The 64,909-nt window shown below is 50.3% G+C and overlaps 3 protein-coding genes and 1 non-coding gene across 4 annotated transcripts; all 4 read right to left on the reverse strand.

Annotated features, from left to right (window-relative positions):
- Positions 1 to 5,780: 5,780 nt before the first annotated feature.
- On the reverse strand, positions 5,781 to 12,485 carry LOC104259705 (NACHT, LRR and PYD domains-containing protein 12-like). Its single transcript, XM_059832458.1, is given in 7 exon segments — positions 5,781 to 5,987; positions 6,244 to 6,310; positions 6,754 to 6,924; positions 8,117 to 8,189; positions 9,057 to 9,151; positions 10,981 to 11,060; positions 11,496 to 12,485. Coding segments are annotated over 7 exon segments (1,683 nt in total).
- Positions 12,486 to 32,914: 20,429 nt separating this feature from the next.
- On the reverse strand, positions 32,915 to 33,853 carry LOC132320188 (olfactory receptor 10AG1-like). The gene has a single exon (XM_059832459.1). It carries the CDS (start codon positions 33,851 to 33,853, stop codon positions 32,915 to 32,917), a length of 939 nt encoding a protein of 312 aa, XP_059688442.1.
- A 10,090-nt stretch (positions 33,854 to 43,943) lies between these two features.
- TRNAF-GAA (transfer RNA phenylalanine (anticodon GAA)) lies at positions 43,944 to 44,016 on the reverse strand. Its single transcript has one exon. It is a non-coding gene; the product is annotated as a tRNA-Phe (tRNA).
- Positions 44,017 to 56,180: 12,164 nt separating this feature from the next.
- LOC132320189 (olfactory receptor 14A16-like) lies at positions 56,181 to 57,158 on the reverse strand. Its single transcript, XM_059832460.1, has one exon. It carries the CDS (start codon positions 57,156 to 57,158, stop codon positions 56,181 to 56,183), a length of 978 nt encoding a protein of 325 aa, XP_059688443.1.
- Positions 57,159 to 64,909: the final 7,751 nt, after the last annotated feature.

Here is a 64,909-nt window from a genome sequence, read left to right on the forward strand (position 1 = left end):
TTGCAGCCAAACCGGAATACAAGGGAGCTCAGGGGCCATCCCTGAGTGGGCTGGGGATGGACCCCAGGCCGGGCTGAGGCCCCGTGCCAATGCTCACAGGGTGGGCGCTGGTCCCAGCACCTGTAAGGAGTCGGCTCCTGCCCTGTCCGTGCAGACTCCTTGCAGAACCGCTTATGGGGGTAGGACTCTGCCTCATGCAGTGCTCATGGTTTTATTTTTTTATATATATATTCAAGCACAAACATGTGTTTAATTCACCTCAAGGGGTATGATAAAAAATCCTGAGCACTGCTAAGGTTTCGGGAAGAGAGTGATATGAACAATAGCAAGGTTATCTGTCAACGCCTGAACCACTTGAACCTTGAGTTCCAAAGTTGTTTGCCTAAGAAATGACAACAGAAGTTTCTGTTAGGCGCATCTAGCATTTTTAGCCTTTCTTACAGAAGAAGGAAATACAGCATTGCTCTTTCCTTTTTATCTTCTCAAACTCTTTTGTAATATCTCTAATATTCCTTACTTATTCCTCTGTTTACTTTTACTGCAGTATAAATTATAAACTGGGCAGTCCCTTGCATTGTTGGACTAGAATCCTCTCTTTTACACTAACCACCAGAATACCTGATGCTTGTTGCTGAAATGTATAAATCAGCAAGCAAACACAATAAGAATACTACATCAGAAAATATATTTCATACCTTAAAGTGAGCAATTCTGATCTAAGCAGAAGCTATTTTTTTAGTAGTGCTATGTTTTTAGTAGTAGTTATAAAGTAGTTACAAAGTAGAACTATTTTTTTAGTAGTAATTATAAATGTTTTACTGTTTGGGTTTTTTTAATTATTAGGAACAACCTGTAGTCTAGCATTTGCTAATGAACCATTATTTTAGAAATGGAAAGCAACTTGTATGTTACGCAGGGATTGATGTAGTGCAAGTTACGGAAGTTACTGCCTTGAAAGAACATTTTAAAATTCAATGAAAATATTTCCAGGTATATTTTTAGCTTGTTTGATTCCTGGGTATCACAAACATTACTTCATTTCAAATTTTCAATCTTTTTTTAATTATAAAGCCATATGTGCTCAAAGTCTTGGAGGCTTTTAATTTGTCACATCAAGTACTATTTTTTAATGCCATAAAAAGGCACAGAGTTACATTTCTATGACTGTCTAACATGAATTATAAAGAACAAGAAGGGACAGATATGCAGAGCTTGAGAACAACTAAAAAACATTCGGTTGCATCTGGTAATAATTTTGGCTTGTATGGCTTTCTGAAGACAAAGAAGGTCAGTGCATGGCTTGGAAGATAGCTTCTGCATCATGCCTTAGAAGAAACATCACCTGTCCTGACTTTTTTCAAAGTATAATGAAATCTGGCTTAGGGTTTTTCAGGACCAGCTACTTTAAGGAACAAGTGCTTACTTAGACAACTGTGGCTTTAACTTGTGTGAAACATAACCAAGTTAATTATTCAAAGAAATACAGCATGGTAAGGGCTATCTCTGTGTGAAGGAAACATCCAGGATGTTTTAGCACAGGATCAGTTCCAGGCATTGTATTGAAATACGCTGATCAGGATGTAAACTGAAGGCTCGGGGAGGACCGTGGGACTGTGCAAACTGGTGAAGGAGTTGGGGGGAAAGGTTGCGGGGGAAGGGGGGGAGGCAAAGGAAGGAGAGACAGAGAGGGCTGCAAAAGGGACCAGACGTGGGTGAAACAGGGCAGTCAGTCCCCTCCTGGGATGAGCCCTACCCCTGATCACCGCAGTCTGTCCTGTCTTCTTCTATCTTCCTATGACATCTCTTTTTACCTGTCTTTTAGAACCTTGTCTTAACTATCTCTCTGTGTAATCTCACTCTCTATCGCATGTGCATGTGTGCTGCAAGGACTGAGTGTCAGCTGCTGATGAGATCTGTGTCAGAGAGTGAAAATCACTGCCAGGTACCGGGGTCAGACCAGGGGTGTGGGTGCCCCTGGGCTGTGCTGTCAGCTACTGGAGTGTTTGGGGTCCCAGTGCAGCTACCGGAGCAAGTGGGAGTCTTTAATATGCAGCCACTATGGCAGGAACAGTCTGTGACCCCAAAACCAGCTACTGGGGGGGACCAGCATGAGCGAAGCGAGTGAGGGGCTCTGCACTGGCAGCTGAAGCAGGACCATGGGTCACAGCCCGTGTGCCTGGTGCTGGCTGCTGGGAGGGGCGAGGGTCTGATTCCCCCCAAATCAGGGGGTGTGCATGGGGTGTGCGTGGGTTTTCTCCAGCAAACTTCAGGCTGGACCAGCTGGGAGCAGGGGGACCTTGGGTCTGGGCTGGGGTATCAGGTGGGCAGGGGTCTGTGCTGGTACGTGGGGGGACCCGCGAGTATGGGGTGCCCATGGGATGGGTGTGTGAGTGCTGCGTGTTTGCAGCGAGCACTGAGCTGGACCAGCTGGCGAGTCAGGGACCCGTGGAGTGGGTCAGAGGGCTAGGGTCCAGGCAGGGGTCCTGGGCAGCAGAGGGGCCATACTGATGCTCGGGGGACCCACGAGTGTGTGTGTGCTCGTGAACCCTGAGTGTGTGTTTGTGCCTGCATGAGTGACCATCTGTCTTTGCCAGCTCCAGAAGAGGAGGGGACGTGTCTGTGGGTGCAGGTGTGTGATGGGGGTCCTGTGCATGGGTGCTGCTGGCTGCAGAGTCTTGGCTGTGGCAGGCTGTGTGACCACCTGTGTCTGTACATGTGTGTCTCTGGGACACCGTGCTCACCTTCACTGCTGGTTGAACCTCCCAAGGGGAAAGCAGCAGCTCTGTCCCTCATTCTGGGCAGAGACCCTGGGTCCCCCAGGGGGTCCTGGGCTGGAGTTGCTGGAGGCAGTAGCAGCTTCTGACATCCCTTGACATCCCACTCTGCTGTCCCACTTGCACAACTCCCTCACCTCTACCTGAGGGCCCAGACCCAGCTCCCACAGGGGAGGATCATCTCCTCCACAGCACCAGCCTTGCTTAGCCACTTGCTTTCCTGAGCAGAGTTTCTTGACCCCTTTGCACCGTGCTGCAATGTTGAATGAAATACATACATGCTCTTCTTTGGGCATCAGCAGAGAGTGAAGCAGCATGGACAGACCTGCAGTGAACAGCCCTCTGCATCAGCTCCTTCCCCAAGATGGGGAAGGGCCAAGGTGGCATAGAGGTGACAGCAGTGATTCCAAGCCCAGGAGCCCCTCTTTCCTGTCCCGTGTCCCCACCACTACCCCCCCTGCCTTCGGAAACCGGGGCACCAAGGCACCTCAGGGGAGAGCACTTGCCCGGCCCCTTCCCTGCTCCTACTGCTGCAGTCGGGGACAGATGTGACACACACAGAAGCCTTGCGCTCGGTGGCAGAGGCAGTGCAGGAGGAGGGATTTGCTCCGCTCTGTTGACCCACCTGTGGTGGCAGAGACACCAAAGGGGCAGCGCTCTGTGGTGCAGCCCTGTGCCAGGACCAGTCCCCAGCTGAGAAGCAATCCCAACTTCCCCCATCCCAGCCTGCAGCCTCGCAGGAGGCTTCAAATGCTGCTTTCCAAATGGCCTGCCCCCCAGCATGTACTGGTGCACAGGGTTATACCACCCCAGGTGCTGGACTTTGCACTTTGGGACTTTGCAAACATAAGAAAAAACATTTTTTTACCGTGAGTGTGATCAAGCGTCAGACCTGGCTGCCCAGAGAAGTTGTGGATTCTCAATCCTTGGAGATATTCAAAACCTGGTGAGACATAACCTAGATGACTTGCTCTAGCTGACCCTGTTTGAGCAGGGGATTTGGTCCCATCCCAGCCCAGCTATTCTGTGATTTTGTGTTTCTGTGAATCCTGCCCGGGGATTAAAAGGAATCCCACGTTAAAAGGAATGTAGTTTTGAAATTTGTCTGTCAGAGTCCCAGGACTTTCACTGGTTCGTTTATCAGAGCCCCAGCGAAAGGACTTGCACTGAGCAGATGCACAAAAATCGAAATTAGTTATTTTATTGAAAGCGACAGAACAGATTCGAGATTGCCGTTGATAAATTCACTAACTACAATAGTGCTACTAATTAAGGTTAATATTGCTAGCAAACTTGATAGCAATACAAGAACCCCGGGATAACTTTCACCCAGAGAGTGAGAGGCACAGCGCTTACCCAGAGAGGTGTCCCTGCCTGGGGTGGAGGAAGAGAACGCAGCCCGTCGACTGGTCCGTCAGGCGTCGAGGTTCTTCTCTCCCACTTTAACAATCATTTTCTCCGTCTTTTATCCCCAAAACTACGAGGTTCCCCCCCCCCCCCCCATATATGACATGTAGCTTGATTTGGGTGGAGAGACCAGTGCTATAGTTATATATGTTTAGCATGATCTCTATAATCTTCATTAGCATATGCAGGGGTGTGAGTTGTAATATGCATTTCACCGGTAATGAGGCAAAGGTCAGTTATTGGACACGAAGCCTTTCGAAGAAACAAAGAACCCCTCACATTCCTGTTATTTTACTGTCTTTGCTGACCACAGGCAGGGCTGTCCTGCTTCCACAGGGCCCCCTCCTTATCTGCATCCTGTGTTAGCCAGGCAAGTCTCCGCTCCCCGGGGTCGAACAAGAGATAGCAAGGTCAGTCTTAATGGTTCTTTGTGCACAGGAATCCCACCTCATTATCCAAATTCCACAGCTGCCAACATGATGCGCTCCTGCCTGCATGAGTGTGTCACAGAGAATTGCTGTGTCTTTCTGCACGTGTGCCCGCAGCCTTGGCTCCCAGGTACAGCTGCACTGATGGGGTCTGTGCTGCCCACAGCAGAGCCTATGGGAAACAGAGATGGGAAGATGGGAAGATGGACCTCTTAACTGAGAGAACACTTTCTTCTCGGTTGGGTTTTGAAGCTTCCTTGGGCAAAGGGATCCCAAGAGAGTGTCCCCACAGTGGGGACTGTGACAAAGAAGCATGGCTCAGAGTGCACAGTCCAGCAAGAGGCACTGCCTGGAAACACCTAGGTGTGTGTTTGGAGATGGCTAACTGTAGCCATGCCCAGGTAGCCAGGGGTCACACAGATCAGCCGACAGAGGACTGTGGCAGTAGTGGAAGAAAATGGCAGGGGCACTTTCTCTTTGAGCATTTCCATGGGTCTTTTCACTCCTGTCAGTGGCATGTTTCTGAGATACACCTCTGGACTGTCCCAGTCGTTGTGCTCCATTTCACCCTGTGGAGCAGCCTCAGAGGGTGGGAACTGGGTTCCTCTTCAATGAGCTGGCCCCAGAAGTTGTGCTCTGGGAGCACAACTAACGTGCTCCAGCTGTCTGTAGGCTTCCAGTCCATCGCACAAGGCCAAAAGTAAGCCAAAAGGAAAGCAACCCAAAATGTCCCAAAAGTGAACATCATCCCCTCTACCTCAGCAATTTTGTTCCATGTATCCAACATCCTGGCTCTTCACTGCTGGCAAATTTGGACATGGCCTTTCAGCAGACCCATGTCGTCAATAATTCCTGCTGGTTCTTATCCCCAACCATCCTTCCTGCTGCTTTGGGCCCATCATGGTGGAGCCAAGGAATGGGAATTTCTGGCCATTTTGTTTTGTCCAGTCATTTCAGTGTGTATGCTAGTGGTCACACTGCTGTAAGGGGAGAAATAGCGCTGGATGCTGCTGACTAGACAACTCAAGTGCTGTGGGTATGCCCCACACAGCCCTGATATCCACATGCAGATTTCAGAGATGACACATGGCCTATATTGAGCCCTGAAATTTGGGATGGCAGCTGGAGGCCAAGAAGGCTTGGGATAAGAGGACTGATGGGAGAGGGAGTGTTAACAGCACATGAAAATCCCTAGGGAGCCCCAGGTCCCTCACTGCAGTCTCTCCAGCCGGCAGGAGGGATGCTTCAGCCCCTCGAACAGCAGCCACACCCCAGCATCTCCAATGTTGTTATCACCCATGTCCAGCTCCTGCAGACTCAGGCTGGTGCTGAGCATGGCAGCCAGGTCCCCAGAGCCAGCACTGGTGATCTGGCAGCACTACAGTCTGCTGGGGGGGCACACAAAGAGGAGCTGGGAGATTGTCACAGCCACCAAGAGACAGATTCACCCCGCCCACCAGCCTTCCCAGTTCAGTCCCACTAGTCCCTGACCCGGAGCTTCCCCAGTCACTGGGCACCTCCCAAGGCTACAGACAAGAAATGGGAATTTCTGAGCACTTTACTTTGTTCACAAAGTCACCTCAGTGTGCACACTAGTCATCCCACCACCGTAGCGGAATTGTGCAGCTGCATGCCCATGACTCGGCAAAGCACTCTAGAGCCACAGGCGGTGCCCTACATGGCTCAAACATCCAGGCAGAGCTGGCAGAGACAACACAGAGCCTGCACAAGAGCTCCGACATTCGGCACAGCAGCCAGGGTGGCAATAGCAAGGACTGAGAGGGAGCCAAGTGGCCCAGCCCAGGATGACTTGGCCCTGGCAGAAGAGGGTCTTCTAAAAGAATGTGTCCTGCCCTCTTCTGTTGCCCACTCATGTGGGACTGAACACCCCAGATTCAGCAGACACCAGGGCTGGGAAAGAGGTGCCTGGAGGGGCACCACTTTCACACACTTCTCTTGCTTTCCGGGCAGGCAGGCAGGGAGCACGGGGTGAGCAGGGACCCAGCGCTGCAGGCTCACCTCGAAGGCAGCCTCTCTCCACCCCTGCAGGCAGCAGCTGCCAAGCCCCAGTCCCAGCCCAGATCCCATCAAGGGCTGCCCACGAGGCAGCCAGGGAAATGCCCCAAGGGGCCCCTGTCTCTCACCCCATGATCTCCAGCCGGCAGGTGGGTTGCTTCAGCCCCTCACACAGCAGCTGCAGTCCAGGGTCTCCAAAATCATTATCACCGAGGTCCAGGTCCTGCAGACTCAGTCTGGTGCTGAATGCAGTGGCCAGGTCCCCACAGCCAGTCCTGGTCAGCTGGCAATATTGCAACCTGTAGGGGAGACACACGAAAAGGAGCCACAAGACCATCACAGGCACCAGCACAGATGTAACCACCCAGCAGCCTCTCAACAGGCCTATGCCCACATGCCACGGCCAGAAACCCTGCCCACACTCATGGGATCCAGTGATTGTCCAAGGTCTTGGTGCTGGAGCCACTGCTTGCTCCAAGCCAAGCCCTCAGCCTCCTCTGAGCCCATTTCTTCTGAGAAGAGAACTAATGGCTCTTTTCAGCAATGCACAATGGAAGGATAAGAGGCAACAGCCATGAGTTCCAACAGAGGAAACTAATTAGACTTTAGATCTCTCCGTTCCCTGCTCCCCCACCATGAGTGTGGTCAACAATGGAACAGGACTCCAGGGAGGCTGTGGGATCCTCATCCTTGGAAACATTCCTAACCCAGTTGGACAAAACTGTGAACAACTGAATCTACAGCAGCCCAGCTTTGAACATGAAGAAGTGCTAGATGACCTCTAGAAGTCCCCTCCTACCTAAAGTACTTTATGATTCTGGAACTGGGCAAGACCCTGCTCATTAACTGCCCTTCTGCAAATGACTGGAGCCATGGAGAGTCTGGAAAACAGGCCTATGGAGACATTCCTACAATCCTTCAGACCCTGCCTGCATTCAGGACATACACGTAAGGATGCACACCTTCAGCTGAAAATGCAGCAACACTAACTCCCCCTTTGCCAACACAATCCCTACTGCTGGACTTGCTCATTCATGGCAGGATTGTGAAATCTCGAGGAAAAGGCTGATGTAAAGATCTCCACTAGTCTCTTCAGGACTTCCTTCTGCTGCCCAGCTGCTCTCCTCCTGCTTGGAAGGTAGAGCAGGCAAGATCACTTTAATTGCCCAGCCCACCTGGCTATGTTTCAGGGTCCATTTCTTCCCACATTAGCTCCGTGCAACCACCCCAGCTTCAGCCATGTCGCTCGCATGTCCCAGTACAATGGTGAGGACCTCAAGCTTAGCAGCACTTTCACCCACCTCATGATCTTGAAAAAGATGCCTTCCCTTTCAGGAGTTCATCCCCTCTCTCAGCTCGCCTCTCTCGTGAGTGCCGTTTGGGAGACACCACTTCCATCTCCACATCCCAGTTGGCAGCAGCAGCTGCCCAGCCCCAGCCCCATTGAGTGCTGCTCAGGAAAATACCCCAAGGAGCTCCCGGATCTCTCACTGCAGTCTCTCCATCCAGCAGGCTGGATGCTTCAGCCCCTTGCACAGCAGCTGCACTCCCCAGCATTTCCCACCTGCCTGTCTTGCAGGTCACAGAATCATAGAATCACAGAATCACTAATGTTGGAAGAGACCTGTAAGATCATCAAGTCCAACCATCAACCAAAAAACACCACCATGCCCATTAAACCATGTCCCACAATGCCACATCCACGCGTTCCTTGAATACCTGCAGGGAGGGTGACTCCACCACTTCCCTGGGCAGTTTATTCCAGTGTCTCACCACTCTCTCAGTAAAGAAATTTTTCCCAATATCCAGTCTGAACCACCCCTGGCGCAACTTGAGGCCATTTCCTCTAGTCCTGTCACTCGTCACTTGGGAGAAGAGGCCAACACCCACCTCTCTGCAACCTCCTTTCAGGTAGTTGTAGAGAGCGTTGAGGTCTCCCCTCAGCCTCCTCTTCTCCAGACTGAACAACCCCAGCTCCCTCAGCCGCTCCTCATAAGACTTGTGCTCCAGACCCCTCACCAGCTTCGTCGCCCTTCTCTGGACGCGCTCCAGCACCTCAATGTCCTTCTTGTCATGAGGGGCCCAAAACTGAACACAGCATTTGAGGTGCGGCCTCACCAGCACCGAGTACAGGGGCACGATCCCCTCCCTACTCCTGCTGGCCACACTATTTCTGATACAGGCCAGGATGCTATTGGCCTTCTTGGCTAATGGGGCACACTGCTGGCTCATATTCAGCCTGCTGTCAATCAACACCCCCAGGTCCTTTTCTGCGGGGGAGCTTTCCAGCACTCGTCCCCAAGCCTGTAGCATTGCATGGCCTTGTTTTGGCCAAAGTGCAGGACCTGGCACTTGGCCTTGTTGAACCTCATACAATTGGCCTCGGCCCATCGATCCAGCCTGTCCAGATCCCTCTGCAGAGCCTTCCGACCCTCCAGCAGGTCGAGCTCCCTCAGGCTCCGGCTTGTGCTGAGCGCGGCGGCCAGGTCTCTGCAGCTGGGGCTGGTGAGCCACCACCCCCACAGGCTGTGGGGAGATGCACCAAAGAGGGGATGGGGGTAATCAGCCACCAGGACAGACACAGCCCCCCACCACACTCCCAGCAGCCTCAGTCTGGGGAGGATGGGAGCCCCAAGGAGCCATGGGGACCAGCAGAGCCTAATCCTGGCCTGTGCATGCTGCAGTGCACACAGCTGGGGTTCAGCTACCCCTTGTTTGGGGTAAGAAAATCCATGTCTGCCTTCCCCACCCCAAGCTGATGTTCCCAGGGGATCAGGGCTGGGTTCCAGTGGACCACTGGACAACCCGTCTCCCTCAATGCCCCATGGCAGGGCCTTTAGATACCTCCTTGGGGCTTGAGGGCTGTGAACACAAGCTCTATCAGGTGCTCATCTGGACTTGACTCAACTTCTCTCCACTCTCTGGTCACAGGCAGGAAACACAAGGGCATTATGCACAGGGATTTGGGATTCCCTCTCCAGCAGGATTCAGGTGGGCAGAATGAGCAGCCTGTTTTAGAGAAAGGCTGGCATTTTGGTTGGTTTGTCTCTAAGAAACAGAACAGTTTTCTCACCTGAGTGTCTTCAATTTGCTCCTTGGATTCCCTACAGCTTGATGGGGCAGGGACAGAGGTGATGACTGTGACTACTCTGCCTAGGGTGGCTGCCTGGAGAAGTGAGAGAGGAGATGCTCTGCATGAGAGGTGGCAAGCTGGAATTGTTCCTGGTTCATAAACATCAAGACAGTATGTCAGGGAGCATGACCTCCCACTCAAAATAGGATGGTGTGTATTCCCAGTTCACTGCAAATCATCTGAAAAACAGATCTGGCTCACACTGTGCAATGCTGGGTCAGACATTCAAGACATTGAGAGTAATCACTAATGCTGTGTGTTGTACACAGCTACCTTAGTGTGACTGTTCACTCGACTCCTGCTCAGCTTTTGGCGTAACACATGGCTCACGCCAAGGCCCGATGTGTGCTGGGAGCAGCACCATTAGGTCAAAGCAAGAGCAGCATGTTCACTGGACACACTGGACTATGATGGAGAAGCACTCTCACCATTGCCCAGGTAACTATTTCGGTCACAGACATACGAGTTAGAGAATTTGCAAGATATTGGAGAACATGCAAGGTATTTGAGAAGGTGTAGTGAATCCACAAATTAATGAATCAGAGAATTCATGTGATAGACTAATCTGTACAACGGGGATTGAGCCTTTGCTTGATTTTTTTTTTAACCAGATGAGCTCATGAAATAAATTTTAATTTACAAAATGTAAATTGTCCTGTAAATTTGAGAGATCCAAATGAACTGTGATACTTACCCATGCAAAGACTTTTGCTATCCACATACAAAGACTATGCTTGCTCTGGTCAGGTTTGTAGGAGGGATTCCCAGGGAAGGCAAACTGGTGCCTTTCACTGTCATCAGCAAGGCCTTGAGGAGAGTGGCAGTGGGCTGCCTGGACACTGGACAGAGCTCTCTGGAAATGTCTCGGTCTCTAAACAGATCCAAAATTTCCTCTGGAATTCCATGAACAGAGACGCTCATGAGAATTGAAACTGCCCCACAGCAAGAGCGAGCGACTCCCTGAGGAATAGGAGCATATCCACAGACTTCACTTGCACTGCTAATCCTTTCCTTCATAAGATGCTAATCCTTTCCTTTCTGAGCATTAATTATCACTGTTGGGAAAAGAGCGACTGTGGTCCCCACTGAGCACACAGCTCGCACAGGATAAAACCACAGGGACCGAGTCAGGCCGGGTAATGACAGCTGGTGCTATGAACAGTAGACCTGTGCCGTGGTATGAGGGCAAGCAGCTACGTCAGGGAGGTGGGCTATGGGATACAGATGGCCCTTGAGGGCCTGTGTCTGAATGGGTCTGAGAACACTCAGAGCCACAGCCGGCTCAGAGTCCAGGTGGACATGCTGTTTGGGGATACCCACTCACCAGCCACACACCTGATCACTGCGATTTGGACTAGGACAATAAACCTGTTTTCTTCTACTGTGCTTGCATCTGACTTGCTTGTACTGTCAAGGCATTTTTCACCACTCATCCTTTGTGTTGTGGAAGGAACTCTGGGAGCTCTCTTCCCGACACTGATGGGGAAACAGGTGCAGGGTAATGCCCAATACTACCATCCCTTCCCAAACTCCTTGCCAGTCCCACTGCTGACCGTGGAAGTGCAGCTATGGTGCCATGGAAGCGGCAGCTGCTGCCACTTTTCCAGTTTGACAGATGCCTTCCACGGGAAGAAGACTGTGCTTTGACAGTGCCCAATGCCACAAGAAAGCCTTGTCACAATGAGAAGGTTGCACCCCATAGGGGAGAGGGGATACAAACAAAACCTGTGCTTTTACAGGTGATCCTGGCTCTGTGATCATTGTAGAAGTCTGTGGAAGATCATTCCCTTCATCAAGTTCTCATTCAAGGACAGTGCAGATGGCTCAACACATGATGGGTGCAAGGCACATGGTAAAAAGAGCGTAATTTCTTTTGACAAAACTGATGGCTTTTCTTGCTTTGTCTTAATCCATTAAGAACTTGTTGAAATATTCCTTCCTCTCAGCTTCTGAAAAACTCAGTATCTCTGCAAGACACTCCCTCTTTAAACACTGCCCCAGACTTTGAAGAGCTGTTGGTCTTGTTGTGATGAGTAAGGGGGACTCTGAAAGGAGAGTCTTCTCCAATAAACTGCTCAGAGTAATTTCCATGGGCTTCTTTTCCTCAGCACTCGAGCATAATTTACATTTTGGTTGATCCAAGGAAAACCTCAGTTCATCAAAGCCATCAATGATGAACTTGATGAACTCATCAATGATGAGCTTCTGGGGACTAGCCAGGATCTCTCCAAGTGGTGCCCATTGATCAGGACAGCAGTCTGACATCAAATCACCCCGACTCAGAATATCCTCTTGCAAAGAAAGGTTGATCTCTCTACAGCTTATGTAGAAAGCATAGTCAAATTGTGCATAAAGGGCTCCTTTTGCCCTGTCTAACATGATCTTTCTTGATGTCATTGTCTTTCTAGTCCCTGCAGCTCCCACCAGCACAATGATCTGTGGTATTTGCCCTCTTTTATCAGGCTGAAAAAGAGTTTCCACAGTGATGGCAGGGTTAGCACCTTCCCTTCTGACCTCTGCATGTCTCTGCCTGAGACCCAGGACCTCATGTTCTTGTTCAGTTCTGTTCTGAGTCTTTGTAACCATCATCAGCTTTGCATATCTGCTGCTTAGAGTCACGTTCTCACCCAGACAAGCGCTCACCTCTTTAAAATTGCAGAACTCTCTTGCTACATGGTCTCTGTACTTCTGTCTGTAATCTAAACAAATGAGAAACGTAAGTACCATCTCCTAATAAAGGCAAACTTCTCATTAGCCCCTCATAACTAAAATTATTTCCACAGCGCATTCCCGATGCACTGCACTTGTTTTACACATCTGTTTTCAAGACTTCCAAAGACCTTTACAATGGCTTTTGCTGAGCAACCATCTGAGCAGGCCTGTCTACCTTTTATTTAGGGAAGGTGGGGGGAACCAGCTCCTCCTCACACAGCTCCATTAAGTACAACCAAGTAGGGTGGAAGGAACCCAGTGGGGGAAGACCACCTTCATGGGAAAGACTGGTGTGTATTTACTTGGAAAACAGTTGCTAAGCATACTCCTCTTTCTGTAAAGCACCCTGGCTTCTGTACCAAAGCAGAAGAGGACTTCCAACTTCATTTCTCAAATGGAAGACACATAGTTAATGGTGCATTCCCTGGCCCAAATCAGACTCGGAGGCCAGAGCTCCAGCCAACCTCTACTGCAATAAGCAGGTGATACTGTCAGTTGCTTAGAGATCACCCATTGAATCACCTCTATTCTTTCAAACGCTGCCAGAAAAGGAGAATCTGAAGTGTCCCTTGTATTCCCTAGGTGCGTAGATGACTCCACCTTTATCTCTTGGCTGAGATAGCTGCATGTAGCATAGTAGCTTCTGCTGAAATGGCACATACCATCAGTTGATGTTTCAGGACTGGGAGCTGAAAATGCAAAATGAACATGAGTATTAGCATAGTGGTGTGGCAGAGTCCCACAGACAACACTCAGCAGCAGTGGATCCCTCTGGAGCCTGCCCAAAATCCTGGAGGATAAAGCAGAGTTCTGTTACTGATATTGCCACACAAGCACTGAATGCTCCCCGTCCTCTGCAAATCAGCCTGCCTTGACATTGGGAAGGAAACCCTCTCCTCCCAGGGAACCCCAGGTCCCACATGGGGACATTCTTCCTTCCCAGAGCAGAACAAATTGCCTGAGCTGTGGGCCACAACCCACCCCACCTGATTAAGAGGGCAGGACATGTAGAACCCCAGAGAAATCATGGCAGCAGTCCCTGAAATGGGCAAGTAGGACATTGGCAGGAGGGGGTCGGTACAGTCCTCCCCACTCCCCGGCAAGGAGACCACTAGGCTCCTCTCTTTCTCCCCTTTCCCTGGGACTTGAAATCTGCTCTTGCCCCTTTGAGAGGAGCTTTCTTTGCACTTTTTCCAGGGAGCAAGAAGAGAGAAGGAACGGAAAGTATTAGTAGTCTCCTGCTTCCTCACGTTCCTCTTTCTTCTGCCTCAGTTGAGCTGCCATGTCTCTGGTTGATCCCTTCCAGCACACGGATAGCCACCTCCACCCACAGCAACATCTGATCCCCAGCGCTCGCACCTGCGCTCAGCAGGCGCGACTGTGTCATCAGTTTCCTCAAACCAACCTCTGGGCAGACTGCACGCCTTCGTAACCCATACACGACAACTGAAGTTTAAACTCCTTACCCATGGTGAGAACCTCATGGGGCTGATAGGCGAGCTCCAGCCGAGCAGGGAGATGACCCCTGAAGGCAGAGCTCAGTCCTGCCCTGCTGCCCCTGCAGGCGGGTGCTCACCCTATCCCTCCCATCCCCCACTGCCTGTGCCCTGCCTGATGTGACTCCACCCGTGGTGGCTGCAGCAGCTGGGAGCAGCCCCACTGGAGGGACTGGACATGCAGGGAGGGGAGGGAGCTCCAGTATGCAATGGGCACACACTTCTCTGAAGGGTGGGGAGGGCAACTCCAGTCTGCAGGTGCCTGTATTGGGCATAATCAGCCGGGTTTTGGCAGTGGGGACCTGCAGGGATGACACTTTGGAGGTGGCCGCGGGCTGCCCGGTGCTGGGCACGGCCGGCTCCTGCTGCTGTGGCCATGGAGGGCACAGTGCGGTGCTGCGACTATGATGGATGGTTCCCCACTCCACTCTGGACATTGGAGCTATTTTAGAGTTTTCCTACAAGAAGATAAGACCATCTGAGAGACACCTGCCCGTCCCCTTTGCTTGCTGCTGGCCCACCATGTACCAGTGCAGGAGTGACCTCAGAAGCACTTACCACAATCCATGGACTTAAGAGCCATAGAATCATGGAATGATTTTGATTAGAAGGCATCTTCCAAGATCATTCATTTAAAACACCCTGCCATAGGCAGGGACATCTTCCACTAGATGAGGTTGCTCAAAGCCCCTGTCCAACCTGACCTTCAATACTTCCAGGGATGGGACATCCACAGCTTCCTGGGCAACCTGTTCCAGTGTCCTACCAACCTCATGGTAAAAAATTTCTTCCTTATAACTAATCTAAACCCACCCTCTTTCAGTTTAAAACTTACAACTCTTGTCCTGCCCCTACAGGCCTTGGTAAAATGTCTCTCTCCATCTTTCCTGTAAGACTCCTTTAAGTATTGAAAGGCTGCAATAAGGTCTCCCCAGAGCCTTCTCTTCCCCAGGCTGAACAACCCCAACTCTTTCAGCCTTTCCTCATAGCAGAGGTGTTCCAGCCCTCTGACCATTTCTGCAGCCTCCTCTGGACCTGCTCCAACAGGTCCATGTCTTTCCTGTGCTGGGAACCCCAGAACTGGATGCAGTGCTCCAGTTGGGGTCTCAGGAGAGCAGAGTAGAAGGGCAGAATCACCTCCCTCGATCTGCTGGCCATGCTTCTTTTGATGTAGCCCAGGATACAATTGGTTTTCTAGGCTGTGAGTGCACATTGCTGGCTCATGTCCAGTTTGTCACCTACCAGTATTCCCACGTCCTTCTCTTCAGGTCTGCTCTCAATCCCTTCATCCCCCAGCCTGTGCTGGTACTGGGGATTGCCCCAACCCAGGTGCAGGACCTCACACTTGGCTTTGTTGAACTTCTTTCTGGCCTGCCATATACTGGGGCAGGAGTGACCTCAGAAGCACAAGCAAAGCTACAAACTCCTTTCTGGTGGATCAGGTCCTCCGGAAGAACTAACCTTACACACACGGACTGTTGTGCACCTTGAGCTGCTCGTCTGTTGCAATCCCAGTAAGAAAGGGACTCAGACTCCTTAAGATATCACTCACTGCTGTTCATTAGAGCTAGCACTGCAAGAAGAGAAAAGCATAGAGGGCGTTATGTCCCTTCAGATGCTGGGAAGACCAGGCAGTACAGCACTGAACATATCTCTGACCCATGTGCAGCACGTGGTGCAGACCCTGTCCATACCAGTGGTTCTCTTTCAGTCATTTGAGCTATTATATGGTTTTATTAGAAGGAGACAGATCTATCACTTCTATAGTCAGACAGAAAGGATGTTTCTATCAGAGCTTTTTGCTGCACTGTTAGGTGAAGGCAGGAGCTGCCTGCAGGCTCCTCTGCTATGCTGACCTGATGAGGGTGTCCTGCGGCCAAGGGGTTTGTGCAGCACAGCCCAGCAGTGGCCTGCACCTGCCCGGGTTGACTGTGATGTGGATGGCCAAGTCCTGGATGTCCGATGGTCTGCTGGTCAGGACCACTGCACCAGCCCAAGCCATATGTCTCCTGCTGACGTAGCTGTTCCTTGGGCAGAAGTGACCTCAGTACATCTGGCAGTATATCTTTGGGAAAGCGTTCCCAAGTTTCAGAACAGACTCTTATGCAAGAATGTTCAGGGTTTAGGAAAACATCAGGAATTTCTTCCGCCTTCACAGCAGCTGTTAACCCTTCGTGCAAGTGAAGTTTTTCTCCTCTATCTGCAATGATTGCGTTCCCTTGATCCTGACTTATCTTAGTGGCTTTATGTTGCTCTGCTAGAAGCTGAGCTGCTGTGCTAGCTGTCTCTAGCTCCTTCTAAAATCGTCTATTTCTAAATCTTGCACTTTTCCAGCTTCAGCCTCTAGTTGTGTAATTTGTACATTTGTAAGCTGAGGCTCTGTCTGTGGGCCGGAAGATCTTCCGCTCTTATGATTAAGATGGTGTTTTGTGCTGCTAATTTGGGAATTTCCTCCTCCTCTAGTCTCTGGATTTCTTTTGGCCACTTCTTCACCTCCCCATCTTTTTTTGTTAGCAGACCCCGTGACTCCCGTAAGGCATAGCACAGGGTGCAAATGGCACAAGCTGCCTTTTTACTGCCTTTCAATTTTGCCCATTTGCAGCGACTGACATAAGCCTCACAGCCTGCAGAAGTGGGATCTGCTCCTTTAGAGCAGCCAGCCCTCCAGGGTTTTTTCCCCTGTTTAATCACCCATTTGTGGCATTTAGCAGCATCCTGCTAGTGGAAGCTGCTGGTCTGTTTTGCTTTGTGCACTTCCCACACCGCCTTTATGCAAACGCACACTACCAAGAATTTGGTTGCTCCAACAGGCCGACTTAGAAGGAGTTTTAAATGTGTTTTTTGTAAGAACTAATTCCACATTTCCTTTCTTTCCGAGCTCAGTTGCTTCTGAGCCCCCAGAGAGCCAGACTGTCAGATGCATTTCTGGTCCTTGCAGTGACCGCCCTCCCTCAAAAGCCTTCCACTTTTGCTGCAGGGCTTGTCTCTCAGGTGTGGGGCAGCACAATAAAATTGGTTGATTTGTCAAACAGGGTCTGCGTGGAGGAGCAAGGGCTGCCTTCAGTCCAACACACAGCACCTAGTGCAGTTCCTGTACAGCATGGGGGCAGGGGAGTCCACTCTACAGACTTTCTGCCATCAGTCCAGGCGCTATAAAGCAACCAGTGACCCAGACCCGGGACAGCCAGATGCCACCCAGGGCAGTGTGTAGTTGGTTTCAAAGACACCAGCGGCTGAAGGGTTAAGGCAAATACTCAAACCCCACAGACCTAGCCAGGTAATTGACAGTTTTCCTGTCACAGAAATATTTCTTGAGACACATATCCAGCAATCTGGCCAACCCTGGATAAGCTCAGACCAACACAAAAGGGAAAAAAAAAAGAAGAAAAAAATCTACTCCACCAAGCAAGCAGTAAAAAGTGCAAAAAGGAAAGCAGTTTGTGGGAATCAGTTCAAATGGTGCCCACACACTTGGGCTCGCTACGGCCAAAGGCAGTGAACGCACAGGCTAAGGTCCAAGTTCCAAACAAGATGCACACACGGGTCACGATATTCATAAAATCAGAGCCTTATGTGACAGAAAATAACATGCAGGAGCGTGTATGTACAAGCACACGTATTTTGTTATAGGGCCCCTCAAAAACACTGGCTGGTGAAACGGGATTCCTACTCCAGACAAGGAATCTTGCCTTCAGCCAGTCCTTTATAAATCTGGCAGCTGTCGATTTCACCCAACAGGTCCACCTCCCCAGGAGCCCCCCCAGAAAGGTCTCCCCTGGCATCTGGAAGATTTCCCAGTTACAGCCTGGGGGGAATTCCAGTGCTGATGACTGAGGACAGAGAGCAGCTTTCTGGTGGAGCAAAGGGACAATTATGCCTAGGGGTGAGGGGGGTCTGGGCCCCTGATGCCCGTTCACTGGCTTACTTTGACTTTCTTGCCTGCCTGCCTGCCTTCCCCATCTCTCTACTCCACGGTGATCAAGCCCCTTTACTCTTCTTTACTGCCAATTGCTCCTGCATGACTCCCCCTTAGGCACAGCTGGGCAAACCTCGCTGTTTAACCCTTGCAGCTTCTGATATGACCTTCTGCTCCATCCAGCGTGACTGTGAGCTGGCGGGCTGGGCGCAAGCTGGAGGCTCAGAGCTGCTTGCCCCGATGTCCCAACTCCTCCTGCTGTGTCACCCCGATGTCCCAGCTCCTGCCCCTGCTCCCAGCACCGCTGGGGCTCTAGGGATGCTGAACGCAGTGGTAACCATTAAGAAAGTAATTGAGGCAAAAGCTCTGCCATCCAACACTCCGGCCCAGAAAGCAGAGCTCATAGCCTTGCTGAGAGCACTAGAACTTTCAAAAGGCAAAACTCTTAATATATGGACAGATTCAAAATTTGCCTTTGGAGTGGTCCATGCTCATGGAGCTATTTGGAAAGAAAGGGGACTCCTAACATTTTCTTGGTTACGATTTTTGGGTAACAAGGGGATGCTGAATCCTGCTGCCAGGCAGCCCCTGAGCCAGAGGCAGCTCCAGCAGCCTCCCAGGAGCAGGCTGCGGTGGGGTGGTGAGGTGGCCTCAGCATGGCAGGGGAGTGCAGGGAGAGGCCACCTCCCCTCTGCCTGGGCTGGGGACAGCTTTTCCCGAAAGGAACCTCCCTGAGGAGCGCACCTCGTGTGTGCCAGCCTGTGACCTGCTGTGACTGCCCCTGGAGGACAACTGCAGCTCCCCTGTCCTTTCACTGATTCCCCGCTGTCCTCACTCTGGAGACCATCACCAGGAACAGTATCCAGATGTGGTCTCAGAAAGGCTGAAGAGTCCCCTCCCTGGCCCTGCAGCCCAGGATGCTCTTGCCCTTCTTGGCTGCAAGGGCATACTGATGAACCCAGTTCGATGTCTGGTTCACAGGACCCGACAAGGTCCTTTTCTGCAAAGCTGCTTCTGCAGCACAGTCACCCCCAGCCTGTCCTGTGCCTAGGGCTGTTCAGGCTCAGCTGGCTCTGATGTCTCCCTGGTGGGCCTGGCTCACCCTCACCTCTCTCCAGGGGCTGCACTTTTCTATGTGCCTGCAGCTCTGCAGGAGAAGAAGGAGCCTGCCTTCTGTGCCAGAAGCCACCAATTTCCATCCCGTCCTGCTGTTGGACCTCAGCAGTGGCACTGACTGACAGGCTGCCAAGGGACTGCAGGCAAAGCTGGCCTTGGCAACCGATCAGGATGCAAACCAGAGGGTCTGGGGTATAGGAGGTATTCGGGGGGGGTGTGGGTGTAGGTGTGGGTGGGTGTGTGTTGCGAGGATTAGGTGCCAGCTATTGCCGAGAGAGACTGTCACGAATGGATTTGGGGCCAGCAACAGGAGTCAGACCAGGATCAGTGGGGGTCTGGGCCTCCAGCCAGTGGGGCGGGAACGGTGTGTGTCCCCAAAACCAGCTACCGGGGGGACTGGTGTTGGGGACTGTTTCTTGTACCCCTTGATGCGAACGGAACACACGTTTGTGCTTAAACAGAGAGATGTGATGGGCCACACATGGGGCAGAGTCCTACCGCCGCAAGGGCTTCTGCAAGGGTTCACACGGATGGGGCAGGAGCCGGTTCCTTCCCCATGCTGGGGCCAGCGCCTGGCCCGTGAGCAGCGGCTCGGGGCCCCTCAGCCCGGCCGTGGGTCCATCCCCAGCCCAGCTCTGCTGCTGGGGGTGGCCCCTGAGCACCCCGTTGCAGGACCCTCAGGAGTCTATCCTGCAGCATGTCCCATCTCACCAGCCAGGGAACCTGCACCAGCTCTGGGGCCTGGAGAGGCTCTGCTCCCTGCCAGCTTAACCCCTTCCTGCCTCCCTGCCAGATCGCTCCTTGGTCACCAGGTGCTGGGCAGTTGCAATTTGGGTTTCCCCTTCACAGGGTGAGTGAGGGGCTCCGTGCCAGTGGCTGGAGCAGGACCATGGGTCACGGCCCGTGTGCCTGGTGCTGGCTGCTGGGGGGGGGAGGGTCTGATTCCCCCCAAATCAGGGGGTGTGCATGGGGTGTGCGTGGGTTTTCACCAGAAAACCGGGCTGGACCAGATGGCAGCAGGGGGACCTCAGGCCCAGGCTGGGGTATCAGGTGGGCAGGGGTCTGTGCTGGTACCTGGGGGGACCCGTGAGTGTGGAGTGCCCATGGGATGGGTGTGTGAGTGATGCGTATTTGCAGCGAACACCGAGCTGGACCAGCTGGCGAGTCAGGGACCCGTGGAGTGGGTCAGAGGGCTAGGGTCCAGGCAGGGGTCCCGGGTGGCAGCGGGGACCAGTTGCCAGTGCTTGGGGGACCCACGAGAGTGTGTGTGTGCCTGCATGAGTTGCTGTGTGTCTGTGCCAGCCCTGGAGGAGGAGACGACGTGTCTGTGGGTGCGGGTGTGTGATGGGGGTCGTGTGTGTAGGTGCTGATGGCTGCAGAGTCTTGGCTGTGGCAGGCTGTGTGACTGTCTGTGGCTGTGTGTCCTCTGTGTATCCTGTGGCTGTGTGTCTCTGGGACATATGTGCAGCTTTGCTGCTGGTTGGACCTGGCAAGGGGAAAGCAGCAGCCCCATCCCTCAGCCAAGGCAGAGACCCCAGGTCCCTGGGCTTTGGGCCAGCTGGGCTACAGCAGCCTGGCAGGAGGGTCCTGCCCTGGGGCTGCTGGAGCAAGCGGTCACTGCTGACATCCCTTAACAGTTTCATCGGTGGCAGGATCTGGTCCAGCTATGAGCATTCCCGCGATTACTTGATTACTTGTATATAATTATTACATGACTGGGGACTGATCCCTTGTTAACGTGCCTGTAATGATACACTTGTAATCAAACTCCTAGAAGGTTTCTCCCTTTGCAGGGTGCTCTCAATATCTTCCACAGAAGAACTACATCAACATTGAGAAGAGCTGCAGGGGCTTGAGCAAGACAGCTCTGTTAGCACTGTCCTGCCTGATGGCCTGGAGGCTGCAGATACTTGATTTTATACTGTTTAAGTGCTTGGGGACCTTTGCTCTTTCCTAGGCAACAGACCAGTTGAGCTGCTGAACTACATCCAGTCATCCTGGGCCACCTGTTTTCACTGGAGACAGCTGAAGGGTTCTGCCCAGACACCCTGGGCTCTTTCTCTTCCTGCCTAGCCACAGCAAAGGCTGCAGGCTTTGTTTTCAAGTCCTAGGCAATTCTTGCTGTACAAAGGAAAGAAGTGAAGATGAGATTTTGCGAGAGTTTTTTCCTACGTGCAGGTAAGTTTAGAGACCTCAGAAAAGCTCTGTGGAAGGTAAGCTTTTCCTTTCTTCAGGGGGTCTGTGTTTCCAAAGGCAATTATTAGAGGACATGTTTCCAAAGGCAAAATGAAAGGATGATAGAACTAATTTTTGCTGGTCTGCCATGACCAAGCAAGCTACATGGGCTGGATGTAATCTACAGCAATGCCTGTGGTCGTTAGAGACCTTGTCTCACCTTCAGCAGCTGTGGTCATGCAAAAGTGAAGAAGATGTCTTTAGTCACACCAAGGATCAGTCTAATCTTTCAGACCACCGTGCTTTAGTGTCCTTCTGTGTTGAAGACACAGGGTGATCTCAGTGCTCTCTGAAGCCATTCCTTCTTGGGCCTGCCTGGGATACTAGGGCAGGGAGTTCAGCAATGTCTCTGATGCCTCTGAGTCCTGGTGGTATAAGAACTGGTGATTTCTCACCATGCTGTCAGATGCTGCCCACCACTTCAGACACCTCTGTCACCTCTGTGCTGGCTTCAGGCATCTCTTTCAAAGACAGAGGGCTCAAGTGTAGTTAGTATCTCCCGCCTGGAAGCTGGCCCCATCCCTTTGATCCCCACCCGCATTCCCTTGTCCCTAATGCTCTTAGTTCTGCTTCTGTAGGTCTATAGTCTCATTTTTCTGCTACTGTCATCACAAACAACATCATTTTTTGGCCGTGAGGTAAACCCAGAGAGTGGTCTGCAATGCCTTAACTCAAAGCAGTCCTGGGGCTCGGGGCTGCATGGCTGCTTTGTTTGAGACATGCAGTGTTACATCTCATTCAGTAGCCTTTGCTGTGCCACTTCTACTCATCACAGAGTTTTGTTCCAGTGTTAGAGAGAGGTCTTCTCTGAGCAGTGGAGAGGCTGGCTGCTGTTATGAGCAATGATGGCACCATCTCCTGTCTCTTTGTTGCTGTTGCAGAGTCCAGACATGGGGGAAATTCATCATACCAAACAGAGAAACTGCAGATCCTCACACCCCTCCTGACTATGTCACTGCATTACCAACATGAGCACCTCTGCTTCTCTAGACCCATGCCAGCTGAGCTGGCCTCTCCTCTGCTCAGGTGTGCTTCAGGATTCACTCTGTCCAAGACTGCACTCCATGCTTGCCCCTTTTCCTCTGGGAGAAGGGTGTCCTCCTGTGGCATGTCGGAGCAGCCAAAAGGTGACCTGGCTGTAATGGGGGAAATGTCTGCTAGCCTGGGAACTCCCAGCCTGGGAATCCAGAGCATCCTTGGCAAGTACATGTGGGAGCCCAGGATGCCCTTGAATAGAACGAAGCAAAGAAATGCTCTAACCTGCAGAATGAAGAAAATGCACTAACGAGTAAGTAATTAATCATAAAACCATATATATACGCTTGGTTTTTTTGGTAGTAATTTTGTAGTAACTTGTAATGTGCAGTTGCTTTACTAATCCTAAATATGGTAGCCTGTCTAATAGTAATTTCTAGTAATCTGTAATAAAGAAATTTGTGGAAGCAAAGCCTTTGTGTCCCCCAGACTAGAGGCAGTACTCTGATATTGGTAAAATCACTGCCCTTCACAAGGTTAGAAAAGGGAGACCGTCCTTTTGTTTTCTGAGTGCTTCCTTGACTCTACAGCCATAGGTCACATTGCTCCCTCATTTGCCACAGCATCACACAGAGAGATCATGCTGAATTATTTATCCGTAATATTTTTCATATGAAGTGTCTCCTGGATGTAGCCTCTTCTTTCTGCTCCTACCCCTTCATGTGGGCACCACCTGTATTATTTGTTACTATGTATATAATTTTGCATTAAAATACATCTTTTAATTTAATAGGGGTAATTTACCTATTAGTCTAAATGGTTCCTTGACCTGGATAATTTAGCTCTCCACCAAGTTTTGCAAATGATTTTGAAGTTATTTTATATTTACTTTCGACTGCTGAAGGAATGCTAAAAATGTTAGATCTATTATTTACCACTTGAAGATTCTGCTGGAAAACACCTCCAGTGAGCACTAATTTTGAGATCTTTCAACTAACGAGCTCTTAATTGTTTTCACATGTGCTTTAGGAATATAACACTATTCATATCCCTATCATGATGTTGAAGGGAATTATACTATATATATTGAACTACCTTTATTCACCAAACTTGCACTCTCAAATACTGAAACTAAGTTTACACCAAAAGACAGACTTTACAAATAGCACATTTTACATTCTTTGGTTCTTTATCAGTTTGGGCTGGCATTTACAAATAGCGCATTTTACATTCTTTGGTTCTTTATCAGTTTGGGCTGGCATTTTTTTCCCCCCCCATTTTGTTAATTTCTGGTGTTTTACTAGAAGCCTGTCAGATTAACCGGTTTACAGGAGGAGGTCATCTTGCTTGCCTTTCCTAAAAAAAGGCACAACAGCTTTGTGAAACTACCTCAGTATATCTATTTCAGTAGATATATTAAGAATTTAAAAATATAAATATATTTTCAGACAATTCTTTTAGGGAAAGTGTGTGGTGCTCAGGGTTCACTCAGTATTTAACATCATTTTGAGCGATCTCGTGTGATTTCTGCCTTTCTCCAAACCAAGGAGAACAGGAGTTCCATTCCTGTTTAAGAAATGTTATCCCTGAAAGCAGAGTTCCCAAGCCTGCACAGTTATCTAGATCTACTGATTTAAAAAGTTGAATCCCTAGCAGATGCTGCCTACTATCTGCCATTACTAATGGACTAGAAAGTGCTTCATTTATCAATCACATTATCAGACTTGCCTACATAATTTCACAGCTTTCCAAATACAAACCAAGATTTCTTGTTAGTAAATAGCTATGCCTTTTTGACATTGTTATTCAAAGGTTTGTCACCTCCATCTGCGTGTCTGGCTTTTGACCCAGTAGGAATTTTTATGTTCCCAAGAGAGTTAAACAAACCCAAACAACAAACAAACCCACCCCCTATTATTTTATTGGTTTGTGTTAAGAGCCAGGGATTTCTTTCCTGCTATCTCCAGCTCTTCTTGTCAATTTTGTACTGTTTCAAACTTCTAATTTTTACTGACTGCTATTTTCTTATCTTCTCTTTCCTCTCTAATAGATATTCGTTGCCTTAATTTCACCACTTGTGTTGTTCAGTGGATTGAGCTATATAGAGAAGGAATGGGCAGGCTTAACCAAGATCACCAAGAGGAGGAATGCCCATTCAAAAACACAGGTCTTGAATCTGAATTTAGTACTTCAGAAGAAGACTTCACCTCTGTATGAAGAGATTTGACATCTACTAGTGACAAATATGATGCAAGAAGGAAGTATTCCTACTCTGGTTTACCTAAAGAACTCATTCTGTACTGTGGTGTCATGACCTCCCAAACATTCTCAATTTTCATTCGTATTCTCATGTCATTTCTTCCTCTCTCGATTTTACTCACAAAGGTCATCTTAGCTTTGAAATATCACAGTTCTTGAAAACCAGCCCTCTTATGATACTTATTGCAGGCATTCTCCAGCATAGACCTGTAAATAGAGGTCCATATTTATAATAAGTAGATGCTTGAGAAGGGTAGCTTATCCTGTTCTCTAGCTTGATTTGACCAGTATACAAGAGACCCTGAGCTGTGCTGGTTAGCACATTGATCTGCATGCATTCATCATCTAGCACTTCTGAGTTTTGGGCAACTTTAAATGATTTCTTTAACAGAGAAGGTTTCTTTCTCATGCAAACAAACTTAGGTATTCTAAATGGCTGAATGAGCTAAAGCAGTTTGTAATAGTCTGGTCATGTGAATCACCCCAATCACTATCTTTGATAATGCCAGCTATATATAGTGTTTCTTACCACTGAGAATTTCTACTTACTTATGTTTTTAAACATTTAACCTTGATAACAAAGTAAATGAAAAACTGTCTTTCTTCACAATTTTGTAAATTTGCATTTATACAGGATTAGTTTATTTCATATTCTCTGGGATGCTTCTGCTTACTTCTTGCTGAGAAGATCAGTGCTTTCCTACGAGAACCAGCTGGCCTCCTCACTCAGCTGTTTTACCTGTGAAAGCGCCGTATGCCCGACACACACCCTCATCATGCACACAACAGTTCACCTCCTGTATTTTCTTGTTTATGAAACCATAAGGAGATCTGCAAAGACAATTTGTACTTTCTCCTACTCAGTTGGCTTCTGAGCTCACATTGGAATAATCTTAACTATGCAGTTTCATGGGGTTCCGTATCTTAGTTATAATAGACGTCCTATGTACAGTTCTGTAAAATGATTTTATACTTCTGACCAATCTTGTTGTTATGATATCCATTACATGAATGTAGAACACTTTGTGATTTCTGTTTAAAAGAAAAATATTTTTTCTCACTCTGTAGTACAGAATTGCTGATGAGAATTGCTTCTATAACATGCTTGAATAACCTCCCTTAGTACCTGCTCCTTCATGCCAAATAAAAGTTCACTAAATATGTTCCCTGTAGCTTTATGTTTCATCCTTCCAAAACAGCACACTATATGACTCATCAAATCTATAATAAAAATGTCGAATTCCTAGCTAGATAGAAAGCCTCCTACTTCTCCTTAGTGGTTAGTTATCAAATCACTGATCTACTTAATTTTCTTTGCAGTGTTTCTGGCAGGGAACTCAAACGACGTCAGCTCAAGAAAAACTTTATTGTCTCGAAGACTGTGTTGATATTTTCATTCCAGATTACTAATCCTCTCCTTCACAGTTATCAGATTATACTTAATGCTTCTGCAATCTCTTATTTTTTCACTTTGATGTATTTTAAGGATGAGGGCTTCATCAATGATTAGGCTAGTGGCTGTGTCCTTACAGACAGGGAGATCAAGACGTGGAGTGGGAAGCAGAATAGAAAACATGAAGTCTGCAAGGCATTTTAGCCATTTCACTTCATTACTTATTATTTAGTTCTGTTGCCTGCTGCAAAACCATCTGTTAGTGGAAGGAGCTCTGCCCTGTTTCTCCAAATTTGCTCAAAATCCCTTGTTTACCATTCTGTTCAAGTAGTGTCCTGGGACTAGTACACGTAAAGTCGATTGTCTTCTTACCTGTCTGCATGGGCAAAGTAAAAAATTACCTTCTTCCTCTGTTTTTTCACTGAACATATTTGATGAAACAAAAGAGCTACAACTATTTGTCACTTCAGGAAATAATTCAGAATGTTTTTTTAGATACTCATGTCACCTGAACCAGTTAGGGACAGAGAGTGTTCATGTTCAAGCTTTACATTATTGCACATTTTAACTTTACAGTACCTTGAACCAAACTTGCCTTAATGTTGAAGAAATGAGTTAAGTCCTACCCTAATATTTTAATTTTCTTGAATAATGCTGTTTGATATTTATAAGCTTATTGATCAAAAAAAGCAAATAGTGCATAATAATTTTCTCCATAAAACTCAGCACTGTAAAGCATTATTACAACAAGTATAATATTATATAATTTTACTGACTTGCGGAATTCATATTTCATTAGACAAAAGCTTTACCAGTCGCAGCTGTTCTAAAGTTGTCATTGTTTTTACACTTGAAACTAGTATCTTTAATACTCAAACTTTAATACCTTCTAGTATAAAGTACCAACTTGTTTTACAGTTAAATACTTAATACTTAATTTCTGACTACCTGCAAATAAGGGGCTTATAAACAGAAATGCTATATCTCTGTCAGCTTTTTAATGATGTAGAAAGAACGGTATTATTTGTTTATTGAGAGCTTGCTTGCTGTTAGTATTATTAATAAATAGGTAGATAAAGAGGGGGAAAGCAGGCAAATGTAACCCTCAGCCAGGCAATATGTAAAAGTATTGCCAAATATTTGCAGTGAAATTACAGGGATCTGGGGAGCAATCAAAGACAGTAGGTTAAATATTGTGTTGTAAAAGTTTTTTTACAGCCCCAGTGCTGTGATGGCTGTGTCACAGTGGGCAGGAGGGCAGCGGTCGCTGTGTGCCACTGGTGTCACAGCAGGCAGGAGGGCAGCAGTGGCTGCATCCCTGTGGTGTCACAGCGGGCAGGAGGGCAGTGGTGGCTGTGTGCTGAGGAAGGGGTGACCTCTGCATCCTGGGGCTGTGGTCCCATGCTGGAGGCTCACTTCTTTCTGCTCCCCTTCAGGGCTGATGGAGCACTATCCAGAGGAGACACCTCAGAGGTCATGGACAAGGTTTTGGGAGTGCTCGCCATCATCCATGGCTGCACCCACCATGAAGATGAAGCCCCCACTGCAGAGGAGGAGGGTGAGAACTGAGCAAGCCCCTGACATGGGGGCATCATTGGGGTGTTGGGGTGCTCTGCATGCATCTGTGAGTAGTGGCAGGGGGAGCCAGGACCCCCTTTGGCCCCAAGGAAGGGCCTGTCCTCCCCTCAGCCAGGGGCCTGGGCTCGAGGCAAGTGACTGCCTGAGAGCATGGGGGCAGTGGGGGACAGGGCAAAAGGTCCCAGGAGAGGAGAGGGGAAGGCAAGGGCAGGGTGGGGAGGGGGCCGCTGAGGCCAAGGAGGAAGCTGCCCTTTGGGTCAGTGGGGTACTGTTAGGAGCCAAGCAGGAGCTGAGCAGCCACCTTAACAGGGGTGGTGGCTGAGTAGCCCCTGAGCAGGGGCTGGAGCTGAGGAGCCACCCCACAAAGGGCTGGAGTGAAGCTTAAGCCAGACACAAGTTGAAGCATGAGGAAGAGCTAGCAATGAGGAGCTGTCAAACAGTGCTTGGAGCTGAGAAACCCCCAGAAAGAGAGAAATAGCTGCCTGAGCAGGGGCCAGAGCAAAGTATCTCCCTCAGCAGACCCTGTAGTGGGGTTGCAGGAGCCAGAAGTCAGTCAGAGCCTGAGTGGGGGGAAGATGTAAGTTGCCACCCAAGAGACATAAGACCCCACTGGACCCAAAAAAGAGCTGCAGCGAGTAGCAGCTGGAGCAGAAGCTGGAGGAGAGTGAAGCCAGAATAAGGGCCAGAGCCCAGAAACTGCCTGAGTAGGGAGCTGAAGATTACAGCAGCCTGAGAAAGGGCTGTGTAGGAACTGGAGGCTGAGCAGGGACCAAAGCTGAGTAAGAGCTTGAGTGGGGTCTGGAGTCAAGTTGGAACCCAAGTAGGTGTCTGGTCTGAGTAGCCACTTGAGCAGGGTCTAGATTTGAGTTGGAGATTAAGCAGTGGCCAGTGCTGGGTAAGAGTTTGAGCAGGGTCTGGATTTGAGTCGCAGCCTGAGCAGGGGCCAGATCTGAATAGTTGCTCGAACAGAGCCTGGAGCCAAATTTCAGCCTGAGGTGGGGCCAGAGCAAAGTAAGAGCTTGAGCAGGGGCTGGAGTTGATTTGGAACCTGTGCAGGCACTGGATTGAAGTACACACTCAAGCAGTGTCTGTAGCCAAGCTGGAGCCTGAGGTGGGGGCAGGGGTGAGTAAGAGCTTGAGCAGGTGCTGGAGTTGAGGTGGAGAATGAGCAGGAGCCGGATTTGAGTAGCTGCTTGAGCAGTGTCCAAAGCCAGGTTGGGGTGTGAGCAGGGGCTGGAGCTGACTAAGAGCTTGAGCAGAGGCTGGCTTTGAGTTAGGTCCTGAGAAGGTGCCAGATCTGAGTAGTCACTCAAGCAGGGTTCAGAGCCAAGTTTGAGTCTGAGCAGGAGCTGGAGCCAAATGAAGCCTGGGCAGGGGCTTGAGCTGAGAGTGTGAGTAGGGGCTGGAGTCGAGTTGCAGCCTGAGCGGGTGCCAGATCTGAGTTGCCATTCAAGTAGGGACTGGAGCCAAGTTGGAGCCTGGGGTGGGGCCAGAACTTTGTAAGAACTTGAGCAAGGACTGGAGTTGAGTTGGAGCCTGAATAGATCCAGGTCTGAGTAGTCACTCGAGCAGGGACTGGGGCCTAGTTATCATCTGAGCAGAGGCTAGAGGTGAGTAAGAACTTGAAAAGGGGTTGGAATCGAGTTGGAGTCTGAGAAGGTGCCAGACCTTACTAGCCACTCAAGCAGAAGCAGAAGCCAAGTTTGAGTTTGAGCAGGCGCCAGAGCCAAGTTGGAGCCAGGGCAGGAGCTGGAGCTGAGTAAGATCGTGAGCAGGGGCTGGAATTGTGTTGGAGCTAGATGTGTGTAGCTGCTTGTGCAGGAACTGGAGCCAAGCTTGAGTCTGAGGTGGAGCTTGAACTGATCAAGAGCTAGAGTAGGGGTTGGAGTTGAGTTGGAACTTGAGCAGGTGCCAGATTTGAGTAGCCTCTTGTGCAGGGGCAGGAGCCAAGTTGGAGCCTGAGGAAGGGCTGGATCCAAGTTACACCCTGAGCAAAGGCCAGAGCTGAGTAAGTACTTGAGCAGAGGCAAGGCGGGAGTTGAGTTGAGTCTGAGCAGGCACCAGATCTGAGTGTCCACTCAAGTAGGGGCCATAGCCAAGTTGGAGCCTGAGCAGGGGCTGGAGCCAAGTTGGAGTCTAGCATGGGCTGGAGCTCAATAAGAGCTTGAGCAGGGGCTGAGGTTTAGTTGGAGCCTGAGTAAGAGTCAGATCTGAGTAGCTGCATGAGGAGGGCCCAGAGCCAAGTTGGAGCCTGAGCAAGGGCTGGAGCTGAGTAAGAGTTGAGCAAGGGCTGGATTGAAGGTATAGGCCGTGCAGGTGCCATATCTGAGTAGCTGCAGGAACAGCATCTGGAGCCAGGTATGATCCTGAGGAGGTGCTGGAGCAGACTAAGAGCTTGAGAAGAGGCTGAAGCTAATTTGGAGCCTGAGTAGAGGCCCAAGATGAGTAGGAGCTTGAGCAGGGACTGGAGCTGAGATGGACGCAAAGCAGGTGCCAGAACTAAGTAAATGCTTTTGCAGGGCCGAAGTCAGGTTGGAGCCTTAGCAGGGACCAGAGCTGAGTAAGAGCTTGAGCAGGGGTTGGAGTTGATTTGGAGTCTAAGCAGGAGCCACAGCGGAGTCACCACTTGAGCAGGGGCTGGATTAATTAGCCCCTGTAGTAGATCACAGAGGAAAGTATCAGCCCCATTAGGGACTATAATGGAGTTTCCATCCAAGCAGCAGCCTGATGTAGATATTTGCCTGAGCAGGATCAAAGCCCAGTGAATACCCAGACAGGCACTGGAGAAGATGTGGCACCCAGGAAGTGTCCAAGGCCCACACAGCCACTGCTTGGGCAGGTGCTTGGCTCCACATCATTCTTAAGGGTGACTGAGCTCTGGGCCTTGCTTCTTGGTTCCAGTTCCTTCTTGAGCAGCTACTCATATCCAGCTCAGGCTCCAACTTGTATCTATCTGGCCTCTGCTTGAGAGGTTACTCAGATCTGGCACCTGGTCAGGCTACAACTCAAATTTAGCCGCTGTTTAAGCTCTTATTCAGCTCTGGCTCAGGATGAGAATTCACTTAGCTCCAGCATCTCTTTGAGCAGCTACTCATATATGGAACTTGCTTGGCCTCCCAATGCACCCCGTCCCTGCTCAGGTTTTACTTAGCATTGGTCCCTGCCCAGGCTTCAACTTGGCTCTGACCCCTGCTTGAGTGGCTACTCAGATCATATAACTGCTAAGCTCCAACTCAACTCTAGCAGCTGTTCAAACTCTTACTCAGCTCCGGCCCCTGCTCAACTCCAGCATGGCACTGGTTGCTAGGGATACAATTGGGCTCTAGTCCCTGCTCTAGGCTCCAGTTCAACTCTAGCAGATGCTCAAGCTCTTACTCAGCTCTGGCCCCTCCTCAGGCTCCAACTCGGCTTGGTTCTGGCCTCTGGTCAGGCTCCAACTTGGCTCTGGCCCCTTGTAAGAATCCATCATTGCTCCAGTCCCTGCTCAGGCTCCAACTCAACTCTACCCCCTGCTCAAGCTCTTACTAAGCTTGGGCACCTAATTAGGCTCCAACTTACATTTGGCCCCTGTGAAGGCTCCAACTTGGCTCCAGCCCCTGCTCAAGAGCTTACTCAGCTCTGGTTTCTGCTCAAGCTCCAACTGGGCTCTAGCCTTTACTTTGTCCAACTCAGCTCCATCCCCCGCTCACACTCATACTCAGCTGTGGCCCCTGTGTAGGATCCAGATTGTCCCTTTCTCTTCCTTAGGCTCTGTGCTCTTTTGAGCAAGTGCAGTAGCGCTGTGGATGCCTAAGCAGGGACAGAGTTGAGGTGGAACCTGAGCAGGGGCCAGAGCTAAGTAAGGGCTTGAAGAGGGACTGGACTTTAGTTGGAATCCCAGTAGGTTCCAAACTTGAGTAACCTACTTGGGCAGATACTTGGCTCTTCATCTTACTGCAGGTACTTCTCAAATCCAGACCCTGCTCAAGACACTGCACCCATTTACAAAAAGGGCAAGAAGGAGCATCCGTGGAACTACAGGCAGGTTAGCCTTATCTCAGTCCCTTGGGAACTGATGGAGCAAAACCATTTGATTGATGCCTTTGCCCACATCCAGCAGCTGTTACTTTCTGAGGTGCTCTACAGTAGTTGAAGTATTGATATGCTGCTTGGAAACCTGACCTAGCACCTATGGGAGATCTTCTGGAGTGATCATGCCCTGGTAGAATTCAAAATGATGATGGTAGAAGCCGATCACATCTCAAAGAGCAGTCCTCACCAGGTCTGTGGTCAAAGAACAGGACCGGAAATGGCTGTTATAAGGGTTTGGGTCTGGAAGGAGTGTCCAGGGGCAATTTCTTCTGTCTGTTTGTCGTGGTTTAACCCCAGCCAGTGACTGAGCACCACACAGTTGCTTGCTCACTCCCTCCCAGTGGGATGGGGGAGAGAATCGAAAGAGTAAAAGTGAGAAAACTCGTGGGTTGAGATAAAGACAGTTCAATAGGTGAAGCAAAAGCTGCGCAGGCAAGCAAAGCAAAACAAGGAATTCATTCACTGCTTCCCATCGACAGCCAGGTGTTCAGCCATCTCCAGGAAAGCCGGGCTCCATCACGCATAACGGTGACTTGGGAAGACAAACGCCATCACTCCAAACGTCTCCCCCTTCCTTCTTCTTCCCCCAGCTTTATATTGCTGAGCATGACATCATATGGTTTGGAATATCCCTTTGGTCAGTTGGGGTCAGCTGTCCCAGCTGTGTCCCCTCCCAACTTCTTGTGCACCCCCAGCCTACTCGCTGGTGGGGCGGTGTGACAAGCAGAAAAGGCCTTGACTCTGTGTAAGCCCTGCTCAGCAGTAACTAAAACATCTCCGTATTATCAACAGTCTTTTCACACAAATCCAAAACGCAGCCCTATGCTAGCTACTATGAAGAAAATTATCTCTATCCCAGCCAAAACCAGCACAGTCACGCAAATCTCCTAGTGGTCTTGGTTTTGTTTTTTTTTTTTATTTTTTTTATGTCGAATTTGTCAAGTATTGTACAACTCAATGCAAACATCATACCAGGGGAAGATTACTTTCAGGTCCTTTAATTTCCCTAAGTTGATTCCATCCAAGGTCACTCTAGATAGTCACTGGGGTCTAGCAAATGATTTCTCAGCCTGAGGGTAGTCATCATCTCCTTGGATGTGTCCCCCTCTAATCCCGCTTGACTGCTTTGACTATTTTCCTTTAATGGTATTGGCAGCTTGGGTAGACACAGCTTCAACAAGCTATTTGCAGTCAACTCTCCAGGGGAACCAAAGATGTTCTGAAGTATGAAGATATTTAGATGGAGCTATCAGAGATGACAGGAATGTCCCAGGAGACCTGTCCCCTTCCTGAGGAGGATCATAGCCAGGCAGGACATCGATTTTGTCTGAGCTAATATGAGACAACCAAATACCTTGTTGGGACTTGTGGTGCTATTTAGGCATATTTCACATACTCTGCAGTATCACTTTCTCAACAGGAGTCTCTTCAGGGCAAGTCTCACTTCCTTATTCTTTAGGCTATAGATGACAGGGTTAAGCATGGGGGTCACAATTGTGTAAGACAGGGCAAGGTATTTGTCAGTATCTGCAGAGTCAGTTGACCGTCGTTTGAAGTACACAACCATGGCCGAGCCGTAGAAGAGAGTCACCACCCCAAGGTGTGAGGAGCAGGTGGAAAAGGCTTTGTGTCTGCCCAGAACTGAAGGCATTTTCAGCATAGCCCTGACAATTTGAGTGTAAGAAAAAACTATCAAGGAAAAGGGAAGGACTGCAAATACCAGGATAATGGTGTGTAGCATCACTTGATTCCAGAAAGTGTCTGCACAGGCCAGTTCCAACAGAGGGGGCACATCACAGAAGAAGTGATGAAGGTCACGGGATGCACAGAAGGGCAAAGTGAACACCTGGTAAGTCTGCCCTACTTGTACTGGTATGACAGCCACCCATGACCCCACTACTAGTCTGACACAGAGCCCCCCATTCATGATGAGGGTATAGTGCAGGGGGTCACAGATGGCTACATAGCGATCGTAGGCCGTGGCAGCCAGGAGAAGGCTTTCGGTGCTTCCCAGCAAAACCAGGAAATACAGCTGGGCAGCACAGCCAAGGAAAGAGATCCAGCCATCTTCCGTCAGGAAAGCCAGCAGCATTTTTGGCAGAGTGATTGATGTATAGCAGATTTCCAGGAAGGATAAGTTCCTCAGGAAGAAATACATGGGGCTGTGGAGGCTTGGGTCTACCCCAGTGATGAGCACGATGAGGCCATTCCCTACGAGGACCATGAGATAGATGAACAGGAAGACTGTGAAGTGCAAGTCTTGCAGGTTGGCATGGTCAGAAAATCCCAGAAGAAGAAATCCATGTCCGGCTGTGTGATTCTGCAAGCCTTGTCTTTGGGGCATTTTCTGTCTACAGAGCAATCGAAACAACATGCTCACTGGACAATGGCAGTGGCCCATCCACCAGCACACACCCCTCTAGCCCAGTGAAAGACTAAAGGCATCAGCACAGGTGTGACTGTGGTATTAGGAAAGCCCGAACAAGATCTGCATGGCGGTATGGGAGTCTAACACCAGTTGCTTGTTGACAAAAGGCTTCTAAGAAGAAAAGAGAACAGAGCCCTTCAGTTGAAACGATGGGGTTTGGTTGTAAGGACCAGAACAATTTATTCTTCCTTCTTCAGAGGAGGCTTAATAAAAGCCAATGTCTCGTGATAGATGAGGGAAGGCAAGGCAAGGCAAGGCAAGGCAAGGCAAGGCAAGGCAAGGCAAGGGAAATGCAAGATTTCACTCTTAGATTTTAGTGAGAGAGGTTCATCTCAGGTCTTTTCAGAGACAAGAACTCATCTCCTGAAGGTCTGTCCAGACACAGAGAGCAGGGAGACATGCTTTTGATCCAAATTATTCATTTTCACATGTCTGATGGGTGAAGTCTATCAGAAAGAAGACAGATTTCTATCTGTCAGTGAATCAGGGACATTCATGCACCTATGGGGCATTTCACCAAGGCAGAGAAGTTGCTATTTGTCCATATATCACAAGCTTTCAGGGTACTGAAAGGAGGCATTATGCAAACAATCACAACACCATCTCAAAGAGTTTTCAAAGTGTCTGAAGAGGACGATGATTAAAGGTGGAAGAGTGGAGATTAGAGGGTGATCTCCCCAAGATACCTAGTTTTCCTGAAAAGTCTTTTACAGTTTCTGAATGACATCTGTCTAGTTCCCTGTTCCTGACCTTGATGCTCTGTTGCATGGATTTATGGCAGTTTACAAATGAAACCAAGGGCCACTCTGAAGCCAACCCAGTAATGTTTCCAAATCCCCTGCAAGCCTGAGAAGGGAAGGGAAGGGAAGGGAAGGGAAGGGAAGGGAAGGGAAGGGAAGGGAAGGGAAGGGAAGGGAAGGGAAGGGAAGGGAAGGGAAGGGAAGGGAAGGGAAGGGAAGGGAAGGGAAGGGAAGGGAGGGGAGGGGAGGGGAGGGGAAGCGAAGGGAAGGGAAGGGAAGGGAAGGGAAGGGAAGGGAAGAGAAGAGAAGAGAAGAGAAGAGAAGAGAAGAGAAGAGAAGAGAAGAGAAGAGAAGAGAAGAGAAGAGAAGAGAAGAGAAGAGAAGATAATATTTCAGTTGGAAGGGACCTACAAAGATCATCTAATCCAACTGCTTGACCAATTCAGGGCTATGCTCTCATTGTCTGGGAAACTGAGCCTTCCCTTTTGCATTTCCCATTTCCCAGAGCACAAAGACTTCTCGCAGATCACACTTGAAGGATACAAGCCATTAGCTAGCAGCTCGGCGATAGCAGGTAGCTTCTTATGAATAACAGACTCAACTGAAAGGTTTTTTAAAATCTCAGTTGAATGTGGAGAAGACATGTTCTCTTCCAGGCAGAGAGAACTGAGGATGCTGGCTGGGTCTCTGCAGCTATCGCTAACTGCCTTCGAGAAGTGGTCTTCAACTCTAATGAATCAATAATGAGAGCAGCTGGTTAGAAAACATGTCATAAAAGCATTCACATTAGCCAAGTGAAAAACACAAGATGTTTTTTTCAAGAGAACCCTTGATTTCACAGAGACATGCAGTCTTAAGAGCGTGATTTTTTTTTTTTTTTTTTTTTTACTTTTTTCCTACTATTCCTGCCTATTTCTGTAAGTCCTATCTTTGAAGTTCTCCTAGAGGTGCCATTCAAAATCCCCAAGATAAAACTAGGGTTTATGTGAGGGAAAAATGACCATGATCTGTTTCTTGATCTCCCAATTTAAGCATGCAAACGCGTACGAAAAGGAAATACTTTTATTTCCCTAAGTGCTGTCAGAGACTTGCATTTATTGTACACAAATTTTTAACTGAAAGCAACCGTTTATAGGAAGGTTTTTCATAATCAGCATTGCCTGCTTGTTTAAAACTCCCCCCAAACCTACAGCATATTCTTTTTAATGCCCAGATATGTTAGTATTTCACAAGATCACACAGAGTGCACGGGTTTGACTAGCTTTGCTTGTGGGAAACTGCCGGAGTACTCCTTACACAGTCACTGTCTTACCAGCAGCATTTCTCCAAGCTAAATAAAACCTGCTCCTCTGAGCCCAGCCAAGCCACACAGATGCCGGCAGCTGCTTTTGGCAGTGGTTGTGCTGCCATGGTGTCTCAGCACTTCAAAGCATGCCAAAAGGGATTTACCATTGTCAGAAGCCACAATGCAGGAACGCACTCCTCAGTCCATGATGCTGCAGGAGACAGTAGTTAGCTCTTTTCCTCTCTGTCATTTCCCTGGAAAACAGCTGGATGGGGTTCTCCGGACAGGTCTCCTCCACTCGTGTTCCCACCTGGTTATAAGTCAGTTAGTGAGCGATCCCAGGAGAGAAGACAGCAATGCTAGTGCTACCAGTGCTCCTCCCCAGACACCCACAGCACATCCAAAGCTGTTAATGAAACAGCGATGGAAAGACTGTCAGAATAATGGGCATTTGCATGATTAGCAGGGTCTGAGCAACTTCAGGAATATGACTTTCGAAAATAGAGAGATTGAGAAATGAGATTTAGCTGCTCAGAGGAAAAATACTAAGCTTGTGAGAGAGAAAAAAAAGGGAAGGAGGGAGCAGAAAATTCACAAATTCGGTCTGTGTTTAGCTTTAGTTTGCATCAACAGAAAAGGCTGCTCCACAACACCTCCTCCCTGGGTCTCCACCTTGGCTGTGCTCCACATTAGCTCCAAGGTGGAGGTGGCCTTGAGAACTCAAACTCCAGTTGCTCATACTGTCTGTGCTCAGGTTCACATCCGAATAGTGCCTAGAGAGAAAGCTCAGGTTGGAGATTCATGGGAAGGTAAGAAGGCCTGTGTCCTGTCACTCCACTGCAGATATCCATGTTTGTACAGATTAATACGGCCCCAATGCCTAAAAAATGGATGACTGAATCTGATCAAGGCAGCCTTCGGTGGCTTTATAGCCAATAACTCAAAAAACCTTTCCAGAGGGGAGCATGTCCTGCCCTTGTTCATGCAATCCTTGATTGCTTACTCTGAAACCTTACACATAATCCAACAGCCTCTGTCTTTTAAGGATACCCAACAAAGTCAGGATCAGGACCACTTATGGTCAAATAGTCAGAAAGGCTACAGAGAGTCAATGCTGTGAGTTGGAGCAATCACGGACAAATCCAGGCACTGCAGGGTGATTTCCATCTGTGAGAGCTGTAGGATCATAAATACAGGGAAAGATTAGGGTGAGTAGAGCTACTCCAATAAGTCATGGCATGAGAAGTGTCCCATCTGCAGCCTGGATATCTTGGTAAGCAAGATCCTGTTTGCATCAACAGAGAAACAGTCAATATAGTCTATGAGACTGAAAGACGCTTGATCTGACCCAAGAGTCTGACCTGGGTGACACACAGCGGTGCCTACAGTGCTGCCAGGCCTTGAACCAGCACTGACAAGGTGATGACAGGATGCTCACGTGTCTGTCCCGGTTGTGCTACCTCTAGATCCAGTTTTGTTTTTTCTGATGCTGTTACCACAGTAGGCTTGCCCTTATGATAGCATGATATTACAGATTTGGTTACATTGGTGCTGTTGGCTATGCAGGATGCGTTAAAGTAAGGGTTAGGTATGAGCTAATTAGGGTTAGGATTGGAGTCTGGATTAGAGTTTCTAAGGCGTTCATCATCCTCTTCCGCATCTTCCTAGGCATATATTGTTTTTGTGCAATATTTGATTCCCCATTGATTAAGGATGGAACTGTTGGACTCTGTTTCCTTGCTGTACCAATGTGCCAGCTGTTCTTCTCAAACCAGTGCTCACAAATCTCTATGTGAGCTATTCACCAAACCCTGTTGACCGTTGACTCCAGCTCTTCTTTACATGGAACCGAAGAACTTTATAGTCCAGGCACAGATTTTTATTGTCTTCTTTTTTCATGTTTCCCTTTAAAGGGATGCTGTTAATACCTCACTTGAAATTATGCATTATAGGGTGAACTTTTTTCAGAAAGCGAATAAAGTGGTTGAGCTGTTGGTACTAAACCTGATTAACCTGATCTCCTTCTACGACAAAGTGACCTGCTTAGTGGATGAGGCAAAGGCTGTGGGTGTTGTTTACCCAGACTTTAGTAAAGCCTTTGACACCGTTTCCCACAGCATTCTGCTGGAGAAACTGGCTGCTCATGGCTTGAACGGGCACACGCCTCGCTCGGTAAAATACTGGCTGGGTGGCCGAGCCCAAAGGGTTGTGGTGAATGGACTTAACTCCAGTTGGCGGCTGGTCACAAATGGTGTTCCCCGGGGCTCAGTACTGGGGCCAGTTCTCTTTAATATCTTTATCAGTGATCTGGACGAGGGGGTCGAGTGCACCCTCAGTAAGTTTGCACACGACACCAAGTTGGGCGGGAGTGTTGATCTGCTTGAGGGTCGGAAGGCTCTGCAGAGGGATCTGGACAGGCTGGACGGATGGGCCCAGGCCAATTGTATGAGGTTCAACAAGGCCAAGTGCCGGGTCCTGCACTTGGGTCACAACAACCCCATGCAACGCTACAGGCTTGGGGACGAGTGGCTGGAAAGCTGCCTGGCAGAAAAGGACCTGGGGGTGTTGATTGACAGCCGGCTGAATATGAGCCAGCAGTGTGCCCAAGTGGCCAAGAAGGCCAAGGACATCCTGGCTTGTTTCAGAAACAGTGTGGCCAGCAGGACTAGGGCAGCAATTGTACCCTTGTACTCGGCACTGGTGAGGCTGCACCTCAAATCAAGTGTTCAGTTTTGGGCCCCTCACTATGAGAAAGACATTGAGGTGCTGGAGCCTGTCCAGAGAAGAGCATGAAGCTGGTGGAAGGATCTAGAGAGCAAGTCCTACGAGGAGCGGCTGAGTGAACTGGGGTTGTTTAGTCCGGAGGCTCAGGGGAGGCTCAGGGGAGACCTCATTGGTCTCTACAACTACCTCAAAGGAGGTTGTAGTGAGGTGGGTGTTGGTCTCTTTTCCCAGTTAACAAATGATAGGACAAGAGGAAACGGCCTCAAGTTGTGCCAGGGGATGTTTAGATTGGACATTAGGAAATACTTCTTCATGGAAAGGGTTATCAAGCACTGGAACAGGCTGCCCAGGGAAGTGGTTGAGTCACCATCCCTGAAGGTATTTAAAAGAAATGTAGATGTGGCACTTAGGGACATGGCTTAGCGGTGGACTTGGCAGTGTTAGGTTAATGGTTAGATTCAATGATCTTAAAGGTCTTTTCCAACCTAAATGATTCTGTGATTCTATGAATAAGGTTAATCCAGATGAATCCCATCTTGAGTTTGCAGGACACTCAAACAGGCACAAGGTTATGTCATCCTTAATTAATCCACAGTCTAAAGTAGAGTTGTCTAGATACAGGTGAAGACTTTGATATGAAGAACATGCAATGCTTTCAGGCCCTGAGTCGGAGCAAGTCTAATTCCTCAACCAAAGCGGTCAGTACTTTTTTAGAAAGTTCACAAAATACTTATTTTAAGGCAAAAAAAACCCAAACCCAAAACCCCCCTTGCCACCTTTCAGATTTGAAGGGCCTCTGGCAGCACTAAATCTGAGTCTAAAGAACTCCAGGCAGACCTTCAGTCCCTTAATGCACAACACTGCAGGATATGAGACGTGCAGGATCATGCCACAGGGAGAACCCTCTCCCAAGCTGTGATGCGATCATCCCCTTATGTCAGACTCTGGGACCTGAAAATGAATCACAAACATCAGCTGTGTCTCCATCACAAGGGTGGCACATGAGGTGCTGAGACCACACGGGACACGGGGCCAGACCCAGTCTGAGCCAGCACCGTGCAATCCCCCAAACACAGAATGACCCAAAATCTCAGCTACTCTTTTAGTTTTGATTCTCTAGTGAGAGCAGAGCGCTGGGCAATTCCCTAGGACACTTCACCCTATTCAAACTGTGCTTCTAAATGGATGGATTGAGTAATACTCATCTGATTTTTTTCAGAAGCATGCACATGAAGTATCAGGACTCCTCCTGTGTTTCCTCTGAAACCCGACAAGAAATGTTGAAGGAAACAGAGAAGAACTACTCATCAAGAGCTATGTCATTACCTAGGGCAAAGGGAAACCAAACCACTGGGCATCAGCTTCTTGTAGTATTGGAGGATTTTCCAATTGTTCCTTCTTTTGAGTCTGATCTCTAGACTCTGTTGCAAGAGGCAGAGTAAAAAATCATCTTTCAGGTTTTCCTGAAAAAAATAAAAGCAGTAAAAGATATGCCTTCTCAATTTTGTTTGGGTTTTTTTGGTTTCCTTTCTATCTGCACATGAAAATGACATCACCCAGCCTAGTACTGATAGCTACACTTCCAGCTGAGCATCGTTTGCTGTCACTTTAAAAGCACTCCACAAAGAACCACAAACTTCTCCACCATAATTTGCCTGAGCTTTTTAGACTTGTACCTTCATGAAAAGATAACTAAGTCCTCGAATATCAAGATAGGAGAGATGACGCATCAGGTGTCCAATCCCAAAGCACTTTTCTGGTCTTCTTTTGACTGCTAGTTTCTGAGAGATTGGGAAATGACACCTCTAAAGCGTAGCAGCAGCGTGAAGAAGGAAAGAGTTGACTTATTAATCCAAAGGGAGTTATTCTCCTCTGGGGCATGTGGGCATGATGGAAGGCAGCCTTTGTGGAAGGTCTCACTCTCCCTGGCTTTGTCAGTATTAGCCCAGTTATGTGGATGGCTCTGGTATGTGCATTAAAGCTTCAGAAATTCAGGTCCCAGTGATCCCAGAATCACATCTCCTTGGTGACCCAGTGAGTATCAGCCATCACCTACTTTCACAAGCCGCTCTCCTGAGCTCGGTGTAATCCTTCCTTAGCTACTCTCATGGGGTTCAGTCACATCCAGCCTCTTGGGGCTGTTTCGTCTTCTGTTAAGTATGTTCTTTCTCATACTTCAAACCCCAACATGAACATCTGCTTAGTGGCTGAGAGAGCTAAATGTGAAAATGAGCTCCAGCACGGAGCCAGCATGATGAAGCAGGTAAGTTCAAAGTTCAAAGAAGACAGAATGACCCTGTGATTAGTAAAATGTTGGGTAGGATTTGGTTTGAACATGTGCAATGTATAGATATAATGGAGTAATTTCTGTTTCCTTTGTAGCCACTGGAGGACGTCTCTAAAAGTTGGATTTCTTAGACTCATCCCTCCGTACTTTTCTGAAACAAATGGACATTTCCATTGGAGAAAACCATGCTCTTGGAGATACTCTCCGCTAGAAGGGGTTATTTGTGCTGTAAAGCTGTGGAAGCAGAATAAAATCTCCTGGCTGAAATGTTGGATAGCTCAAGTATTAGGAATACAAGGGTGTATCATGCACAGACAAACATTTTTCATTTGCAGAAAGAACAAGACCGTTCATGGGTTATTCACTTGCGTTCGCACTCAGAAAGAGCATGGAGAGAAATCTCATGATTGAGAAGAATGCATGGGAAGGTAAAAAAGGACCTTGTCATGTCACTATGCTGTTTGCCTGAGAAATGGATGACTGAGTCGGACCAGGGTAGCCTTACACCACGTTATAGCCAACAGCACAGAGAACCCCTTCCAGAGGAGGTAATTTCCAGCAAGATGATTTTCTCCAATGGAAGTGTCCATTTGTTCAGCTCATTCAGCCTGGAGAATAGAATGGCCTTGGAGTCACATGCTGAGGAGTCTTTTTTTATAATTTTTATATTTGATTTTTATTAAATTCAAAATAATGAATTTGATTTGCGATTGAGATGAATATGTTTCTCGGTGTTAAATAGAGCCACCCAAAAAGACAGGGGAGGGTGACCTAGCAGACAGTTGCCTCACACAGCAGATAGCAACCTGTCCAAGGCCGGTGAGATAAATCTGACTGGGATGGTGGGGTTTCCTCCTGGGGTCCCAGAGAGAAATGTCAGGGCTCTGTCAGGTGTGTGCATCTGAGCTGGCCTCGTGCACTCCTCATGCACCCAGGGGTGATGAGAGACAGGAGTCCTTCCCCTGCACATGCAAAGGCAGTACACTGCAGCAATTGTAGTATCTCTCTGGCTTCCTGCTGCCATTCCCAGAGGGTGGGAGGCAGTTCAGCCCTGCGGTATATCACCCTGCAGTGTATCACCCTGCTCTGCACTCGTCTCAGGTACCCCACGGCACAAGGAATGGACACGGGGTCCTAGATGCAAAGCAGCACATTCCCGTGGTGGTTACCTGGGGGATGTTTCTTGCAAACTGCAGGGGCCTTGAGAAACCATCTGCCCCACATGTCTTCAGGGCACCCCGAGGAACAGCTGATGGCACTTCTGTTCACTCAAGTTCATCTCATTGCACACATGAGATGTGCAAGCAAAGTCTGTGATGCAAGAAGAAACTTCTGACCTAGCCTTTCGGTGTCGCTCTGTGGAGGGACAAACCACCTCTCTGAGCCGGGGCGAGCGGCCAGTGCTGGCACAAGGGGCTGTTCTGTGACAGTTGCCCTGGGGCAGCTTCCCCAGGGTGTCCAGGGAACCGACCAGGTCCTGCTCTGCCGGTCCTCATGTGTCTGCCAGGAGGCCTGTGACACACGGCTGTGTGTCCCCATCCTGCACACTCACACAGTTGACCTCTACACTGGTGTTTTCCTCTCCTGAACACTTTCCAGCCCAACCCCTCCCCAGATCTGGCCCCCACCCCTGCCCTTACCCCAGCTCAGCCCAGCAGAGCAGCCCAGTCTCGGCTGGCCCCCTGTCGTGGTTTAAGCCCAGCTGGCAACTAAGCACCACACAGCCGCTCACTCACTCCCCCCAGGTGGGGTGGGGGAGAGAACCAGAAGAGTAAAAGTGAGAAAACTCGTGGGCTGAGATAAAAACAGTTTAATAAGTAGAGCAAAAAACACCGCGCGGAGAAGCAAAGCAAAAGAAGGAATTCATTCACCACTTCCCGTCGGCAGGCAGGTGTTCAGCTATCTGCAGGGAAGCAGGGCTCTATCACGCGTAGCGGTTGCTCGGGAAGACAAACGCCATTACTCCGAATGTCCCCACCTTCCTTCTTCCTCCCCCAGCTTTATATACTGAGCATGATGTCATATGGTATGGAATATCCCTTTGGTCAGTTGGGGTCAGCTGTCCCGGCTGTGTCCCCTCGCAACTTCTTGTGCACCCCCAGCCTCCTCACTGGTGGGGTGGTGTGAGGAGCAGAAAAGGCCTTGGTGCTGTGTGAGCCCTGCTCAGCAGTAACTAAAACATCCCTGCTTTATCAACACTGTTTCCAGCCCAAATCCAAAACACAGCCCCATTCAGTCCAAAACACAGCCCCATACTAGCTGCTATGAAGAAAGTTAACCCCATCCCAGCCAAAACCAGCACAGGCCCCAGAGGGATCCCCCTGTGCTGTGTATGTCCCAGCTGATGCCCAGAGAGGAGCACATATGTATTTCACCGATCATTGCGGCAGGGGGGCAACGGGGGCCAAGAAACTCTGCTCGGGACAGCGCATGACTAAACAACACTGGTGCCCAGGCACTACAGTGGATGATCCTCAGCACGGCTTTGTCAACTGTCCTGGGCACATCAGAGGTCTCGCTGCGACAGACACCTGGAGGGAGGATGCTGCCTTTCAGGCCCCAGCTCCAGGGAGTGCCTCTCCCTGGGACTCAGGGGATGGCGGCCTCTGGTCTGGGAACTGAGGAGCAGGTGAAGGTGTGTGAGGAGGGGAGCAGTCAGTGCAGCATCGAGAATGGCAAAGAGGAGAGAGACAGGGTCCTTGCGGAGACCCCGCAGAGGAGAGATCCCGGTCACTTTGGAGCAAGGAAGTAGGGACAGCAGGAGACCACCCCAACGGAGCACTGACTGGAGAGTTCCTGCCCAGGGGGAGGCTGGGGACTTGTGCTGCTGGAGGAAGGCTCCTTCTAAGCTGCAGATCTGCAGCTGCAGAGCAGGGACTCTGCTCTGGCAAGAGGTGAAGGAGCAAGCAGGGCTGGGGCAGGCTGGAAGAAGGTGGACGGGCTCTGCCAAAATCTAAGGGAGAAAATCATTGCTGAAGCCTGGGGTTGAACCAGGGACCTTTAGATCTTCAGTCTAACGCTCTCCCAGCTGAGCTACTTCAGCCCTGCCCCAGCAGCCCTTCTCCCTCTGCCACCCATGCCAGGCCACAGGCTGACACACAGGAGGAGCGCTCCTCGGGAGGCTTCCCAGGGAAAAGCTGTGCCCAGCCCCAGGCAGAGGGGACCTGGCCTCTCCCTGCCTCCAAGGCCAGGTGGGCTCCAGGTTTGGTGGAGGTCAGCTTACACTGGGTGTGCCAAGATGTCTGAGGGCCTTGCACAACCGTGACAGTGGCAAAGGCAAGTGGGCAGATTGGGCATGTGCAATTGCAAAGGCTGAGGGTGAAAGAAGCGTGGGGCTGGTGGAAGACCTTGTCTCCTTCCCCATGGAAGGTGTCCTCCCACCCTTTTCTTCCCAGCTCAACTTACCTCCTTCGTTCCCAACTCTTCTACCTCCTCCTCCCTGAGCAGTGCAGGGGGATGGGGAGTAGGGGTTCCAGTCAGTCCATAACCATTGCTCTCTGCAGCTCCTTCCTTCTGACACTTCTCCCATGGGGTCCCTCTTACCGCTACAGTCCTTTGAGACAAACCTGCTCCAGCATGGGCTCTCCTCAAGCCACCATTCTTCCAGGAAATAGCCAACATCTCCAGTGTTGGGTCCTCCACAGACTGCAGGGCTTACCTTCTCCACTGTGGTCTTCTCCAGGGGCTGCAGGAGACTATCTGCTCTGGCACCTGGAGCACCTCTTCTCCCTCCTTCTTCACCAGCCTTGGTGTTTGCAGGGCTGGTTCTCACACTTTTTTTCCCTCACTCCTCTCCCACTCTGGCTGTTGTGTCCTTTCTTAAATATGCTTTCACAGAGGTTCCACCAGCTTCATTGACGGGCTCAGTTTTGGCCAGCGGTGGGTCCGTCTTGGAGCTGGCTGGAACCAGCTCTGTCTGGGACGGAGGCAGCCCCTGGTCTTTTCTCACAGAGGCCAGCCCTGCAGCCCCCCTGCTACCACAACTTGGACATGGACACCAATGCACAGTGTAAATCCTTGCCTTGCTGAATGACGTCCCCTCCTCTTCCCTGGTCAACAAATGCAATTGCCTCACTGGGGAGGAAGAGAGAGAACCGAGAAGGCCTTGATGCTGTGCAAACATGGTTCAGCAATAGCTACAACACTGGTATGTTGTCAACATTGTTTCGGTCCCAAATCCCAGACACAGCACCGTACAGGCTGCTATGAAGAACATTAACTCCATCGCAGCCAAAACCTGTACTGTGTGCCCGGAAATATTTTCCAGGATGAGCTGCTCAATCCTCTCTCTCTTCCCAGGGTGAGAGGTGAGGCTGACTGGCCTCTAGTTCCCTGGGTCCTCCTTCTTGCCTTTCTGGAAGATAGGAGGGACATGTGATTCCTTCCAGTCTTCAGAGGACTGTATTGTGTGCACACCTCAACTGAGGCAAGAGGAATCCCACCACCTGTGGGTTTGGGGCAGGCATGGGAGGGAGCTGAGTCCCTGTGATGGATGCGCTCCACTCCCTGACCAAACCGGTGTGGTTTGGTTCAGGCTCGAAAGGGGATAAAGGCCGAGGTGTAGCCGGGCCAAGAACCTCTCTAGTTCCAATCTGATCTCTGGAAACGCACACAGGAACAGAGAGACACAGTGACCGCTGAGGCATATGGGCTTGAAAACTGGAACAGCGACCATGCGATTAACACGTGAAGAGCAGGTGGTTCCTCCAAGACTCATTTATCAAGGAACAAAGTAAGTTGTGGGGACAAGGAGTCTCATGCTTGCCTTTTCCACTGCATGTTATTTGACTACGAGCCTACTACTTTATCCTGTAAATATGACAGCCTAAGTGAGCCTTCTTTGAGCTCTCCCTGCTAGGCAGCATGGCTGCATGGCAGCGATCTCCCCTTGAGCGGGGACACCTCTCATGGTTACTCCTCGAGGTTGAGAGACCTCTTAGCAAATTCAGATCTTTGATAAGTGACTGATATCGCGCAAAACCTTAGTGCACTAAGATTTGGTATTGGTAGCTTTGAATCATTGTTATATCCTTTGTGCAGTAAGCAATAGAGTGAGCCTGGCCATCAAACATGTTACGTTTCAAGAAAACCACTTTTGCCAATACCTTTGGCAGTGGTTCTTTAAGTGGTCTAAATTGCCCATCCACGACAAATTGGTGTAGTCAGCAGGATTCTGAATGAGGATCCGCGACAGGAGACCTTATTGCAGCCATGCAATATATAAAGGAGGCTTATGAGAAGATGGAGAGAGACATTGTTCCAGGGCCTGTAGTGATAGGACAAGGGGCAACGGTCTTAAAGTAAAAGAGGGTAGATTTAGATTGGACAAGAGATTTTTGATGGTGACAGTGGTGAGACACTGGAACATATTGCCCAGAGAAATTGTGGATGCCCCATCCCTGGGGGTGTTCAAGGTCAGGTTGGATGGGGATTTGAGGAACCTGTTCGAGGGGAAGGTGTCCCTGTCCATGGCAGGGGGGTTGGACTAGATGATCTTTAAAGGTTCCTTTCCAACCAAAACCATTCTATGCTTCTATCAGTCTATCATTCTATGACTCTATACTTACCAGCTTCCCTCTTGTTAGCATTAGGCAGGTGAGTAGAGGTGCAGAGAGAGGAGAATAGTCAAGGGCTGAGAAGACAGGTACAGGGGAGGGCACCGTGGTGAGGACCTTGCAGCAATGCCGTGGTGTTGTCATTCAGGTTGTGGCACACGGTCACTGGGCCCCTTTGGGAGGCCCTGGTGTCTCTGCCCCACACCAGCTCTAGCGGGGCCTGGCTCTCCTGGACGTTCAGTGCTGTGTTTGCCTACTGAGTGGAGTTGTGTTTGGCACCCAGCACCTGGCTTGGCACTAGAGGCTTTTTTCTTTTAATGGCATTAAAATGAGAGCCCTGAAATAAAAGTCTTCAGTGCAGGGATGTGGATGTGTCTTAGCTCTAGAGTGACTGGAGCTTTAGAGAGTACATTGGCAAGAGAGAGACCAGGGTTTCCTCCTGGGGCACTCCTTGGTTTGATCAGCTCAGGGGGACACTTGACAAGGCACATTCAGGTGCCCTGAATGTCTGGTGTGATTGTGGGTGGCCAGGGATATCCCCCTTCCCCCTCTGGCCCTCAGCTGATGCTCAGGAAGGACCTGGGTATGCTCAGAGATTTTCCATCTGAGCTTGCGAACACTTGCACATGTCTTGGGCCACCTCTGGCACCTTGATCATCACAGAGTATCTGTATGCGAGCACCTGAGTCCGTGCTGAATAAAGGCAAGGGGCTCAGAGCAGGGGCTCACACGCTGGCAACTCTTTTGTGCACACCCAAAGTGAAGCAGGAGGATTCCCAGCTCCTCGAGGTCTGTGGGGTGCATGGGGAGAGCTGAACCGCGCTTCAACCTGAGGGCTTCCTAGTCAGGAGGAGATGCCTGCACCACCTCAGCTGAATCCCTGCCCTGCACAAGGGAAACCAACCCCTCCCTGTCCCTGTCTGTGACTCCTTTTTGTTATGGGTTAAGAATGTCGGTGTCCAGAGGGGAACATTGACACTCGTCGTAGAGAACCACACTCGGGTAGGAGAAACCATGCTGCTGGAATCAGTCTCTCTCCACTGTTGGTGATTACTTGAGGTGATGTTGCAGCCCGTTCCCCAGGGGTGACCCTGCTGCCTTTCAGGAGCTGTCAGCCCCAGAGCTGCAGGGACATCTCCAGTGAGCCCAGAGGGGGCAGAGAAGGTGCTGCCTTGGTCTGGTCCTCTGCTGCTGAGCTGGGCTGGGCTCCTGGGACGGAGGAAGCTCATGGCAAGTGGGCAGCAGTGCAGAGAGACAGCTCTGCCCAGGCAGAGCTTGTCAGTGAAAGCTGAGGGGGAAAAGGTGCTGAATATCTCAAATCTTTACAGGCCTTTGCTTACAAGGTCCCCTGCCCCACTCAGCAACAGCTACATATTTTCCTTAGCTGCTGTTGATAGCTTTTGGAATTGCTTTAGAGAAGCTGTTCTGGTTACCCAGCCCTTGCTGGTTCCAGCTCCAGCTGAGCTCTAACTCGAGTTGCCCTAACTCTACCCCTGCACGCTCAGACACAGTCTCAGTGTTCCCCCTGGGCAGCCTGTCCCTCTTTCACTGCCTGTGCACATCCACCCAGCAGCCTGAGCTTGGCTGCTCCTGACAGGGCAGAGGTGGAGGATCACCAGGAGCAGCTCCTGAGGGAGCTCCCAGGGAAAAGCTGTGCCCAGCCCTGGGCAAACTCTGCCCTGAGCACAGGGAAGGCAGGGGCAGGCTGGAAGAAGAGCAAGATGCTCTGTAAAAGCCCAAGGGAAAACATTGCCAGACCCTGGGCTTGAGGCAGGGACCTTTAGCTCTTCCCTCTAACACTCTCCCAGCTGAGCTTCTTCCGCTCTGCCCCAGGAGCCCTAGTCCCCATGCCAGCTGTGCAAGGGCACAGAGAGATACAGAAGACGTGTGCTCTTCAGGGAGGTTCCCGGGAACAATATGTGGACAGCCCCAAGAGAGGGGAGCTGGCTTCTCCCTGCCCAGGCAGTGCCAAGCGCCCATCTCCTGCCACCCCACCTCAGCCTGCTGCTGAAAGGTTTCATCACAGCCCCCGAGGCAGCTGGGGCTGTCTGGGGCTCCTGGGCGCTCTGTGGCAGAAGGACGGGACATGGGCATTGCATCAGCGGTGCTGCAGCAGAATGACAAAATCTGCCCTGGGTGGCACAGCTGGGGCACTGCATGACTGATGCCTCCATGACTGGTTGGGATCCAGGTTTGTGGTGAACGCCAGATCCACGTTAGGAGTTCCAGGAGTCTCGTGGGCTTCCAGGTCAAATGTGATCAGAGCAAAGACAAGATAGAGGGAACTGCAAAGGCTGAGGGTGGAGAAAGAAGCGTGGGGCTGATGAAAGAGCTCTCTCCTTCCCCGTAGGGAAGAGAGGTCTCAGGGGATGTAGAGTCTGTGCTGGTGCCATGGCTCTCTTGCTTGACTCCTGCTGGAGCAAGACTGTTTTGGTCAATGGGAGGAGATGACAGGCAGGGTGGAAGAAGACTTGAATACCTGCACGAATAGGGATGGCACAACCTCTCTTGGCAACTGACCTCATGGGGAAAACATTTCTCCTTATCCCCTGGTGCCTTCTCTGCTCCAGGCTGAACAAGCTTTGCTCCCTCACTCTTGCCTTAGATGGCAAGTGCTCCAGCCTGCCCCCAACCCAACCGTCTCATAGCCCTCTGCTGAGCTGCTCCAGCTGATCAATGTCTTGCATGTCCCAGGACAGACCTTTGCATGCTCCACTTACTCCTGGCCCCGAGGCAGAGTGTTACCTGTTCAGGATGATCCTCTGTCCTCTCTCAGCAGATGGGGATCAAGACACACAGATTTGTATGTGTCAAGTTCTCTCCTTGATCCTTGTGCAATGCTGGGATTTCTTCTCTTTGTACAAATTACAAAGAATGTAAATGTGTTTCATAAGAGGAGACAGTGAAGCACAGGGAGTGGCTACCCAGAGAAACAATCCGGGTTCCATCATTGTGGACTTTTTCAAGTCACAACTTGGATCAAGCCCTGACCATCCAGCTCTGAGCCCAGAGCTGACCCTGCTGGGCTGGAGACCTCCTTCCAACCTGAGTGTAGTGGTTTTGGCTGGGATAGATTTCAATTTCATCATGGTAGCTTGTTTCGGGCTGTGTTTTGGCTTTGTGCTGAAAGTAGTGTTACTGACACACTGATAACTTAGTTCTTGCTGAGCAGTGTTTGCACAGCATCAAGGCTTTTTTTGCTCCTCAAACTGCCCCACCAGCAGGCAGGCTGGGGGTGCACAAGAAGTTGGGGGGGACACAGCTATGACAGCTGACCCCAAGTGACCAAAGGGATATTCCATACCATATGATGTCATGCTCAGAGATAAACTGGGGCAGGGATAGGGGTCAGAAGCAGCTGCTGTTGCTCGGGGATTGTCTGGGCATTGATTGGTTGGTGGTGAGCATTTGTTTTCTTTTACATCACTTGATTTTCTTGGGTTTTATTTTCCTCTCTCTTTAGTTTTTTTTTTTTTTTTAAGCAGGTTCATCACTAAGCCTGCCAAGTAGAGACAGCAGCATGGAGAAAGGGCAGAGGAAAAGTCCAGGAGAGGGGATAGCGGTGGGTTGTTCCTTATGAGGCCATGTTAGAGCAAAGTGAGAGTCCATCAGGTACATCAGCATCATGCGGCCATTCCCTGTAGAGTGACTGCAGAAAGAGGACAGGCACTACACTAACGTGAGGACAGGGTTTATCTCATTGGAACGATGACCCCTAGAATGGGATGGGTCACCCCTGACTTCTCATCCCGAGTTATCTCCCGAGGCTTGAGTGGGAGCTGGTGGTGATCAGCACAGTGGTTACAGACACAGTTTTAGGCCCAGAAGTCCACCAATTTCCAACTGCTGCAAATAGGGAGTCTGCTGAAGACCATCAATCAGATAGCACTGGGCCAAAGAGAAGGATGTCAGAAATTCCAGCTCTTGCCAGTCCTGGGCAGGCAGTGTTTTCACTACTGGCAAGCAAGCCACTGAAAACCTCTCAGGAAGCATCATCAGTTCTCTCTGCTAAAGAACCGCCCTCCATGCGCTCCTCTGCTCAGCCTGGAGAAGGAGAGGCCATCCCAGGGGAGATACCGTCTCTGTCTACAGCTATCTTATGGGATGATGCAGAGGAGAAGGAGTCAGACTCTTCCCAGGCGGGCACAGTAGGAGGATGAGAAGCCATGGCAAAAAGCTGGGACACAGGAAATTCTGACTAGACTTAAGAGAAAAGAATCTGCACTATAAGGTCTATAAGGCACTGGGAAGAGGCCCTCAGAAAGGCTGTGCAATCTCCACAATGGAGATAGTCAAGCCTCAACTAGATGTAGTGCCACAGGGGTTTTGGATTGTAATGGGTGACTACCTCATTCGGGGGACAGAGGCACCCATCTGTCGGCCCTACCAACCATCTGGAGAGGTTTGCTGCTTGCTGGGGACCAGGACCCAGGATGCTGTGATGGAAAGTTCAAAGCTCGTCTGTCCCTCTGACTACTACCCCCTGCTCTTATTCCAAGTGGGCACAAATGACACTGCCAGGGAAAACCTGGACAGGATCAGAGGTGGCTACAGAGCTCTGGGGGTGGTAGTGAAGGGCCTGGGGGCCCAGATGGTGTTCTTCTCAATCCTGTTGGTGAGGGGAAGGGGTGTGAGCAGAAAAGCACTAGTAGGACAAGTTAATAATTAACTGCAGAACTGGTGTAGGGGACATGGTTTTGGCTTCTACAACCATGGGACCCTGTCTGCAGACCAGCGTTTGCTTGGGAGAGATGGGATTCACCTCACTAAGAGGGCAAAGCTGGTTCTGCCAACAGCCTGGCTGACCTCATAAAGAAGGCTTGAAACTAAGAATGACGCGGGAGGCAGGGAGTAACGATCAGTCCTCTAAGGGAGTGACAGAGAGGATCAATGAGCAAAGGGCATGGAGTGATGTGATGGGAAGGGATCACAAAATCAACAAAATGGGCCTCAAGTGGGGTCCCCTCCAGCACTTTCAGGTAAGCAAGGAAACGCCTACAAAGCACTGTGAGGGAGAAATCTCTCACACCCTCTCCAAGAACTCCACACGCTGGGGTGTCTCTCTAAAGTATCTGTACTCTAATGCGTGCAGTACAGGGCATAATCATGAGGGTTTAGAGATCTGTGTGCAGCTGCAGGGCAACAACCTTGTTGCGATCATGGAGACGTGGTGGGATGGCTCCCACATCTGGAGTGTTGCAATGGAGAGAGAGAGGCTCTTGAGGAAGGAGAAGATGGGAAGACGAGGACAGAGAGTTGCCCTTTACGTGAGAGAACAGCTGGAGTACATGGAGCTCTGTCTGGGGATGGATAGAGAGCCAAGGGAGAGCTTAAGGTTGAGGATTAAAGAGAGGACAGGAAAGCGTGGCATTATAGTGGAGGTCTGCTATAGGCCACATGACCAGGAAGAAAAAGTATATGAGGTCCTCAATGGACAGGTAGGAGAAGCCTCACATTCGCATGGTCCTCATGGGAAACATCAATCACCTTGATATCTGCTCGAAGGACAACACAATATAAGCAGTTCAGAGGGTTTGTGGAGTGCACTGATGATAAATGCCTCACCCAAGTGACAGAGGAGCCAATGAGGAGAGGTGCTTTGCTGGACCTCCTCCTCACCAACAAGGAGGGTCTTGTTGGGAATTTGAAGGTCTTGTGACCATGAGATGGGGCTGTAGTGACCAAGAGGTGGTGGAGTTCAGGATCCTGAGGGGAGGGAGGAAGGTAAAAAGCAATCTCAAACACAAAAAGGAAGCATACAGAGGGAGGGAACAAGGACATGTAAGCTGGGAGGAACACAGAGATGTTGTCTGAGCATGGAGGGAGAAAGGTAGGAAAGCTAAAGCCCAAATGGAATGGGATTTGGTGAGGGATGTCAAAGAAAACAAGAAGACCTTCTTTAAATAGATGGGTAACAAAAGGGAAACTGGGGAAAATGTGGATGAATTGCTCAAGGAGACTGGGGACATGGTGACACTGGACATGGGAAGGGATGAGGCACTGAATGCCTTCATTGCCTCACTATAGAATCATAGAATCATTTAGGTTGGAAAAGACCTTTAAGATTATCAGATCCAAGTGTTAACCTAACACTGCTAAGTCACCACTATCCCATGTCCCTAACAAGTCCCAGTAGCTGCCAGCAAGACCAGCCTTCAGGAATCCCAGCTGCCAGAGAGCAGGGGGCAAGTCTGGAGCATGGAGATGTGCCTTGGTAGAAGAGGATCAGATGAGGGAATACTAAGGCAAACTGGACATACTGAAGTCCCCGTGCCTTTACTACTCCTGATGATTTTCTTGTCATGTTTTCTATTGGTCCAAGGCTATCCACTGTGGGAAGTGGACTTCAGAGGAGGTAAAATGGACTTAATATACAGCTGATGAGTGTATCACATCCCCCTGCGTCTGCGTGCAGTCATTCTCCAAGTAAAGCTGTGAGTTGGTGCCCACGGGCTGAAACATGCAGCTACAGACTTCAGTGCAGAAAGCTCTGATTTGAACGAGGCTGCTGTAAGTGCCAGGTGGTTGATGAGAGAAAAGGTGGGGCTGGGGGTGGGGCTGAAGAATGGCCATAGATCATCAACATAAAGAAAGGGTCCTGACTTTTGCGTACATTCGAAGTCCACTGGAGACGCTCAGGATCAATATGGACTGAGGATTTCTGATCTCACAGAATGTGTAAGTAGAAAAATGAAGAAAAGTGGGGGGAAAAATTAATCCTTTCTTACTGTTTAGTAGTGACATCTTTTGACTTTGACTGCATTCCCGAAACCTCTTGTATTAACCACATGAGAACTGAAGGCCTAAAGGAAAATGATGCTGTCATGGTTTAAGCCCAGCCGGCAACTAAGCACCACACAGCCGCTCACTCACTCCCCTCAGGTGGGGTGGGGGAGAGAACCAGAAGAGTAAAAGTGAGAAAACTCGTGGGCTGAGATAAAAACAGTTTAATAGGTAGAGCAAAAAACACCTCGCGGAGAAGCAAAGCGAAAGAAGGAATTCATTCACCACTTCCCGTCGGCAGGCAGGTGTTCAGCTATCTGCAGGGAAGCAGGGCTCTATCACGCGTAGCGGTTGCTCGGGAAGACAAACGCCATTACTCCGAATGTCCCCAGCTTCCTTCTTCCTCCCCCAGCTTTATATACTGAGCATGATGTCATATGGTATGGAATATCCCTTTGGTCAGTTGGGGTCAGCTGTCCCGGCTGTGTCCCCTCCCAACTTCCCATGCACCCCCAGCCCCCTCACTGGTGGAGTGGTGTGAGGAGCAGAAAAGGCCTTGGTGCTGTGTGAGCCCTGCTCAGCAGTAACTAAAACATCCCTGCTTTATCAACATTGTTTCCAGCCCAAATCCTAAACACAGCCCCATACAGTCCAAAACACAGCCCCATACTAGCTGCTATGAAGAAAGTTAACCCCATCCCAGCCAAAACCAGCACAGATGCACAGAGCCTTGGCTCGTTAGGGAGTTTTGCATGTTAATGAGACCTCTGGTGCCAGGTTCCTGAACTGTGGATCCTTTCCCTCATGCAATGCAAATGGCTCTTCCTGGGAGCAGTGTGATGGGACGAGGGTGTGATGCCGAGTGCACGAGAGCAGTAGGACACTTCCTAGGCTCTGTGGACTAAGGGTGAGTAGGCAATGAGTCTCTGGGCTGTTTGGAACTAGTGTCTTCTCATGGGTGTCGGTGGAAGAGACAGTTGCCATGAAAGGGAGGACAAACACTTCAGTTCTGCTGACCTCAGGCGAAACTCTTGGCCATCCCCACCACAGATGGTCCTACACTATCCTATGCCTCTGCCTGTTCCCCTGCAGATTTTAGCCACCCCGCTGCTTCCCACCTTGCTCTAACCCCATGATGTCCCAAATTTACTGATGTCATTCTGTCCTCACTGGCTGTAGCTTCAAATGCAAAGCTGAAGATTTGCCAGTGCCTGTGAGTTCCCCACAACTTATCCGGTTTCTTTCAAAGCCTTCCTGATGCTCCTCTAGCTCCCAAGATGTCCCAGCCCCACACTTGCTTGAATCCTGTACTTATATCCACATCCCAGCACTGAGATGCACATGGATGTTCTCCTGCATCCTTTAAAGTCAACGCTCAACCTACTTCGCTTCAGCATAGCAGCACACACACCTCCACACCTCCCCTGCTATTTCAGATCCTCTTCCTGCCTTTAACACACTTACTGCTGTGCACACCCCGCTCTCTCCCTGCACTCCCATGGGTCTCACAAACCCTTCCCGCTTCCCCTGCAGATATGGGACCTCCCTCTGGGAGGGTCATGCATTTTCCAGCATCATGGATGGTTCTTGTGGTCCATCCAAGTGTGGGCAGTGAAGGAGGGGAAGAGAGCAAGGCCAGCTCATGAGGCGAACTGAACACAGCCACCCCCAGCAGCGGGCATTCCCTCTCTGCCAGGGTGAGGCATGCACACAACATGGAGACATCTTCCTTATCTTTGCTGTGCACAAGAGGGGACTTTCTTCATGACACCTTGCCAGGAAAAACCTCCTCTTCCTCCTCCACCCGCACAGATCCACTGCTTTCCATTTCTGGGCTCAGGCATGGCTGGAAGGATTTGCTAATGCCATGAGCCATCACTTTTTTTCTCAGGGACATCTCCCGACCCTCTCTCCCAGGCCTACACATGGCCAATCACTGCTGCTCAGGGCCACTCACTCTTCAGCAGCAGCTGGTCAGAGCTGGCCATTTCCCCCCATGCAGGCACTGAGCCCAGCAGGAGAATGGAGATGGCCTCACAGCCAGACTTACCCATAAACTGGGTGAACAGCCAGCGCTGGAAATGGCTGGTGACAGAGTCAAGAGTGTGAAAAAGGCCCTGGGCCACCGTCCCGGTCTGTCCATGCCACCAAGGGCACAGACTGGCCTCCTCTCTCCTGCACCTGCGCATCTCGGCTCCCATCCAGGAGCCCTATCTGTGCACCACAAGCCCCCTGATGCGAGCCCTCACCCTGCGCAGTCATGCAGTACAAGCTGTACACTGACGTTTTTCTCTCGCAGGAACTTTCCAGCTCAGCCCAGCTCCCTCCAAGCCCTCCTACCTCCCCTGCCCTCTCTCCAGCCCAGCCCACTCTGGTCTGGCCCCACAGCACTACTTGCCACAGGGTGCTGCAGAGCTCTGGCCACTCACCCCAGAGCCCCAGCCCCTCTGAAGGGCACAGCAGCCCCTGGAGGGGCAGAGAGGAGTCAGCCGCAGAGATGGGGGGCCACAAGGTCAAGGAGGTCAGTGGCACCCTGTGTCCCCTGTTCTCCTCTCCAGCATATCCTGAGAGGTTTGCAGCCCCTCCGGACCATCCCGTCTCCCCAGGCTGGCACAAGAGCCCAAGTCCTTCTGGTCCTCAAGAGCTCCTGATTCCCCCAGCACAAAGCAGCCTGCCCCAAGCTGGTGCAGCCAGAAAGGCGTTTCTATTTCCCATTCATTTCTGCTACACTGAAGGTGCATCATAATCCAAGAAGTTGCTGCAGGTTCTTTTATTTTCTTAAAGAAAATGTTTTCCCATTTATACAAAGTCTCCGGGTCACACAAGATGGGTGGATCACTAAGGGGAGGCATAATTTTATGTATTTGAAGATAACAACATTAAAAGTGGAAAAAGGAAAAAAAAATACAGGAAAGGCAGACTTGGCCTGTCATGACATACACTGGGAGGCAGCTGCAGAGGAAGATAGGCAGCCTATGGCTGCTGAAAGACGTCCAGTTACCAGTTTCCTCAGGGCATCCTTGAGCTCCTGGTTCCTCATGCTGTAGATGAGGGGGTTCACTGCTGGAGGCACCACTGAGTACAGAAAAGATACCACCAGATTTAGAAGTGGGGAGGAGAAGGAGGGGGGCTTCAGGTAGGCAATCATGCCAGTGCTAAGAAACAGGGATACCACGACCAGGTGAGGGAGGCAGGTGGAAAAGGCTTTGTGCCGTCCCTGCTCAGAGGGGAAGCTTAGCACAGCCCTGAAGATATGCACATAGGACAGCACCATGAAAACAAAACACCCCAAAAACAGAAAAGAACTAAAAGCAATAAGCCCAGCTTCCCTGAGGTAGGTGGCTGAGCAGGAGAACCTGAGGATCTGGGGGACTTCACAGAAGAACTGGTCCAGGGCATTGCCTTGGCAGAGTGGTAGTGAAAAGGTATTGGCCGTGTGCAGCAGAGCATTGAGAAACCCACTGCCCCAGGCAGCTGCTGCCATGTGGACACAAGCTCTGCTGCCCAGGAGGGTCCCGTAGTGCAGGGGTTTGCAGATGGCCACGTAGCGGTCATAGGCCATGACAGTGAGAAGAAAATACTCTGCTGACATCAGAAAGAAAAAGATAAACAATTGAGCAGCACATCCCCCATAGGAGATGGCCCTGGTGTCCCACAGGGAATTGGCCATGGATTTGGGGAGAGTGGTGGAGATGGAGCCCAGGTCAAGGAGGGAGAGGTTGAGGAGGAAGAAGTACATGGGGGTGTGGAGGTGGTGGTTGCAAGCTATGGCAGTGATGATGAGGCCGTTGCCCAGGAGGGCAGCCAGGTAGATGCCCAGGAAGAGCCAGAAGTGCAAGAGCTGCAGCTCCCGGGTGTCTGTGAATGCCAGAAGGAGGAACTCGGTAATGAAGCTTCCATTGGACATTTGGTCCCTCATGGCATGGGAGCCTATACATGGAGGAAAAGATATCAATGAGTAAGGACTGATTTCTCTGAGCAAAATCTATTCCATTTCTTGTAGAAACCCCCAAACCACCTGTCCCTAATCAAGAAGACGTTTGGCAGGTCCCTTTTGTGAGCTCTGGTTGGTGCTGGCTGAGGGTGTCCCTGGCAGCAGTGCACTCTGCGGTGGGCTCTGGGGGAGCCAGCGCTTCCCTACAGCGATAGGGAAATAGGAACACAGTGTCTATGGTTAAATCCACTTGTGATATCAAAGAGCTTTTCCCCACTGTCTCTCCCAAGGCACCCAACCCTGGAGCAGAGCTGTGAGGATTTTGTTTTGTTTATTCTGCTCTAGTGGCCCCACCACCCCCGAGGAGTGTTTTTAAGGCAGAAATCCTTGGCATTAGTACTGCCCTTCAGGTGAAACCTTGTGGGTCCTGAGAAGCAGAGGGGCCGTCCCTTAGTGCAGAGTGAGGACAGCCAGTCTGTCCATCAGCCCTGGTCTCAGCTGCCTTGTGCTGGCACCTCTTTGAGCTGGAGGACGATAGCACTCAAGTGTTCTCCCCAAATGAAACTGGACGCTGCTGAGAGCAAAAGAAATGCAGTTTCCAAGTGCAGACCTCCAAACCCCTCACCCTGCCTCAGCGTACCCAAGGAGGAGCTCAGCTCTCCCCTTCCAGCCAGGGGCACAGAGGGCTCACTGCCGCTGCCTGCGTGGAGCCACCCAGCAGCATTTCTGTGGCCTTAGTGCTGACTTGTCTTCTCCATGGGGCTCCTGCATAACACAGAGATGCCATGGGTGAGCTGTGCTTGTCTGGAGGGCACCCTGCAGCCCAGCAGGACCCCCAGGGAAAGAGTCAAATGTCCTAAAGATGGGACATCCAAAAGGAGCATTGGCTCTCTCCCAGCCCTGCAAAATGCATTTCCACAGGCTGTGCTACATCTACATGGGGGAAGAGACCTGATGGGGGGTGGTGTGTGCTCCAGGGGAGGTTTCTGCACTGCAGGGGATGGCAGGGAGGTACCCAGTTCCCCCTCCCACAGTGTTTCTGAGAGTAGCTCCCTCTCCCTCCCTGCCCATGTCTCTGCTGCCTGGAGCTCTCCCTGCCAGGAGCTATTTCCCTGTCCCCATGTGTCTGCTCCCTGCCAGTGCTCAGAGACCCCAATGCACCCGCTGTGTGCTCAGCTCTGCCCTGCAGACACCTCCTGGCAGCAGGGCACTGCCCAGGGGCATGTCTGTCTGTGCAGAAGCTAAGGCGCAGCTCAAACAAGTCCCACAGACATCACCAAGGTGATGCTCTCGTGCTGTCTGTAGGCTGAGCAGTGCCTTAGGGGACTAGATGAGGTTCCTTGCAGACCTAGCCATCTCTCAGGGCAATGATCCTGGAGTCTCGGTGTCTTGTCCAAATTCAACACCTCCATTACTCTTTCCCTGCCCTCTCTCCTCTCCCTCAGTGCAGGACATGAACTGGGGGTCGGCAAAGCAACTTTGTCTCAAAGAGCACCTTCATTGACTTTCCTACGGCAGTCTCCTCTGGAAATAGCCCCTTGGTGAGCTCGACCTGGGATCTCTCAGTGTAACAGTTAAGGTGTCTCAGAGGGTTGTCCACACCTGACAGATCCATTCCATTCCCACCCATCCAACTAGTATAACCTTTAACGCAAAGACTCAGGAATGCACAAACTGAAGCAGGAAAGCCTTGCCTTGACTGTCGTCTTTGAAAGATCCTCTCCAGAAATGTGCTGGGGGTGATGTGGAGCTGTGAGCAGCCCAGACACACACGGCACCCTCTCAACAGCAGAAGGACCCCCCCTGGCTAGTGGTCACTTCTTCCATCCTGAGCTTCTCCCCGCAGTGCCCTGGGGAGCTCCCTGGGCAGGCTGAGTGCTGACCCTGGCAGGCAGCAGAGTCCCTGCCCCGGCTCACAGTGCCCTGGGGTGCAGGGACCCTGCTCTGAAGGACAGCCCTGGGCACCCCTGGATGCACACCCACCTTTACACCCCTGCAGCCATCCCCGGGAGAAGGCAGCCATCGTGCCCTGTCCCTCTGAGAGTGCAGGGAGGAATCCCTGCTGTGGAGCACATCCTTCTCCTCTATACTAGGGAATCTGTGAGAGTCCTCCGGGAAGTTCCTACAGGCTATGGGATGAACCAGGTCTAGGAGACCCCTGCAGAATACTCATTATTATTGCCCTGCAGCTCAGAGACTTACCATATAGAGGGCTGTGAGGATTTCTCTTCCAGTGAACTCTCAGCTGTCGTCCCACTCCACACTGCCTTTAAGCTCTCTCTGCCTCGCTCCTTTCCCCTCGGTGCTTACAGGCAGTGCCCTCAGCCCTGCTGCGCTTTGAAGAAAAGCTGCTCCTGGGCAGAGCTGTCTCTCTGCAGCACTGCCCACTTGCCATCAGCTCCCTCCCTCCATTCCAGGAGCCCAGCCCAGCTCAGCAGCAGAGGACCAGCCCAAGGCAGCACTTTCTCTGCCCCCTCTGGGCTCCCTCCAGGTGTCCCTGGGGCTCCAGGGGAACCTGCTGTGAAACAGGCTGAAAGAATCACTGCTGTTCCCTTCCTCAGCTGGGGAGAGATGCTTCTTCCCAGCACTGTATTTTTCCTGCTCAGAGACAGAGTTCAGTCTAAATATCACCTTTCCTTGTCCCATCAGTAGGCAGAATACCCAGTGAGTGTGAGGGATCTCATTTACCACTTGTGAGGGAAGAGATTCAGCTGAGGCAATCGAGGCATCTTATTCTGGGTTTGTAGCTTTTTTGCCTGGAAGGGGTCTCAGCTCCCTCCCATGACTGGCACAAACCCACAGGAGGATGGATTTCTCTTGCCTCTCTTCAGGTGTGCAAAAATGGACATTTGCATGGGAGCTTTTTGTCTCAGCTCCCCTGCTAATTAATGGAGATGGAGGGCAGGAGTGAGTGCTTCACATGCAAATACCTGGTGGCATTTGAGGTGCCAGAGGTGGCCCAAGGAAACTGCAAGCCCTAGTGGAGCAATTCTCATGGACAGGGCAGTGTCCATCTTGGAGGCCATTGGGAAATGCCTTTGGCCAACTGAAATGACAGCAAATGGCCACATTTAGGAGAATGAAACTTGTCCCCACTCAGTATGGACAGGGCAGCATATAGAGGTATTTGTCTGCCCCAGTGGAGTTATTTTGCACCAGGAGAGCTAAGTTCCTCTCTTTCTCTTCTCCATCACCTATATGTATTAGATCACATTTGACTATGGTGTCTCATGGTCTCCTGCCAGGGCTGCACAGCCCAGGCCCTCTTCCATCTGGATTCAGTGTCAGCAGGGTTTGCTCGCTCTCTGGGCAGCTCATGTCATCTTTCTCATCATCTACATCTACATCTACATCTACCTCTCATATCATCTTTTACGCTGCCATCTGCAATCCATTCCAAGCACATCTGTGCCATGTAGCAAAGCCTTTACCTATATGGGGTCTTGGGACTCAGTTCCAGTTTAGTTTGTGACAAGTCTGAGGTGGGCCCCAGCGGGCAGCAGCTGAGGGGCTGCAGCCCAAATGGGCACCAATGCCCTCAGCCTGGGGCACAGACAGGAGGAGCTGGAGCCCCGCGTGCCATCACAGAAGTGCCACATTGATGGAAGAACTGCCAAGGTGTGGTGGGACAGCTCGCACAACTCGCGGGATGTGCAGGATGGACACAGGCTCTTCAGGAGACGCTCATCATCTGTTTGATGGAGCTGCTGGGAAGTATGGACCTCCACTATGGGATGGGCAAGAGGTGGGCTGAGTACTTGTGGGTGAGAGTCAGGGAAGAGGCCATTTAGGGTGATATTGTGGCAGGACATAATGAAACCCCAGTCAGGGCAAAGAAGTGGACAAAGCCTTCTTTGGAAACCTGAGGCTTTCTATGGATCAATGACACCGGGTCTTACCGGGAACTTCAACGACCCTGACATTCACTGGATTGGGATCGCAGTGCAGGAGGTTTCTGGAGGTTTTTGGGGAAACTTCTTCTCACAGCTGCCAGGGAGCCCAACAAAGGTGATGCTTGCTTGGGTCTGGTACTTGCAAACATGGAAGAGCTGGTCAGGGATGTGAAAACCAACATCACACTCAGACACATGATATTACAATCAACCATGAAAGGGGGAGAGGGGGTGCCAGCTCCTGAGCAGAGTGTTAAAAGGAGAGTACAAGTGCAGACGCAAGACCTCAGAGGGGTAACCTGTGGCCTGTTCTGGGGGTCTTTCAGTTGGGCAACTTAGGGGCAGGAGCACTGAAGGGCAGAGCACAAGTACTGCGCACTGAGCAGAGCTCAGTACAGCCGGTCTTTAAGGACAGCCTCCTGCAATGGCCCATACGGACAGTCAGTTGACTCTCTCAAGGGAATTCAATGGCACCAAGATGAGCTCTTACCACTGAAGTTCGAGTCAAAGAAGAAACCAAGACCATGTGGGGCCACTGCAGAATTTAGCAAGAGCAGGTGTAAATGGGTCTGAGACGCTCTATGCTGTCTTTGGCTCAGCCTTCATCAGCAAGGTCTCCCAGACCCTGGTGCCGTGAGGCAGAACCCATGGAGAACAGCTATCAGTGGGTGGGGATCAAGTCACTCAAAGGACTGAGAATATGCGAGAGAAACAACCCTGAAGACACCAAGGGCAGTGAAGAAGGAGGGGGAGGACATGCTCCCGGTGCCGGAGAAGAGATTCCCCTGCAGCCCCTGGTGAAGACCATGGTGAGGCAGGCTGTCCCACTGCAGCCCATGGAGGTCCATGGTGGAGCAGATATCCACCTGCAGCCCCTGGAGGACCCCATGCTGGAGCAGGGGGATACACCCAAAGGAGGCTGTGACCCTGTGGGAAGCCCACGCTGGAGCAGTCTGTTCCAAAAGGACTGCACCCTGTGGATATGACACATAGAAAGGACCCACGATGGAGCAGTTTGTGAAGAACTGCAGCCTCTGGGAAGGACCCACGATGGAGAAGTTCGTTGAGGAATGTCTCCTGTGGGAGGAACCCTACATTAGAGCAGGGGAAGAGTGTGAGGAGGAAGGAGCAGCAAAGAGAACATGTGATGAACTGACCACAACTCCCATTCCCCATCCCCCTGTGCCACTCGGGGGCGGGAGGTGGAGAAATGAGGAGTAAGTTGCGCCTGGGAAGAAAGGAGGGGTGGGGGGAAGGTGTTTTAAGATTTGGTTTTATTTCCTCATTACCCTACTCCAATTTGATTCACAATTAAGTAAATTATTTTCCCTGAGTCGAATCTGTTTTGCTTGTGATTGTGATTGCTGAGTGATCTCCCTGTCCTTATCGCAACCCACGAGCCTTTCATTATATTTTATCTCCCCTGTCCAGTTGAGGAGGGGAAGTGATAGAGCAGCTTGGTGAGCACCTAGCATCCAGCCAAGGTCAACCCATTACAACCCCCATTCCCCGTTCCCCTTTTTACCACTCATGGGGAGAGGAGGTAGAGGAGTCCACAATGAAGGAATGAAGTTGAGCCTGGGAAAAAGGGGGAAAAGGGAGGTGCTGTTTCAATATTTCTCTTTTCTTCTCACTATCTAAATCTATTTGAATTAGTAAAAAATTAAGTAGATTTCCCCAAGCTGAGTCTGCTTTGCTCATGACGGTCATTGGTAAGTGACATCCCTGCTTTTAGATCATGGTCAACCCACCTCACACTGCCTCCCACAATACTTGTGTATCAAACCAAGGAAGTGACAGTCTTGATAGATGGGCAAAGAGGTGAGTAAAAGACTGACTGGATGCATTAAGGTCTCTCCTGGGACTTAATGATGTTATCAATGTCCCAGAAGACCTGACAGAGTTTGCAGATGACACAAAACTAAGGCAGGGGACCAGTGTATACACTGCCTTCGGGAGGAACTTCAACAGCTTGGAAGAGTGGGCCAACAAGAAGCTACTAGATTTCAGAAAGGAGACATTCCAAATCTCCCCGCTGGGGTTGCCTAACCCTGGGCAACAGCCCTGGCTGGGGCGCAGCTCAGCAGAAAAGGCCCTGAGGGTCGTGGGGAACATCAAGCTGCATATAAGTAGGTGGTGAGGCCTGGCAGCCAAGAAGGCCAACAGCATGGTGGCTGTATGAACAGCCAGGAGATGAGGGGGAGGGATTGTCCCCCTCTGTTCAGTCCTCACTAGACTGCACGCACAGCACTGCACTGAGTTTGGGGCCTCCAGTCCCCAGCAGAGGAAAGAAGCGCTGCCAAAAGAAGGTGAGGGCCAGCAACAGCATTTAGTGCTTTAACCTTCCATGTGGGAGCAGTTGCTGGATGTTTTCAATTTTGGAGCTGGGCTCTGGTGAGAGTGAGAGTGTGAGGGGACGTTAGGTGGCTAAGCAAGTGCAGATGTCCAGGGTTTTTTGCTTGCTTGAGATGCAGTTAGCTTTCCCCATAGGAGCCCTCATAACGCTGTGCTTTGTTTTGATAGCTTGAAAGGCATTGATAACACACCAGTATTTTGGCTGAGTGGTGCTCGCACAGCATCAAGGCTGTCTCTCCAACATTCTCCCCTCTCACCCCCAAAGGCCACTCGGCTGGGGGTGGGCAAGATGTTGGGAGGGGACATAGCCAGGACAGCTGACCCAAACTGACCAAACAGTAATTCCACACCATATGATGTCTGCGCAGCAATGAAAGCTAAGAGAAAGAAGGAGGAGAGGGGAGCATTTGTTATGATGACGTTTGTCATCCAGAGCAACCGCCACACGTACTGAAGCCCTGCTTCCCGGGATGTGGCTGGACATCGCCTGCTGATGGGAAGTAGAGAATAAACCTTTTGTTTTCCTTGGCTTCTTCACATGGCCTTGGCTTAAACTGCCTTTATCTTGACCCACAAGTTTTTTCCATCTTCTTTTCTCTCCCCCACCATCTTGCTGAGGAAGGGAGTGATAGAGCAGCTTGGTGGGCACCTGATGTCCTGCCAAGATCAACCCACCACAGACAAGAAACCTGCGATGATTACAGCGACATTGTCTGAGAATCCAGGGACTAAGACAGAAAAGCTAAAGCCCAAGAGGAATTCAATAATTAGATCTAGCCAGGAATATCAAAGACAGCAAGAAGGGCTTCTGTAAAGACATGGGAGACAACAGGAAGACTAGGGAAAAGTGTAGGTCCATTGCTCAACAAGACAGGAGACCTGATTACACAGGACATGGCAAAGGCTGATGTACCGGGTGTCACCTTTGCCTCAGCCTTTGCTAGCAAGACTGGCCTTCAGTAACCCCAGGTCCCAGAGACCAGGGGAAAAGGCTGGAGCAAGGAAGATGTGCATTTGGTGGAAGGAGATCTGGTCAGGGAATGCTTAGGCAAACTGGTCACAAATATGTCCATGGGCCCAGATGGGCTGCACCCACGAGTGCTGCGGGAGCTGGCAGATGTTGTTGTGAGGCAACGATTGATAATCTTTGATCAATGCCAGAGTCTGATCTCCCAGAAACTGGGAGAAGTGCCTGAAGATGAAAGGAAAGGAAATGTCACCCCCATCTTCAAGAAGGGCAGGAAGGATCACCCAGGGAACTACAGACCAGTCAGCCTCACCTTGATCCCTAGGAAGCTGATAGAGCAACTAATCCTGGAAACCCTTTCTAGGCACATGAAGGACAGGAAAGTCATCAGGAAGAGTCTGCATAGATTCACCAAGGGGAAGTCATGCTTGACCTACTTGATAATCTTGATGAGGGGAGATGAGGGGAGAGCAGTGGCTACTGTCTACCTGGATTTCAGGAATGCTTTC

The sequence above is a fragment of the Gavia stellata genome, chromosome 34, assembly GCF_030936135.1.
Source record: "Gavia stellata isolate bGavSte3 chromosome 34, bGavSte3.hap2, whole genome shotgun sequence".
NCBI lineage: Eukaryota > Metazoa > Chordata > Aves > Gaviiformes > Gaviidae > Gavia > Gavia stellata.

What these genes read in the sequence shown, in the direction of transcription:
- LOC132320189 (XM_059832460.1), bottom strand. Translation starts at nt 57,158, where the DNA reads ATGTCCAATGGAAGCTTCATTACCGAGTTCCTCCTTCTGGCATTCACA.
- LOC132320188 (XM_059832459.1), bottom strand. Translation starts at nt 33,853, where the DNA reads ATGCCCCAAAGACAAGGCTTGCAGAATCACACAGCCGGACATGGATTT.